The sequence below is a fragment of the Dermacentor andersoni genome, chromosome 3 (genome assembly GCF_023375885.2).
Source record: "Dermacentor andersoni chromosome 3, qqDerAnde1_hic_scaffold, whole genome shotgun sequence".
NCBI classification, from domain to species: Eukaryota; Metazoa; Arthropoda; class Arachnida; order Ixodida; family Ixodidae; genus Dermacentor; species Dermacentor andersoni.
Window position 1 is genome coordinate 139,970,499 of NC_092816.1, and position 72,089 is coordinate 140,042,587.

The 72,089-nt window shown below is 47.1% G+C and overlaps 1 protein-coding gene and 2 long non-coding RNA genes across 4 annotated transcripts in view; 2 read left to right on the plus strand and 1 right to left on the minus strand.

Moving 5' to 3' along the window:
* Window positions 1-14,342: 14,342 nt before the first annotated feature.
* On the minus strand, window positions 14,343-50,429 carry LOC129383203 (uncharacterized). Its single transcript, XR_011893096.1, has 4 exons — window positions 50,055-50,429; window positions 23,941-24,044; window positions 15,641-15,761; window positions 14,343-14,575 (listed from the first exon to the last, which is right to left on the minus strand). It is a non-coding gene; the product is annotated as an uncharacterized lncRNA (long non-coding RNA).
* Window positions 31,901-39,059, plus strand: LOC129383202 (uncharacterized). Of its 2 annotated transcripts, none has more exons than XR_011893464.1 (3): window positions 31,901-32,285; window positions 33,038-33,159; window positions 37,326-39,059. It is a non-coding gene; the product is annotated as an uncharacterized lncRNA (long non-coding RNA). The 2 variants fall into 2 exon arrangements; XR_008611094.2 differs by having other exon boundaries at window positions 33,038-33,146.
* Window positions 50,430-70,691: 20,262 nt separating the features above from the next.
* Window positions 70,692-72,089, plus strand: part of LOC140216778 (uncharacterized) — a 3,249-nt gene continuing 1,851 nt past the window's right edge. Inside the window, exons 1-4 of the mRNA XM_072287311.1 lie at window positions 70,692-71,044; window positions 71,108-71,216; window positions 71,430-71,547; window positions 71,911-72,089. The exon at window positions 71,911-72,089 is cut by the window's right edge and continues 135 nt beyond it. Coding sequence (XP_072143412.1) covers window positions 70,779-71,044; window positions 71,108-71,216; window positions 71,430-71,547; window positions 71,911-72,089 — 672 coding nt within the window. The 5' untranslated portion in view covers window positions 70,692-70,778. The remainder of the gene's footprint in view (window positions 71,045-71,107; window positions 71,217-71,429; window positions 71,548-71,910) is intronic.

Consider the following 72,089-nt stretch of genomic DNA (forward strand, 5'->3'; position numbering starts at 1 on the left):
AAGTGTACTGCGGTGAAGAAGGCGTAGATTTGTATTGAGTGAATAAACAAATGGTTTTTACAACAGTACAGAAATAAACGCGCACCATGCATCAGTCTACCACACGGAAGAGCGTCGCAACATACGGTAGCTGATTCACACAGGCCGTGTAGCTCACTTATCAGTCGTAAAGGGTATTATGGGTAATTCAACATTTCAGACACACATATGTGTTTATGTTTACGTTCGCACTCCTTGCGTAATAAGACTCCAAGAACTTCCACAATAGAAAGTAATTTTCAACACACAAACGCAAAGAACACAGACATATGTCTCGTTTTCAACTCGGCCGTCATGCAAATGACATATAGCGCGGAAAAACGTGAACATGCTGTGTGTTAGCCTCGTAAACTTCATACTAGGCAAGGAGCTAGCACACCACAATCCCGCGACAGCCGCTAATGAGACCAAGACGGGAGCACATGTCTGTGAACGCGCAAACGGAGCCCCTAAGCCACTCTGCTCCTCCGCCACCCCCGCTGCACGGCGGCACCACTCGTTTCAAGCACAGCACACCAAACACACATTCAGTGCTCAACAGCGGGCGGTCGACGCAGTTGCATTTACATGACTTGCAGCGAGCAGCACATCCCTCGATGTCCGTTAAGCAAAGTCGGACACGGCGACGCCACATCGCGGTTCGCAGAACTTCGCTGCCGAGGCGCTAGGCCACTTGGATATTTCAATTGTCACCACCGCCGGGTTCTCAAGAAAGCACGGGTCACACAACGCAGATTCTGTAGTGCCAGAGCTCATCGAGGCCAAAGCCGCATTGCCGCACCGCCACTACTCCCGGCTTTCCGCCAAGTAACACAGAACCTACAACCAACACACAAGCAACGCACGCACAATCACATGAGCAATGTTGAAGAACGCGCGGTCCAGAGAACCATCACGCCGAGTACGAACACGCCACGGCGTCGCGCGGCGCCAGCATCGCGCCTTCTCAATAATCCCTAAACGATGCTATCTTTAGGCACCTAGGATCAGGTCACGTGAGGGATTTTTGTACGACAATTAGACGCATGCAGGACGAACACGCCACGGCGTCGCTCGGCGCCAGCATCGCGCCTTCTCAATTATCTCTAAACGATGCTGTCCCTAGGCACCTAGGATCAGGTCACGTGAGGGATTTTTGTACGACAAGTAGACGCACGCGATTTCGGTCATATGGGTAGGGGCGGCTTAAAATTCCGCCGAGCAGTGTGCTGCGATCGGCAGCGATCTGCATTTTTAAAACCTTATAATAAATTAGACGCTTTACGCGGGGCACTTAGATGTGTCAATTAATGATCAGAAGGACCTACTCTAACGACTCAGTCCGTTTGCAGGAAATCGTCAAAAGCGTTTCAGGGTCGCTTGATCAGAAGGACCTACTCTAACGACTCAGTACGTTTGTAGAAAATCGTCAAAAGCGTTTTAGTCTTTATTCTATGGCTCCACTCCCTTCCCCCTTTCTCCATGCCACGAGCGCCGCTCACATTTTTTTTGTTTTTACCCGTAAGCGGCGCGTTTTCTTTTTTATATAGCGCGCTTTTACAGCGCGCCACGCGCCAGCTCGCAAGCAATGCGCGCGCTACGCAGCGCATTGGCATTGCTTGCGAGCTGGCGCGTGGTGCGCCATGGGCTATGCGTTGGCAGGCACGCAGTCTTGCCCATTCTATATTATACCAGCATGTGCCGGGACATAAAAAACATTCCACTTCCAACACAACACATCTTTTGGTCTCGCTTTATTGACTTCGTTTCCGAAAACAGATTTACCTTATAATGTGGTGTGATTCACGCTAAAAAAATGAGCAAAAGTGAAAGGTGCATGCCATATACAAGTGTACTAAACACAAAAGCTCACAGACGGTGAAATAACAAAGAAAGCGCTAGAAAACGCGAAGGCCGTTTCATGTACACACACATAAAAAAGAACTAGATTTTTATATAACGTCCTCAAGACCGAAATGTAGACGAGCTTATGATATATGCACTAAGATATTGCACAAAACTTGACGACACGTATGACATATATAGTCATGACAGCTATAAAAAGGGATAACTCACTGGTAATGGCAAAAACAATGACACTCAACATACCTAAAAAAAATAGAATAACATGCTAACATTGTTTGATTGAGAGCCATACCAAAAGAAAGAGCTTACTTATAAATCTGCACGAAAGTATAAGAAATGCGTGACATGTTGACGAAATCTCCGTCAATATGTGTTTATGCGTGACCCTGTCCAAGGCCTTCGACAGGGTCACGCATAAACACATACTGACGGAGATTTCGTCTCTCAACCTGGGGCAGCGGTTCCATGATTACACCAGATCTTTCCTCGCGGATCGCAAGGCACACCTCCGATTAGGCATGGTCACAGGAGGACCCTACGAACTAGGCACCTGCGGCAACCCGCAGGGCTCGGTCCTGTCCCCACTCTTATTTAATATAGCCATGCACAAGCTCTCCACTCGCCTCGCTGCAATACCAAACGTTGGTCACGCCATTTATGCGGATGATATCACGATCTGGACATCGGGCGGATCGCTAGCCATGCTCGAACACTCGTTACAGAGCGCGTTGGAGGCTACTGAAGACTTTCTTTCAAACACGGGCCTTGAACTCTCCCTTGCTAAATCAGAACCATTGTTAAACCGCCGGTTCAGACAGGGGGTGAGAAACCTTGCGCCTCTGGAAACTCTGCCGATAGAAATTCGAGCTAAAAATGGGCATCCTATACCGAGGATGGACTCGGTCGAAATTCTAGGTCTCCTCATTAATGCCAAGGGCTGTAACTCGACGGCCCTCAACAGGCCCACTGGACAGGCTAGTAATGTCCTGAGACTTATAGCCCGCGCCTCAAATCGAAGAGGCGGTCTCAAAGAGGATAATTTGCTCAGAGCCTATCAAGCATTCTTCCTGAGTCATGTTACCTACATCGCGCCGCACCTTAATTCGGGTAAAGCGGAAAAGGCCAAGCTCGACTCCCTAATCAGAACCAGCCTCAAGCGCGTGCTCGGCCTTCAGCAGTCCGCAAGCACTGAGAAGCTGCTGGAGCTAGGACTCCATAACACCATCGATGAGCTAATAGAAGCTCACACAGCGGGTCAAATAATGAGACTTTCATCCACTAAGCCAGGGATCAAGATTTTAGAAGAATCCGGAATCCAACCAAGACATGAACCGGCGACCAAAGTTAGCTTGATCCGGGGAAGCAGAACTCGCATCATGGTTGAGCCCGTTCCGCGAAACATCCACCCAGTGCATAACCAGGGTAGGAGATTAGCGAGAGCCAAGTCCATCCTTAAAAAGATAAATCAGCAGAAACTAGATGCCCTCTTTGTCGATGTTGCCAGATAGGACAGTGGGGATACGTTCGCTGTCTCGGTGGTAGACGCGGCAGGCAACCTGGTCAATGCAGCCTCTGTTTATACAAAGTTTGCCCATGTGGCGGAGGAAGCGGCGATCGCTCTGGCTTTTCGCAGCTCAAAAGTTCCCGCTATCATCTTCTCGGACTCGCGCACGGCGGTTAGATCCTTCTCGTCCGCTCTCGTATCTGAACAGGCGAACAGTATTTTGCTTAAAGCACTTCAAAGGACTAGGGCGAGCAGCGAAGAATACCACATCTCGTGGTTCTCAGCCCATCTAGATAGCTCAGTTAACCCGCTTGGATGTAATCCTAACGAGCAGGCCCACCGGAGAACGCGTGATTTCACGTACCGCGCTGTCGCGCGTAGCCAGGCTCGAAACGAGGTCATCATCCACAAAGATCCATTATGTACTTTCCACGAAATTGTTTCCCATTATCGACTGGGCACGAGGACATTTCCACCCCCTCACCCTAAATTGAACAAACCTCAGGCTAGCACACTCAGACTTCTGCAAACCCGTTCGTATCCCACTCCTCGGTCTCTTAACAGGATAGATCCTGCCCACTCACAGTCGTGCCCCAAATGTGGTCATGACTCATGCTCTTTTGAACACATGCTCTGGCTGTGCCCAGCCCTTAACGCCTCTCCACCCATCACGAAAGAACAATGGCAGGAATCGCTCAAGAGTAGCAATCTCCACATGCAACTCCAGGCTGTCCAGAGGGCCCACGACATTGCGGCGGAACTTCATCTCCCGGTCCCATCGTGGGTGGCGCCACCGACTTGATCTTCGGGAGCCTTCAGTTTTAGCTCCCCAAGATCTCAGACCCTCAGGACTCAAATAAAGTTCTTGTCATGTCATGTCATGTTGATTACTGCTGAACACATTGAAAAAAAAATGGCAGAAAAAATAACATTGTACTAAAAACTGAAACACACATTATCACATTACTTTGCACTTGGCCACAACTTGAGTAACGGTGGCTAGGGGAACAGAAGGTAGTCGGCTTTTGCAGCAGCATATAGGAAACATTAGCAAAAAGGCTTATTCCTCAATCAAAGACCAGGTACAATAAACCAACAACATGACTTTTCTTTCGACCCGAATGCAATGCTTAGCAATAAAATTACGTCACTTAAGGCACTAAGTCGTACCTACTGGGCTCTCCTGTGTATAACAAACACGAACTGCAAAAATCTGCATGTAGGACACTTGCAATGCTCATGCTTTCCAGAAGAAAAAAAAAGCGTATCATGCCTACACATGAAGGTTGTTCGCGTGGTTTTCCCATCGGGGGTTTCTGAGATAGTACACAAACACTAACAGTAATTTTTCAGCTGTTAGTACGTATGTAGAATGTGATAGACAGAAAAAGCACTGAGGGTGGTATGGAAAGCTGGGAATGTAACTGAAGTTGCAGAATGAGACTCAGCACAGAAAAGCACAAGTCACAGACCAGGTGACAATGAGGAGGAACATCTATTTGTCAGCTTTCTCTACCGGGAAGAGGCAAGTGTAGCACAATCAAGGCGCAACGACGTCCGGAGCCTCATGGAGCACACAAATGGACAGGGCTGTGTTCGTGTACATGCGCCTTCTGATGACCTTGGGTCTGAGCGCTCACCTGTTGTCTTTAGGCACACGGAACAACCTTGCAGGGCTTGTTTTTGAGGTATTTGGGCACCACTGCACGATGCACGAGTGGTACAGTCGCGATCAATTTGAAGGTGATCGCGCGAGCGTTGACCGGCGGGCCTTCCAAGCAGCATAGCGGCCGATCTCGGAACTGCGAAGATAAAAATTGCGCTGCCTTCTTCCCCTATTATGCTCTTCCAAGCTGCAACCATCACCCCCAAGACCAACTCGCCACATTTTTGTGTTTGTTCCCCTTTCATGGCAATGATCTGTGTGCGTCGCTTCCTCATGCATATCTTGGCTAACAATGACGCCTCTGTGCAAAAGCTCATAACGCAATCGAAATGAATTCGCAAGTTATGCCGTGAACGGTGACAGGAGTGACAGCTTTTCAGGAAACACCAAAAGAGAGAGAGGGGAGCTATCTGATGTTTCCCTCTCGACCGACGGTGATGACGTAACGTGGCGCTTATCCTAGTTTTGGTCGCCGCTCGAGCGATCACCTTCAAATTGATCGCGACTGTACGAGTCGTGAAACGGATGAAACATCGCGGAGCACAAGCACACAGCTACCGAGGACCACGAAACTGACGAAACTAGCCACGCCAGTCAACGCACAGCAGCGCACGCTTCGCGATAATAGCAGATAACGAAACATCAAACGTGATGCAGCGGTCTGAGCTGGCTCCGGGCCGGCGGGGCCGCTCGGCGTGCGCGCGGAGACAGTCGAAGGTGAGGGAGTTGCGAGGGTAGTAAGGATGGAGGGCGATTGGAGAGGAGTTGGGAAGGGGGAAGGACTAGGCCACCTGGATCGGCGCGCGTGCGCGCGACGATCTGCGAGGCCATGCAAGGCAAACTGATTTTTGCGTTCGCCCGTTACAGAGATGGCGCCAATTACCTCTGCCACCTAAAGTCCCTTGATACTGCCACCGAAACCGGGGAGTTTCCCCCCCACTGACGCAGTCTGACGAGGGTTCGCACATGTTCGGTCGTGCCCTGTCATGGAGGAAAGAAGTTGAGGAGAGGCCCTACCCCCTCCGCGCCCTAGGAGAAACGTGTGGAGGAAGTGACGTAGTAGGTTCTCCTTTTTTTTGCTGATTTTTTATTTCTTTGCTGTAGCGGCCACGCCTTTCGGGCCACAATGGCGGCTTTGTAATTGTTCTGTGCGCGCACACGTGTTGCTCCGTAGGTTTCGTACCGTGGCAAAGGCGCCGTGCGGGCAGGTTTGCGTTGGTCTCCGTGTTTTGTTGCGCTGCGTTATTTGGAGCGTGCTCTGCCGGATGTTGCTGTGGCCAGGTGGGACAGGAGGAACTAAAGTTCGGGAAATGAACGCGCATGCAACGCTGTACGCAATGTACCGCGCCATGGCAACGGCAACGGACGAAGGAATATCCGAGGGAAATTTTGCCCTCTTTGGCGGAATCATGCTAACGTGCTAACGATTGTTCAGTATTGCTGCGGAGCGCGCGCGGCCGAGCAGTACGGTTGTGCGCAGCGCGGCGGGGTTTCGTAAGAGATGTAAACAAGAGAGGAGAGCTGGCCCGATAGGCGGAGCAACGCCATGAACAACGCCAACTTCCGGCTTCACTTTAGCTTCACAAAGAGTGACGTCAAGGCCTCTCCTCAGTTTCCTTCCTCCGTGTGCCCTGTGGTCGTGCCGCCTGTCAAGCTGCTAGCCGCAGCCACAGCCGCATTGAATGGATGGATGGATAATTGAGGCTCAACTCTTTGAATCGGGCCTGCGGCGGCGCGCGCCACCTAGCCTTGAAAGGGAACTATATGCATGCATACCTATGTATTTACTCCTTTACTTTTGCGTTGATATTATCCACCAATCAGATAGCCTCCGTTTAGTTATTTCTACCTGTTCAAAGTCTATTTTACTTTTTCACTGTCTTTAAAACCCAAAGCTTTGAATAGTTCCCCGTTACATTCAACTGCAGGGTGAAGTTGTTTACAAGCAAGTATCAGGTGTTCAACCGTTTCCTCCTCCTCTCCACACTCCCCGCACAGCAAATCTATCTCCTGGTATCTGGCTCGGTACGTTTTAGTCCGCAGTATACCTGTCCTGGCCTCAAACAACTATGAGCTTCCCTTAGAGTTATCGTAAATATTTTCTTTGGCTATTTCTTGATTAAACGTCCTATATGTCTCTAATGCTGATTTGGTTTGCATCTCTGTTTTCCACATACCCCTCTCTGTCTCCTTAACCTTTTTCTTGACGGATGATTCCTTACCTGTCCCCCCACTGCTGCCCAAGTATTTGCTTGACAATTTTCTTGTTCGCTTCCTCCACCTTGTGTCAACATTCCTCGCGCATAAGTAACTGAAAACCTTCCTAGCCCACCGCATTTCCCCCATTTTTCTCAATCGCCCCTCAAATGCTACCTTGCTACTAGCCTCTCTGCCCTCGAAGGAAGACCATCCCACATCCTCCTGCACCCCAAGATTTGGTGTCTTGCCATGTGCTCCCAGAGCGAGCCTGGAACCATTACCCCCTTCCATACTACCTCGTACCTATTGTAATTCCACAGTGCCCTACTCTTCATAATTGCTGCACTATTCTTTTTTTTTTATAGGCTCTGCCACCTAGTGGAATCGGCGAAGCTCCATAGCTCGGCCGCGAAACGGCTCCGCTCTTGTCGTTTACTATGTTACTCTATGGTGAAACCTTCACGGGAGCCGTTATCTGGGCCAGACATCTCTCCGGAATACCGACGTGCTGTCTGCCCAGGTCTCTAGCAAAATCGTTGATTCATTGCCAGTAAAGCAAAAATAGTTGGCCGTCTTCCAGATAACGCTGATATATAAGCACACTAGTTTCGTGGTGGTGAAAAAAGGAAACTGAACGAAATGCCCCTATCCGGAGTATATCTTGCGTAGCTGGTCTTGGGTGCAAACGAAGGCTGTCCGAATCATTGCACAAGTTTGTTTGCTTAGTACAGACTGGACCTAAATATTCCACCCTCAATATGGAACGTACGTGTCTTATCGTTTGAGTCATTTCCATACAGCTTCGAGAAATTTCAGAAATACTCAAGGTCGTCGTATCTTTTTACCACGACGCACGTAGAGGAGCATTGAAAATTATGCGAGAAGACACAGACTTGCGTTAACGTAGTCTGTCGTGTAAAAAAAGAACGATTCGAACCGCAGACCCTTTGTGACTTATCCCCACAAATTTGTGTGAGAAGGTCGTGTTCTCAGCTACAATTACCACAGTTGCCAAAGCCATTATGCTGTTCAATTCTTTACTCACTCTATTGCTGAGTCAGGTCCCAGCACCGTCTTATAATTACTGGTGCGATTCTCCTGTAATTATGTGAGTATATTCTTCTACCCTAAAATTAACGTGTTCGAACAATTGAAGGAACATGAGAATGGACCGTGAGGGCTTGCTAGAAAAGTTTCCTTATTAGAAACGGCTTTGCGTTTCACCTTCTGTGCTTAGAAGCTCAGAAGGTAAAACGCAAAACCACTTCTTTGCTGGAAAATATAAGCCTTACCAAGACTGTGAAAGATATAAACCAATGTAACGTGCTTGCTCTAGAGAGTTTTTTCACTGCAAAAACGCACAAACTGGATGTGCCTTTCCGTACAATAGTCGGTGAAAAAAACTGTTGGCAGGTTTTGGTTAGCTGCTTTTTGCAGAAATATTTGAAGCATTTAACTATTGACGATGCTTATGGCATATAGAATTATTTCTATGTTGTTTCCTTTCTGGAAGACAACCATTCAGTAGCCGACATTTTTTTCTGTTGACGTCGAATATCTTTATTATTCAATACCGCACGATGAGCTATTTCGTAATGTGATATGACGTGCATCGAAGAAAGCGGCGAGGTAGATTTTCGCAATGAAACCGGGTTGTCCTCGGAAAATTTCATGTCCTTTCTTGAATTTTATCTAAGTGCAACTTTTATCTGGTTCGAAAATAAGCTTTTTATTCAGAAAAATGGTGTGTATATAGGTTCAAGTGTGGCGCCTGCTCTTCTTAATATTGTTTTATCGTTTGTCCACCGCCCTATTAATAGTGCTTTAAACAATGACTCGGTTCAAATTTTCAGATATGTTGGCGATTTTCTTGTCGTGATAAAACAGACTAACAACGAATGCTCCGTTACGGTAGTTGACATTTTAACTCTGTTCAATGACAATGGCACAGGTGTAACTTTCACACGCGAGCTAACTTCAGTTTTTAGATTTGCAGCTATCCTTACAGACAGGTCACGCTTGTTGGATGTACTCGCCACGTGCACATAAGGAACTTTTACCTTATGCGTCTGCGCACTTAAAGATTGTGAAACGCGCCATTGCTTTGATGTGTCTAGAATCTTCGTTAATGAAATCTTGTGAACACTCGGCGAACCAGAGTTTCATTGCACAGTAAAATAGGTTGTAGGCTGCGGGTTACCCCAAGTGTGGTGGTTACGTCAGTCTCAGAGGTATTGCTTCAGAAACTGAAAGGGAAGCGGCACAAAAGTAGCTGTATTACACAAAAGAAGAGGCCTGAAGTTGTGCCGTATTGCCATAGAGTGGTTCACAATATAGAGAATGTCGCCACTAGATACCAAATTACGGTAGCGTTTTCTGCTCCTCTGAAACTTTCAATGTCGTGCAGCCGTATTTCTAAAACAAGTAAAAAACCAGTTTGTGAAAAGAATCACGCGAAGTTTGTCGATTGCAGCGTCGGTGTGTGTGTAGATTCCGTTGTCGTGTGGCAAAGTGTATGTAGGGCAGTCAGGCCGCTGTGGTAACGAGCGCCTTAAAGAACATGAGCGATCGATACCAGCACGCACAGGTTCCCATTTGGCTCAACGCTGTAAAATATACAAGTGCAAAGCCATGTTTCATGATACTACGATATTGAAAAAGAGCCGTGTTATCGAGAGTTCACGCGATAGTTATCGCGAGAGAGAGCGCGAGAGTTATCAGAAGCATTCTTCATACAACCATTGGGGTCATAGTGCACTAGTGCGCCTTCTTTAACCTTGTACAGTGCTGAATATGGTTTTTTAGGATGGATGGATGTTATGAGCGTCCCCTTTGAAACGGGGCGGTGGGTTGCGCCACCAAGCTCTTGCTACTATACTGCCTAATATCCTACCTAGATTAAACAATGAAAAAAAAAACACTATGAACTACAACGCCCAAATTTTCTGATCCCCTATTGCGAACTGTGCTTTTGTACGTCTCCGTCTTTTGTCGTTTCCCTACTTTTCTTCCACCAATCCTCCAATCGCCTCTTACTAATGTCTTTTGCGGACGTGTTTGCTTTACCACTGTTCCCGCTGAATCCAAGGGCTTCAAGAAGGCCAGTGGTGCCTAAAACGACCGCTGGGCAGACGTCTTCACATTCTAATAAAACATGCTCCGTCGTTTCCCTAGCTTTACCTCAGCAAGCACATGCTTCTACTTCCTTCTTATATCTCGCTTTATAGGTGCGTGTTCTAAGGCATCCCGATCTCGCTTCGAAAAGTAATGAGCTTCCCTTTGAGTTATGATAAATGGCAGGTTTCTTTTCAATTGCCGCCACCCATGAGATTAATCCAGCCTTTCTGACTTTCCGCTTGACCTTCTTTGTTGCTGTGTTGCCCACCCTACAGGCCGCATGCTTGCTGGTAAGCTTCCTAGTTCTTTTCCTCCACTGTGAATCGATGTTTTTCCTGTACAGATACCTGAACACTCTCCCAGCCCATTTACTTTCTTCAATATTGCTCAGCCGTTCTTCATACTCAATTTTACTGCGAGCTTTCCTCACTTCAAAACTAGTCCAGCCCGTATCACCCTGTACAGCTTCATTTGTAGTCTTCCTGTGAGCGCCCAATGCGAGGCGAACCACTGACCTTTGGTTCCGGTCGAGTCCTGATTGTACTCCTGATTTAAAGCAAACAACCGCAATTTTGTTGCGACATGCAACAGATTCTGTTGCATGAGTGCCCTCTTGTGGCCGGACGTTGGTGGTTCCCGCACATGGTGCTCACTGCGCATGTTCCTCTAGTTGCTGCTGTTTATAAAGGAGTGAGGCAATAAAATGATATCAGTTGGGAGTAGCGCCTTGTCCTGGTAGTCTTACTTGTGTCCGTTGTTTCGCGCTAAACAAATTAAGTATGGATTCGCACCAAATAGCCCACCAACGCATTGTGCTGTGGCAGATAGCTTAATTCTACTTTATGAGCCGGTCTACTCGAAGCGGCGGACACTTGCACAAAAATTAAAATGCGATATTGACTAATTAACAAGAATTATATATTTACCTTTTGGGCTAACTATGAAGGCTGCATGAGGGGACATAACCCCAAAGAAAGAAACTTAACGGAGAAAGGTCAGGTGACCTAGCCGGCCTATTTACAGGCTCGTGCCTTCCAATCAATTGCGCATGAAAAGTAGCACCCAACCAGTTTCGTGCTCGGCTGTTGCTGCATGCAGGTGGCCCATCTTGCTGATACAGCAGAAGTGGAAGATGTGACAGCGGGACTTTGCTGAGAAGCTCATCCACCACTCCTTCAAGGATTTCGTTCACACAACACTGTCCAGTCAGTGCGTGATTGAAGACGGTACTGATTGTTGCACTGGCGTAAATTCCAAACCACACATTGAGCGACCACTGGTACTGGCGCCGATTGCGCTGTACTTAATGTAGATTGGAGTCCCTCCGATAGTGTGCGTGAATGACAATGAATGTCTATATGATGGCACCTGCACTGTTCTTTTGCGCAAACTCATCATATGCCACAGGTTCTTAGTGTCAAGATGTAAAACTTACCAGACCCAGCTTGTCAGTTAACAATATACACTATAGAATTAACGTCTAAGGTTATCACTAAGATGAGTGCTAAAGCCCGTTAATGCTTGCATTAGGACCAGAATTCACAAATGGCTGTAATATCAACGTGTAAGTGCTCAAAAGGTTCCTGAAGCACTGTTGAGCACACGAACATAACTTCCAGCTGGGATATACACGTGCGATGGGAGACAATGTCACACTCTTAAAAGTCACTCGTTACAAAGCAATACACAACACCCTTTCTCACAAAACCTTATAACACTAGTAAAATTTGTTGGCCAACTTTCGATTTATCCTACTTTGAAGCAAGCACATAAAGAGAACATCCCAGTCTTCATCCACGATTAAATCACCAGTATTAAATGGACCCACTTTAAGGGTTATTTGGCAACAGCATGTGTATGTCCATGCTTGTATCGTTTATTTATTGTCCCGCTCTAGTAGAATGGACGACCACGCAGCCTGATCATGCACTTTGTAATGAAGCTTTTTTTCTAGAAAATCACAAATACCGACCGCACACACAACCTCTGTCACATCTGCACAGAGCACTCGAGCGTTACGCTGCGGAGAAAGGTTACCAGAGAATGGCTGTTGACAGCGCAGCGATATAGCTATGTAAAGGCTCATATTACTATGTAAACGAACACTGTTTCCCGCGCGTGCGACGCCGCAAAGCACTCATTTAGCGACTTCATTCACTACCGCCCTTAGTCGGCGGACGGCAGACCTGAACCATCTGTCAGGAATGTGTGAGGAATACTCTTTATTTTCTCTAAACAAGTGCGCGCACATGCCGCATTTGGGTCACCTGCCATTTACACATTCTGCCGTGTAGCAGCACCGTAACCAGGTAATGTTACGTATAAGTGATTGTGAAAAAGGCTCTTACAAGTTTGAAGGAACCTAAGATAAACGGTGTCGTCTAATATGCATTCTCGGCGCTAGTACACTGTAGCACTGGCTGATCGGTGCGGCGGTCCGCGGGATGCGTCACAAGGAAAATAAGCTGGTAAGGAACCTGGAAATGAAGTATCAGGCAGCCGAAAGCGTATGTTTGCATAGTAGAGGTACATCGAATGGACAAGCGAAGTACTTACGATAGCTTACGCTAGCACAAGCCCCAAAAAATAAACAATCCACATCTTTGTCCAGTTGTTTGAGCGTAGCTCCTCTTTGAGCTCCCCATTCTGCCGCCAAAACCAAAGACGGATGTGACATCACGGACGCGAAAAGCAAAGAATGAATGCGACATCCCGGACGTGACGTTTGGGTGAACCTAACGCCTGCGTTCCGTCGACCGGGTGAACGCAGACACTTTCAGCGCGTCTTCAAGGCGTCCTGTCTCTACGAGAACGATGCCAATCCGAATCCACAATATACCGGCATTCCCATGCATACCACAGCGCAGCAGCGCCAGATTTCCATCTAGGTAATGCAGTGAGAAACTCTATGGCGCTAGCTATGCACCATATTTGGCAGTTTCAATGAAAAACTGGGGCATTTAAAACCCTTGAATCTAAGCCGACCCTAGAGTTTGGAACACTATCATTTGAAAAAAAAAAAACTATCGGCCTATATTTGAATAAATACGGTATTTGAATTAACTATCGGCCTAGATTCGTACAAATACGGCATATACTTCACTATCACTAATACTCCTTCGCCTTTCTAGTGAAACTGCAGCCCTTCTTTTTTTTTCACTGCGACTCCGAGTATAAGCTCTGGTGTGCACGACTGCTATTAATAACGATTTGGAGTGAAACCGGCTTGGTCTCAATTCTGAGTAAATTTACTGAGTAAATTATATATATTTATGACCTCTGCACGGTGATGTTTTCATCCCTAATAAATGTTGTAAATTATTATATGGCTTGCTAGAAAGAGAAGCAATAATGAGGCATATAGCCTTCACGTGGATTTCAACTTCTGTTGGCAAGACTCTACCAAACGGTCACTCCAGGTTTTTTTCAGGGTCAGAAAAGCATGCAAGGCAATTTGAAGCGAGGTTAACATACACAACATGTTCATTCTCTAGGCATACGTTACTCCTACTATTAGAAATATTCAAGTTGGCTACCTCCTTCTCTTGAAGAATAAAATGAACTTCCTCGTGTATGTATGTTTAAATATATTGTGTGTGTGCAAGGTGTTCGAAGTGGAAGTTACCTCAACGCACGGGGACTGCTTCGTCCCCCCCTCCCCACCTGCGTGTAGGGCAAGAAGCGGGCACCCCAGCTCGGTGGAATAGTTTTCAATCGCAGTGGAAATTGAATAAAATATGTCTGTGGTGCTTCTAATGCGCTTGTCCTCCTAACGTCGCACGTATGCGACAACTTGCAACTAAGCTTTTAGCAACACACAATAAAATTTTATCTGAAGAGGTAGAGGCAACTAAAAAGAAATGCCAAATATGGGTAACTCTGGTAACGGCACTTTAGGTTGGGGAAGTTTACTTCGGTATCCCTCGAAGAGGTTCTGCGAGGAGTCCCCCCCCCCCACAGAGTTGGAGCCTATGGTGATGATGTTGATTTATTTACAATCATGAGCTGATGATGACGGCGCCAATGATGACTGTGCACGAATTAACTCAATTCGTGCATTAAGAGGTGCGCCAATTTCCTGGTCAACTCTAGTGTCAGCCCTCGGGTGGTTACCGTCAACACAGTGTCATACTTTTGTTCGTCAGTAGAACCCCCGGCTTTAGTCTTGTGCTGAAGCACAACTTTCAGTTCACCAGTTTTGAGGTCTGGAAAGACAAGAGTTTTTTTTTATTCGAGTGTTCTTATTCTACGGTGGTTGCTTGGGGTAGTTGATAATTCACGGTAAAAAACTACGTACAGCGCGAAAGACAAGGACTGCAAGAGACGACATACACAGCGCAGTGTATGTGGTCTCACAATCCTTGTCCTTCACCTGTACGTAGTTTTTTATCATGTTTTTATCATTAGGGTTGCAAACAACTTATCCTAGAAGGAAATGGATCAACAGTCAGTACACTCTTTTTCGGTGTAAGGAGACTCGGTTAAAGGGTCCATGAATCATGAACGGTCTTTTGCGCGTCTTCCTACTGTTACTGTGGTAAGTGAAAATCTGGTAGCGAATTTATAAGAATTACGTACAATAATAATTACAGCAGACGCTCGGCCGCAAGGGTGAATAAGCAAGCAGCACGGCCTTAAAAAATTGTAAAATGCCCCTTTGTACAAGTTAAAAAAAATTGCAGTTAGTTACAGCGTGCAATTACGACTAAGAAAAAGAAAGAGCAAGTCCTCGAAAGTGTCGCACGGCCGTCATCAGCTTAGTTCCTAATGTCGCTAGCGAGTTGTATGGCAACGAAAATGCAATGTATATTAAGTGCAAGCCATGGCACAGTTAAGATTTATGGTGTAATTAGGACCGTTGCCAATAATTGTTGGGTTTTGCTTAAACATTAGGAAGTTTTGTAGAATGTTTCCCCTGAATCTTCGGTGGACAAAACATGAAGCCTTGCTTACAGTTGATTAAAATTAGGGGAAAGTTATGGAACACGTGTAGACGAAGATTCAAGCATGTGAAATAATTAGAGGCTCAGCAGTAGTAAATTACGTATGCAAGGGCTCTGGAGCATTCATCTAGAGCACCACTGCAGTGCGATGCGCCCAAGGCCATGCAGGCACTGGATTACCCACATTATGAGCTCCACTCGCTTCTATGTAGGCGCAGTTGCTCCTGCGTGCCTCTTGATGCAGAATGTCAAACTCTTCTATGGAATCGTATCATGTATAGGGAATTCTATGGCACCATAGATATTGAGATACAGGGAATTAGTTACCCGATAAGCAGCTCCTTTCCTTGTGGCCAACAACATCGTAGGAGCTTGCTGCGGCCCTCGCTTTCGCTTCGTTTTGTACTTTAAGCAGCAGCCCCTTCTCATCCAACTTTTCCACAGTGAACTGCAGAAGGAATATTTCTTTCAGTCTTTCTGCTGTCTTACAACAAGATGCCATGAGTAAATGCACATATTAGCAATATCTAACATACATGAGCATATTAAAGAATGTAATGAAATAACAAAAATTATGGCTATTTCATTTCTGAACAAAATTTGGCGGTCGTGGAAGCTGGCGCTTCCAAAGCATTGCACGACCAATGAAAAGAACCATGAAGAGGCGTACGAGTAGCGCGTGTCTGTCGATCTCCCAGGGCACCTATATCCCGGTGGCATTCTTACATTCGCTAGTAGGTACTGCGGGGCGGGGTGTTTCTTCTGGTGTTCGACATTTCTGCGCCGGCGTGAGTAAGAGCGGTTGCGAGAGAGAAATTCTATCTGGGGGCCTTTGCTCCTTGAATATTTGACTCTGCCTAGGCACTACGGAGGAGGTTTCTTGGCTCGTGTTGTAGAATTGCCCCCTAGACATGCCGGCATTGCGGAGTGCAGTCGAGTTTGTTTATGCTCTGCCAGCGGCTGCCCGCGCGGTGTGGCAGTGGGCATGGGGGCCCCGTTTGGTGATCACTGTGTCTGAAGGGGCAAGGTTCTGAATGATGTGGTATAAGCCACGGGTAGCTTTTTTTGTCGCAGCGATAGATTGCATTTTTTACAAGCACTGCTCCAGGAAGGCACATGTAACTGGCTAATGGAGGCCTCAGGAGCGCACCCGAGATTACATTAAAGCAGGCAGCGCAGGAGCTCTAAGGTACCCAAGGGGTAGTGGGGGGCACCAAAGCTAGAAGCAGAGCGGCCCATGGGTTGGGGCCGCACAGGCCTCGGCGAACCGGAGCAGTCCGGTTTGTAGCTTTGGTGTCCCCGTTGCCGCTTTGGTGTCCTGAAGGGGCCGCCAATAATGCGAAATAATGACACGTTATTACCATTACTAAAAAACACAGTTGAACAAATATAATTACGTCCAGCCGCCAACTTGCAACGCTAACTTCAGCACTACCGCGCTCCGTGACTTCTGCCGGCACGCCTAGGGACAAACGCATACAACACCCGCTGAGAAACTCCTTTGTTAGGCCTCGGCCACCAAGGCAGAGCATATTCAAGGAGCAATAGTCCCCACCTTTCCTCTCTCGCACCCACTCCTACTCGCGCATGCGCGCTAATGTCCTCCGTCTCCGCAAGTGCCACGACCCGCTGTACCTCACGCGGTAGGCACTCCGCTGAGCCAGCGCGCTTACATCGATTGCTGCTAGGTTTTCGCAGGTGCATGTGTGATTCATAGGCTTACAGCGAAGGAAGAGCAGTACGCTGACAGCATTGTGGTGGATAGCGCCTAACATCACAAGGGGCTGAAGCTTTCGTTTTCACTGGTTGTCTGTTCATGAAAGCCGTCACAACTAATGAGCTGCCGTGGTAAAAGGCGAAAGTTAAGATTCCGTCCAGCTCATCGAACATGCGCCAAACGTTTCATAAAAGTTAAGCTTCTATGTTATTTGGCGAGGCATGCATTAGCCAACAAGTTGCTAGGATCGTTAATACCCTCTTGTTCAAATTTCTTACTCCACTGTGGGGAAGTTTGAATAGGATTAGCTTTCAACGTAGGTACAGCGAACAGAACGTCACATTTGCCGTGTAGATATGAAACAGATTCACATACACAGGCTGCGTCGCCACTACGGTGTGAATATCACAACCGCGTCCAAATGCTTTCCCAAATGTGAAATGTAATGTGCAGAGTTGGCCATTCACGCCAGCACCAATGAAAGCGTGATTTCTGCTATGCTTTAAACGCAGGAGCAGGATACACGTGGTATGATCCCACGTCTGACTTGTTCCAACGACCACGCAAACAATTTCTTAACCATTGTGACAAAATAGGACTTCATATCAGACTCCTCCTGTATTCTTGTACGACGGCTGCCGCCAAAATCGCAGATGGTTTACGTTAACATTCGTTATTGGCAACTCCACAAGCCGTTAGTAGAGCTGGCAATACTGTCTAAATAAACAAAGATGGCTACGTTATCCAAGGGCGCTATAACTTAAAGCTATTCAAAGCTTTTCTATTCCAAATCGGCAATCAGCCCTCCGCGATTGGTGAACAACTTTTTGGGTAACCCCCACTTCGCCTGTCAGCCACACGACGTCACGTAAACCGCGATAGCTCCCCATCTGATATGGTGTGTACACTCTGATTATACATGATGAGATCGAGGAAAAGAAAAATAGCCATTTTTGGTTCGACACCATTAGCCCTCGGCTATTGGTCAAAAGTTTTCGGGCTGCAACTACTTCACCTGGCTGTCACGCGGCGTCCCAACACCGTGAAAATTCACCGCGTCAAAGTGATGTGTCCGCGTTAAAGATGCATTAATATGCCGAACCAAACTGAATTTTTCTCTGAATAGCCGCAGGCTGCCCCGTGCGGAAAGGAATAGAAGATGACTGCCGCCGATAACTCAGGCACTGGCTACACGCACCTGCCATAGAGCATGGTTTATTTGTGTACAATAAAACTTTTTGCATGGCATTGTAACGTTTTCGAGCAGTTCCGGCACATTTACGGCCTCACTCAGCCAACTTTTCGTTGCTGAGGATCCTTTTTAGTGGAATTCTTAAACTTCTGTTGCATGTGGCCGCCATTTTTGACCAGCCACCGCAATATACGTAAGGGAAAACGGACCAATCCCAGACACTTGAACCATCCTCTTCATATGGTGATCGATTTTCAGTGCATTGGCTCGGCCCCATTCAATCCCTCTCCACATGAGTGTGCTCCTCGCCTCCTATCAGCCAATTAGATGAGACAAGTCGCTCAGTGCAGGCAATGTTATTCGTTTTTAAAGCAAACAATAGTGACCTCTATAAATGAGGAGAGCGTTTGATTGGTCTGTTTAGACCACCTTGCGGGTCCCCGGTCCCCGACCGATGCTTGCGTCGGCAGTTATGCACATTTGATGTCAGGAAATTGGAACAAAAACATATTGGAATAGTTTGACGTTATAGGGCCGCAGGTTCACGGCGGCTCTTTCACTTGGTGGTGTACTCATCACGCGTTTCTCGTTCGTGACGTCGAATCGATGTGTTCCGGCGAAGCCTAAAGGGTCCTTGCTGTCGATTACCTTATTTTGGTTGGTCTCAAGCATCCCAGGCAAACCCTGGGCATACATGCGCGGCTTCTGATTTGGCCGCGAATATCAGGTTGCCGTAGGGCAGACTTTCCGCACCGAAGAAATCACGAGTGGGAGTGCCGCAAGGCGCAGTCCTCTCGCCATTACTGCTCAACTTGGTGATGCCACCACTGTGCTATTGCCTGGTTGAGATACCTGGGCTTCCCTTCAGTGTGTATATGGACAATGTCACAATACGGACCAACGAGGCTCCGACGTCGACTAGTCCGATGCCATTTAAGCCGGAATTGACACCACCGCAACATTTCTAAAGCAGGTCGGACTCATGTCTTCTGTTGACAGAACTAACTTGTACTGGGCACAAACCCAGCCCATTTAGCCTCGCGATTTTCTTTCACTTTTGATGGCGAACAAATATCTCAGCAAGACAGTGTTCGAGTTCTAGGCATCCACATCAACGGAGCCAGTGGTGCAGCAACATGGAACCACAACATCACTCGAACCTGGCATCAGATACTCCGCCTAATCCGCTGCATTGCATACAAAAACTGGGGAAGTGAGGAGCCTTATGGCTGCTCAACCAATTTCACGTGCCGTATACGGCCAATAAAATCTACAGTCTGACCCAAAAGCAACGACAAAAACTGCAATCGCTCAACCACGAAGCCATGGGGGTTGTCACCAGCCTGCTGCGTTTCATTCCCTTACACCGTCTTGCTCAAATGGCCCACATGAATCTGAACCAGGCATTAGCCGAGGCTGCCACGGATTCACACCAGTTCCAACTAAGATCCACGATATCCGATCGCAGCATCATCTCGCTTCTTCATTTTCCAGTCCCCTCAACGCCTCTGCCCTCTTCCCATGCTCCGTGACATTGTGCCATGACCTGCACCGATTCCCCAAAACGTGAATGCCGATCACGCAGAGAGGCAGTTGTCTTACACAAGGTGGCATCAAGCAGACATTCGCACTTCTCCTCCCTGTCACCATGCTTTCTACACCGACAGGGCCCTCAGTGACGAAGTTTCAGTCTTAGTGCACTACTGCCCACGTACCGTCGCGGCCTACTCCTCCTGCCGGCCTGCCTGCAACGACCCATTAACGTCGGAAGTAACTGCGATACCCACTTCATGCAATGCCATTCTCAAGCCTCCTTTTGCAACCTTCACTCGTACTGTGTACACAGACTTGCAGGCTTCCATAAAGGCCTGTGCCCGACTGGACTCTCGCAATGGTGCTGTTAACTTACACCGGGCGACGCGAATCGCCGACGAGGCTGGCCACACTGTGTGTCTCGCATGGATAGCTGGTCATGCTGGTGTCGCTGGCAACCGAATGACCGACCCTCTGTAAAGGGAGCTTCTTTCCCGCCCCTCAGAGACGGGGCCACAAGTGCCTGATGACCCATACCCCATCCACCCGGACATATAGTCCTGGCGAAGCGGCGTTCCGGAAACATCCTCCCAGAAAATCCTGCGCTTCTTCCAGAGAAGTTTACCCGTGCTGAAGCCACGCCTCCAACGCATCGTCAGGGAGACAGCAGTGACGCCAGCCCGCCGCACCAGGATGCGTCTCCAGCCACTTACCGATCCTGTCCAAGGAACCAGCTGCTGGATCAGCAACATATACTCTAGCACTGCAGGAGAGCGATAGACACTCTCCCCGCTACTGTGAGGCCCGAGGATTTAGATGCCTGGCAATAGCCAGCACTTTATATTCCAGTCATTACTTCGATTTTTACAAGACTCAAAAATGGTCAATAATACCTGAACTGACCTCCTGTTCTCTCCCTCCCTCCGCCCCGATGGATCCACTTCCTGGGGGCGGAAACCTTTTCTGGTTATTTTAATAAACTTTAACAAGAAAGACATAGCAACACAACAACAATAACATTAAGCGACAAAAAGGCAGAAATTGTTGCACTGCGCATGCCAACGCCAGGCCGGTAAATTCCTAAATTCCTCATTAGAAAACAAGGGGATGGTGGGAGATGGAAATTCAAGACGATGAGCAAAACGAGAACAAGGTGAAAGCAGGAGCCAACGTTTCGACAAGTGGACTTTTCTTCAAGGCGACATATGCTTTCCTCCCCACAGTATATATAGGTGGGGTTCCTCTTAAAGGAGAGAGGGTTGCCACACCCACCCACCTAACCCCCTCTCCGTCGAAATGTTGTCTCCTGCTTTCACCTTGTTCTCGTTTTGCTCATCCTCTCAAGTTCCTCTTTGGCGTTCCATAATGCTCCTCGAAGGGGCGCGGTATCAGTGCGTCACAAGTTGGCGCGTGGGCGTGATCCTTTTTATATATATATATATATATATAGTTTTTATTTACCAGTTGCAACAAGGGGCCTTTAGTATTTTTTGGGGCACCTCCATTACACCAAAGCGGCAACGGGAATAACAAAGCTTGAATCCGGAGTGGTTCTTAGGTTGGGCCTAACCGAGGCCTACGCGTGCCAAGGAAGATCAGCTGTCCGCTATCGTGGACAGCTAGAAAAATAATTTGGAGTTCCCGCACCGGCTACTTTATTATAATCTCGGGTGCTCTCCTGAGACCTCATTTTGCCGGTTACATGTGTCCTACTGGAGCAGTACTTGCAAAAAAAAAAGAATATATCATCAAGACGAGAAAAGCACCCCGCAACGATAACAGTGCCCCGCGACTTCTGCAACATACTGTGCCCATGCGAGGAGAATCATGGAACGCCACCGAGGAGTCCGTCCGTCCGGCCTGTCCAGCGAACCGCACCAGATTTTTTGAAAAGTACATTCTTTCACGTGAGCCGAAGGTTGAAAAATTCGTCTGCGGTCTCGTGCGGCACTTTGCGAACGGAGCAAAGCGTGGCGCGACTGCCTCACTAATCGTGATGTGTGGGTGGAATTCGCAGCAGCCGCCACAGACCGACGACCGACCTCCGCTCATGCAGCACTACGTCCATACAAACGACGCGCATGCGGCACGATGGCTGCGAGATGGCGCCATCGTAGCCACAAAGCCCGCGTCATGCAGGGCACTATGCTTTTCTTCTCACGCTTTCGCCGCACCCTCCCCCCTCCCCCCCCCTCCGCTTTCGTCCTCGCGATCTCTTCACTATCGCCACATTTCATTTTCCGCTGCACTGCGTGTCGCTCTTTGATCCTTCGCCGTTGTGCTCATTCGCTCGGTTACGCCGACACTCGCGCTGCGAGGCCATAAAAATCAGGTTTATGGATACCTGGGTAACTGTGGGAGCAGCATTCATTGACCGAACTACAGCATTTGGTACTCTGAACCATTCTATTCTTTTGTATCAACTACAGTGACCTACGGCATCACTGGTACTTCATGGCTAGCTAACTAATGGGTCGCAAGTTGTACTTGACAACGACGACCTTTCACTGGCTAACTTTATCATATTTGGTGTTCCTCAAGCTTGTATTATTAGGTCCCTTACTGTTCCTGTTGTTCACCAACAATCTACCCGATTCGCTTACCAGTTACAAGTTCCTCTTGCATGCCGATGACACAACCATTTATTCATCTCACTAGTGATTGACAGTAATGCAAGATCAGCTGAACCCTGATCTTGGCAATATCGACTGGTAGTGCTCACTAAAGCACCAAATTATCTTCCAATCAGTCCTTCAAAAACATGTTTTGATTGATAACCTTCAAACAACAATTCCACCTCGTGAGGTGTATCATTAACTAATCATATCGTACCAACATCTGACAGCGCTACAATTTTGGGTGTCATTTTAGACGAGCTATTAAATACGCATGGTTAACTCGCTTCTAAAATAAATTTCATTTTGTATTCACTTTATCATCAAAACACGCTGCTATTTTCAACCTCATATTCTACGCTCATTGCGTCATTCTTACATACATTGCCATTTATCATACTGTAAGCAGACGCTGCGCAGACAACGCTAAGAATCGGCTAAGAAATTGTGCAGCTTCCACAGTGCTGCAACAAGCCAGCTACTTTACTTCTAAGAGCCAACGTTACATCCTTTGTTCATTTATTTATTTACACAATACTGCAGGAAGCAATGCTGCCCAAGCAGGAGAGGGAATACAAAAGATGCTCTTTCAACATATTTTCAAATGAAACATGAGATGTGCATTGAACAACACATTCTGGAAAATGATTCCATTCTTCGCTCGTAAGTGGAAAAAATCATTTCTCAAAGATTTTAGTGTGGGCAAAGTTTGACTGGACTACATTATAATGGAAAATATGCAACGACCTTTGTAGAGCATGGGTATTATATGTGGCATCCTTCACAGGAAGCACCCCGGCATAGAACACGCGTTACAATGCACTTGTTGTATGTGGCTACTATTCGCCAGTTATGCAGGCGGAGGACAAAGCCAGTCCGCACCACGCAGCATGGTCAGACTAGATCGTATGAGCGCGAGGACGCACACGGGCCCTGTCGGGCACAAAGCAAACGCTGCGCAATATGCACTACATCTGCATGTAGCTGCGATCTGCTACGTAGTGCAGATACGGCAGGGTACCCGGACGAGTCCACTGGCTCAGTGCAGTGCTGCTCGCTCATGACAACCGCATTTAGCTTACGTTTGTCCACTGGCTCAGTGCAGTGCTGCTCGCTCATGGCAACCGCATTTGGCTTACGTTTGGCGCGTTGCAGGCACCAAAATCGGGGGTAGTGGCGTCTACGTTAACATCCAAATTCAAATGTGAACTGCGCGCCACGGTGACATATAGAAGGCGGTGCCTTGTGGTACCTCGCTCTGTGGTAACCTTGGCAGTGAAAGGCATTGAAGGAGGAGCGGAAGCACCGTGAACGCCACGTTTGATTGCCAATAAATCCGCTTCTGGTGAACGCATCGAAGTACTTTTCGTGACAAAGTGTTTATTAAATAGCCTATTTTAACTTCGAATGCTTTTCTCCACTTCGATAAACATGTAAGCGGATCAGGGCTCGCTCAGGTGCTTCCGAATTCGTAAACATTACGCAAAATTGGTAGAGTTGACATACACACTAACAGCTTGAGACAAAAACCAAGGAAGTGCATTTGAATTAACAGAAAGCAATCACTTACGCCCCACTGGTGCGCATCCTGGTTTACTTTCTCCACGTTGTTATCCGTTATCCACAGCTGACCACTCGTATGGGCTTGAAATTCGGTACTTAAATTCATCTGTGCTGAAAAACATGGTGAGACATATTCAATGCGGGACATACCTAAAGGGTGCCCGAACCGCCCCTCGGGCTCGTTGAAAAAATAGTCCGCGGATAGCATACGTTTATGTGATCACCTCAGCCAAGTTTTGCAGTTTTGCACGACGCGCGGAGTTCACAAGCCGAGCGCGAAGTCGCCTTCCTCTCAAGCGCTCTCTTTTACAGCGATAGCTTTAGGGCCTCGTTACGCAGAAGATCCGGCGTTGGTCGTGCGCCGACCTCGAGCACAATTTCCATACATATTTAGGTATACTTATGCAATATATCACGCCTTGCGATATGACATGCGGCACGTGCGGGTTGTATTGTCACATCATTCTAGCACTAAAGTTGCTCATACCATAAAGGGAAAATGCAAAAAACGCAAGTGATCTTCAGTGTCAGATGTTAATAAACAAGGCAGCTCACGCACCTTTATTACATGCTGCGACACGAAATAGTTACATGACCCCAAGATATAGCGTTATTTAGGACAAAAAACTAGTATCAAGTAATGAAATTGTATAAAGCACTTAATATTCAGCAGCGTTCGTCCTTGCATACTGGAGCCAGCGCGGCACAAACACAACCAGTGCAGTTTCCAATGCGAACCAGCGCCTGTACGGCACAAACCAGTGCGCCCCAGCGTCATGGCACTGGAACCAGCGTCTCTTCCAGTGTAACCCAGCTCTCATCCAACGTTCTCACTGGTCTCGAGTGAGTCCCAGCTAGCGCCAGCGTAGCCAGTGCGATTCAGTGCCAAAAAAAAAAAAAAAAACGCGCTGGTTTCACACTGGAAGGCACTGGAAGACGCTGGTTCTTGCAATCGGCATTTCAGAGGTTTTTTACTATCAAGCAAGAGCATCGTTAAAAAGACACCCATTGACCAAACCAAAGAAATATAATGGAAGCGCGCATTGTGGTTTCTATCGCATATGCAGGTAAATTACAAAGATGTATACCAAGAAACACTAAGCAAAACTGCGCGTTAGCAGCCGCGTCATATCTATTTGCTGGCATGCAGTGACTGCAGCACTTGGGGCGGGAACACATCGAACGCCGCCGCACATTCCTGGCACAGACCACTCAAAGGCGACAAATGCGACAAATGCACACTGCAGAAACAAAGTTTTCTCCTTTTTCTTTCTTTTTTTTTAAGGGATCTTCGTGGGTCACACAATGCACAGAGAAGGCACGGACCACATGAGCGCGATCCGCGCACGATAAGCACATCACCACGAAAGCAAGATACGGAACACGTAAGCGCAACCTGTGCCTCACGGTTAAAATTAAAAATCATCGTATATTTGTTTCTGTCAGACGGATACAAGCGCACGGCCGGAAACATCACACACTGCACATGTGTACCTCCGAGGTTGTGTCGACAATTTCTGGGCTACATTTAAACGACAGCAGGAAGTCACTTCAATGAGAAACGAAGTGAGGGCGCAGGTAGTGCAGGTAACGGCTGCGCATAAAGTCAGTTAGGGCTTTAAGGCCAGTGACCGAGGTTGAAATCGTTAAAATCACACCCCAGCCATAGCTTACTCAGGGTAAACTGTTCAGATCTTGAAGGCCATGCTTTTTGCTGACTGCATGCGGCATAAGCGATTCAAAAGCGAGAACACCGCATGTAATTTATTTCTGCCCTAAACTATAGCTCACAATATTGACACGTGTACTTATCTTTATCGGGCGACCACGTTTCGCCGCTTAACAACTGTAATCGCACAGCGACGGACGCGCCTGCATGTATCCGACGTTTCTGGAAAGTTATCGATGATTCTACCCGGCTGTCTGTTGTCGCCGAACCTTGTTATCTGATTTCATCGCCTGACGCGAATGGCGTAGAACATTGTGGAATACGCGCGGGTCCCAGCGATTAGTCTGGAACATTCGACGACTGCTGTATAAAAGCTGACGCGCTTGACCCGCTGAGCAGATTTTCGACGATCGCCGAGCGTGTTCGCCGCTATCGTTGTGCTATAAGTGTAGCCTGTTTTGTGGGCACAGGTTCGCCCAATAAAAGTTAGTTTTGTCGTTCACAGTACTGCTACTGTGTTATTCAACGTCACGACCACGTGACATCTGGTGGAGGTGCTTGTGCGTTCATGTACCGAACGCCCCCGTAAAGCCGCGATCCAAGCCCGAAGCCCGAGATCAAAACCAACGTCGCCCAAGACCAGCGAGCTAGCCGCCGGCTGCAAGGACTGCCCCCAGAGCACGGACTCCTACCTGAGACGTGCAGGAAGATTGCCACCAAGTCCTCCCCAATGGCTGCCCCAGCATCCCCCGTCGTGCTGCAGCAGCCCAGGGAGCCCCCCACGTTCCGCGGTTCAACATTCGAGGACCCGGAAACCTGGCTCGAGACGTACGAGAGGGTCGCTGCATTTAACAGCTGGAACAGCGACGACAAACTGCGACATGTCTTCTTCGCATTGGAAGACGCTGCCAGGACGTGGTTCGAGAACAGAGAAGCCGCGTTAACGACCTGGGACCTTTTCCGAAGTGGCTTCCTGCAGACATTCACAAGCGTCGTACGCCGAGAACGAGCCCAAGCACTACTGGAAACCCGAGTGCAGCTGCCCAACGAGACCACCGCGATTTTTACAGAAGAAATGAGCCGCCTATTCCGCCACGCCGACCCGGAAATGTCCGAGGAAAAGAAAGTCCGGCTACTAATGCGTGGTGTTAAGGAGGAACTTTTCGCCGGTATGGTACGAAACCCACCGAAGACTGTCGACGAGTTTCTTCGCGAGGCCACTAGCATCGAGAAGACACTCGAGATGCGAAACCGGCAATTCGACCGCCGCACCAACGCTACAAACTATGCCGGAGTTCAATCACTGGCCTCCGAAGACCTGCGCGATGCTATCAGGGCAGTCGTACGAGAGGAGCTTCAGAAGATCTTCCCGTCGTCGCAGCCTCAAGTGGCCTCGATCGCTGACATCGTCAAAGATGAGGTTCAGCGGTCGCTTGGAGTCCCGGAGGTGCAACCTCAATTACCGCAACCCCAACCCGAAGCGATGACCTACGCCGCCGTCGTACGCCGTCAAGGCCCTCCTCAGCGACCGCGCCAGGGCCCTGTAACGCCGCAATTCCGTCGACCACCGCCGCCGCCGCCGACAGCGCGCCCACCCGTCGCCCAGCGGAGCTACCCGAGGAAGACCGACGTTTGGCGCGCTCCTGACCACCGCCCGCTCTGCTACCACTGCGGGGAAGCGGGTCACGTCTACCGACGATGTCCATACCGGGAAATGGGACTGCGAGGTTTCGCCGTCAACGCTCCGCGCCCGCAGCAAGGTGAACGCCCTCGCGATATCGCTGACTACCTCGCGGCTACTCAGTGGAGTTCTCGACGACCGTCGCGTTCACCATCACCAGGCCGCTACCTGTCGCCGCAGCGCCGACCATACACTGGCCCAGCTCGGGGCCGGTCAGCGAGCCCATATCCGGAAAACTAAAAGCAGCGAATGATGGAGGTGCGGTTGCTGTCCGTCGAACTGTCGAAGATCCTCCGCCGCCGACGAAGACTCCGAAGAAACTACCTCGACGACATAACGACACGCCGCCGTCCCGACGAAGTCTGGAAGGAAAGAATGCGACGACGAAAGACGACCTGACGACGTCACATACCAGCCACATGTCAACGCGACGCAGTCGTGATCCGACGCCAAGACCGAACTGTAATGCAAGACAAAGAGCCACCGACCTCGACGTGCTTCTCGACGGCCACGCAGTCACCGCTTTAGTAGACACAGGAGCCGATTACTCCGTCATGAGTGGACCCATCGCCGCCCAGTTGAGGAAAGTTAAGACTGCATGGGAAGGCCCTCAAATTCGGACCGCTGGAGGACACCTGATTACGCCGACTGGGATCTGCACGGCAAGAATTACCGTTCATGACCGGACTTACCCTGCCACCTTCGTTGTCCTCCAACAGTGTTCACGAGACGTCATTCTCGGCATGGACTTCCTCAACCAACACGGCGCAGTCATCGACCTGAAGTCGAAGTCAATAACTCTGTCGGAAGACCATGCGATACCGTCGGAGAACCCTCGTAGTCACCACGCCTTGAGTGTGCTCGAAGATCAGGTGAGCATCCCGCCTCGCTCCAGCATTGTTATTTCGGTCGGCACCGAAACACCCGCTGACTTAGAAGGTGTCATCGAAGGCGACCAACGTCTACTGCTAGACCGTGAAATTTGCGTCGCAAGAGGGATCGCTCGACTGCACGGAGGAAACACGAAAGTGTTGCTGACAAACTTCAGCCAGGAGTACAAGCACATCAACAAGGGCACGACGATCGCATACATCGAGGAAATTCTGGAAAACAGCAATGCGTTTGTCCTCTCGGATACCGCCGCATCTACCCCGACGACCATGGTTGCCGAACCAGACTACGACATTAATCCAAGTCTCCCCGTGATTAAGCAACAGCAGCTCAGAAGTCTGCTCCGGCGATACAAAGGCTGCTTTTCGACGTCATCGAGGATTCGACAAACACCAGTCGCCAAGCATCGCATAATCACCGAGGAGTACGCTCGACCACTTCGCCAGAGCCCTTACCGAGTTTCGCCGCGAGAACGTGAAGCTATAAGAGAACAAGTCGACGAAATGCTGCGCGACGACATCATCCAGCCGTCGAAAAGCCCGTGGGCATCTCCTGTTGTGCTGGTTAAGAAAAAGGACGGAACACTTCGTTTCTGCGTCGATTATCGTCGTCTGAACAAGATCACGAAGATGGACGTATACCCTCTCCCACGGATAGACGACGCATTGGATCGGCTCTGCAACGCTAAATACTTCTCCTCGCTGGACCTCAAGTCTGGCTATTGGCAAATAGAAGTCGACGAAAGAGATCGTGAAAAGACCGCCTTCATCACCCCAGACGGCCTCTACGAGTTCAAGGTTATGCCATTTGGACTGTGCTCGGCGCCTGCAACGTTCCAGCGCGTGATGGACACGGCTTTAGCAGGATTGAAGTGGCAGACCTGTCTCGTTTACTTGGATGACGTCGTTGTATTCGCCGAAAATTTTGACGATCACCTTAGGCGGCTTGCCACAGTACTAGAGGCCATCAAGTCATCAGGGCTCACTCTGAAGCCAGAAAAGTGCCGCTTCGCTTACGATGAGCTTCTATTCCTAGGCCACGTCATCAGCAAATCCGGAGTACGCCCCGACCCGCACAAAACAGCTGCCATCGCAAAGTTCCCGCAGCCCACCGACAAGAAGGCAGTGCGTAGATTTCTTGGCATGTGTGCCTACTACAGGCGATTTGTCAAGAACTTTTCACGCATCGCTGAGCCGCTGACACAGCTAACTAAATGTGACGTCGAGTTCAAGTGGGAAACGCCACAGGGCGACGCATTTCAAGAACTCAAACGACGCATGCAGTCGCCGCCCGTACTTGCGCACTTCGACGAGCACGCCGATACCGAAATACACACTGACGCCAGTAGCCTAGGCCTCGGTGCCGTCCTAGTCCAGAGAAAAGATGGACATGAACACGTGATAGCTTACGCTAGCCGATCATTGTCAAAAGCAGAAGGCAATTATTCTACAACCGAAAAGGAATGCCTCGCCATCGTTTGGGCCACAGCGAAATTTCGCCCTTACCTATATGGCAGGCCATTCAAGGTGGTCAGCGATCATCACGCGTTGTGTTGGCTAGCTAACCTAAAAGACCCCTCAGGACGGCTGGCACGGTGGAGCCTCAGGCTACAAGAATACGACATCACTGTAACCTACAAGTCCGGACGAAAACACTCAGATGCCGATTGCCTATCCCGCGCCCCCATTGACCCGCCGCCGCAAGATGACGAGGATGACGACGCCTTCCTTGGAATAATAAGCGCGGAAGACTTCGCCGAACAGCAACGAGGAGACTCGGAGCTAAAAGCCCTAATCGAGTATTTGGAAGGGCACACCGACGTTGTCCCAAGGGCATTTAAGCGTGGATTATCTTCGTTCACGCTTCAAAACAACCTACTCGTGAAGAAGAACTTCTCACCAGTCCGCGCCAACTACCTTCTTGTTGTTCCGTCGGCGCTACGTCCAGAAGTACTGCACGCCCTACATGACGACCCGACCGCTGGGCACCTCGGTTTCTCCCGGACGCTATCGAGGATACAAGAAAGGTATTACTGGCCGCGCCTAACCACCGATGTCGCCCGTTACGTCAAGACATGCCGCGACTGTCAGCGACGCAAGACACCACCGACAAGACCAGCGGGATTACTACAGCCGATCCAGCCTCCTTACCGACCTTTTCAGCAGATCGGGATGGACTTGTTGGGACCGTTTCCGACATCAGCTTCCGGAAATAGGTGGATTGTCGTGGCGACGGACTATCTCACCCGCTTCGCTGAAACTAAAGCTCTACCGAACGGCAGCGCAGCCGAAGTGGCTAAATTTTTCGTCGAGAACATCCTGTTGCGACATGGTGCTCCAGAAGTCCTCATCACCGACAGAGGAACGGCCTTCACAGCGGAGCTCACTCAAGCCATTCTGAACTACAGTCAGACAAGGCACAGGAGGACAACGGCCTACCATCCGCAGACGAATGGTCTTACGGAGCGGCTGAATAATACCCTCGCCGACATGCTAGCGATGTACGTCGACGTCGAACACAAGACGTGGGATGCCGTCCTGCCGTACGTAACATTCGCTTACAACACGGCGGTGCAAGAAACACAGATCACGCCGTTCAAGCTGGTCTACGGCAGGAACCCGACGACGACGCTTGACGCCATGCTGCCGCACGTAACTGACGAAGAGAATGTTGACGTCGCTAGCTATCTCCAGCGCGCCGAAGAAGCCCGACAGCTCGCCCGCCTGCGAATCAAGAGCCAGCAGAGGACCGACAGCCGACACTACAACCTCCGACGACGCTTCGTCGAGTACCAGCCTGGCGACCGTGTTTGGGTCTGGACCCCGATACGCCGACGAGGACTCAGTGAGAAGCTACTCCGACGCTATTTCGGACCCTACAAGGTCATCCGACGTATTGGCGCTCTGGACTATGAGGTCGTGCCAGACGGCATTTCGCATTCACAGCGGCGCCGCGCACGATCTGAAGTGGTCCACGTGGTGCGCCTTAAACCCTTTTACGGACGCTGACGAACTTCGTCCTTTTTGTTCTTTTCTTTGCTACGAGTGCTTTTGTTTATTAACTTCGTTTGTTTGCAGCATCGGGTCGATGCTTTTTAAGAGGGGGGTATTGACACGTGTACTTATCTTTATCGGGCGACCACGTTTCGCCGCTTAACAACTGTAATCGCACAGCGACGGACGCGCCTGCATGTATCCGACGTTTCTGGAAAGTTATCGATGATTCTACCCGGCTGTCTGTTGTCGCCGAACCTTGTTATCTGATTTCATCGCCTGACGCGAATGGCGTAGAACATTGTGGAATACGCGCGGGTCCCAGCGATTAGTCTGGAACATTCGACGACTGCTGTATAAAAGCTGACGCGCTTGACCCGCTGAGCAGATTTTCGACGATCGCCGAGCGTGTTCGCCGCTATCGTTGTGCTATAAGTGTAGCCTGTTTTGTGGGCACAGGTTCGCCCAATAAAAGTTAGTTTTGTCGTTCACAGTACTGCTACTGTGTTATTCAACGTCACGACCACGTGACAATATGAGCATGTCAATGTTTCTTCTTGTCTCGCAACATATGTATGTAGTTCGGCCCAAAATGGCACAAAACCTGCTGTAGTGCATATTAGTGTAGCAATCACGGAGGCCACAACAGCCGCACTATTATACAGACGGCGCTGTCGGCGCCGGTATTTTCGTACTCTACGCGACCGGTAGAATACGAAAGTACGGCGTGTTGTTATTTGCTCCGTCTTCAACGGTTGTTGTGCGAGCTGCTTCGATGTGTTTGTAAGATCGTGTGTTATTAGGTTTGCTGTGATGAAATGAGACGTAGTTCGCGAGCACGAAAGTGCCAGAAGATGGCTTGAGTCTCGCTGTAAACACGCCGTATGCGTGGCGCGCCAGCGAAATGTGGACCAACGGTTTTGATGCCGTGGAGCGCGTTCCTTTTGTCTCGGCTGGCTGTCGTGGAAAGTTTGGTGGACGGCGCAAAGAAGTAATGCGTATTATTAGCGTGCCTCAGCTCGTCCACTACCCAGCGGCTTGTATGCTGCAAGCAACATCGCAGACGCATCATTGGAAACTTGGAGAGCGCCTTTCGACCTCGTCGTACTGTTAAAACGGTAAGGAATCGTGCTCGCCAACTACACGTGCGTTCATGCGCGTTGTGTGTGCTTCCCGTGTGTGCATAGAGTGTCTTGCGAACGTAGCAAGTGGAACACCCACGACAACAGTGAACCCTGTGATGATACTTGCTACGCGCTGGTTGTAAAAATTGTGTACGCAACTCTATTGCCACAGTGCGGAATCGATAACCCTGATAAGCGTTTGCTTCCGCTAAGAAGTTTCGGAAATCGTGTTCACCTTGTGCAGCTGTGCGTGAGCTTCCGCTTGTCTGCTAAAATCGCATAGTAACGACCCGTCTACCTCTTCATCGATTCTTTCTTCAGTGATGCTTCCTCACTTATAAATGCTTCGACGTTGTGCACAATCTCTGCTTACGACGTTTTTGGTTAACGAATAGTTCTAGGGAAAAAATGTAAGCCAATCACAGCTTGCTACTAGTACAGCTTTATTTCCAAGACAAGATGTGTAGACAAAACTGACCGAACTAAACATGACAGGGGAAAGTTGCCTGTACTAAGTAATGGAAAAAACATGAAGATTAGATTGTAATCTGCTGCTGCGGTGCGTCCAAAATTTTATTTGATGTAGAGGTCCCTATTATCATGACATTCGATGATTTCAAGCATTTGCTTTCTTTCCACATTAGTGCAGGCATTGTTTTCGTGACTTTTTTAGGTGCTGCATGTTTTCACGATATCACAGTTTTATTGTGCCACTGCTATAAGCTAACATGGAACTCATTTTGTAGTGGCGAGGCCGTGACCCACAAACTACAAGATCGAGGAGCCCCCAGAAATGCAGACCCTCTGGATATATGGCTGCAGCAGCATCGCGTGTGATCTGGATGGTCATGTCAGGTGTGTATGAAATGTACGTGTTCCAAAAAGTGGCTGGTCTTCGTGGATTTGTCGCGGCACAAAAGCCACACCTTACGGAGCACCAAAAATGCCGGCGCCTTGAGTTTTGCAGGGCATAAGAGCGCTGGACAACTGCAGAATGGAAGGAAGTGATATTTTCAGATGAATCGACATTTTCATCTAAATGGGATCAAGAGCGCCGCGTATGGAGACCATATAACTGCAGGAATTTTCATTTTCTTATCTTTTAAGCAGAAATTCTTCGGACGCGCAAGAGGTATTTCATCTGAAAAGACCATTATCTATTCCCTTCTTTACGTGTATAGATACGAGCCTGGGTATGTTTACGAGATCTACAGCAGCGGCCGCTGTACTGTCAACGTTTGGGGAGCAATTAGCAAAGAGGGCCTCGGTCCGCAAATCCGACTGTCCCCATCGTTCACAGCTGAAGCTTACTGCGAAATTCTGGACTACCACCTATTGCCATACGCTCTGGACAGGCCATATAAAGATGGCTACTACTTGTTCCAACAAGACCTGAGCCCGGTGCGCACAGCCAGAGCTGTGGAAAAAGTTCTTCAAGAACGTGGTGTTCGCGTTCTTGACTGGCCTCCGAAAGGTGCAGAATTCAATGTTATGGAGAACGTGTGGGGCATGATGAAGGAAAGCTTATCAAAGCTGAATCTGGGAGGGGCCAGTGCCGACGAGCTCTGGCTCGCCATAACGCGCGAGTGGAAGCGCCTTGGTGACAGGAGGGACTTCGTCGATGCACTCTACGAGTCAATTCCACGCCGCGTACAAGCTGCGTTTCGCGTGGACGGCGCATTTGCGAGATATTGATAGCGGAACATGCCAATCGCTTTAGACGAAACAGTTACGTTTCGATTCTTTTTTTTTCTCTGAAAAAAATAAACCCCGTGTTCTTTCTGTTATTTAGATTTACTATGTTCTCCTTACTATTTTTTTTGCATTTAGCTCACACAGCCTACCCTTGATTATCATTGTGTATTTCCTCTGAGCAAAATAAATTCGTGCGAAAATGAGTATCTTCGCCAACAAACGCCGACTCGCGATCATTACGTAAGGATACTCGCTACCAAAGGTCCAGATTCCGTGATTGATTGTCGCACAATATATACGAACCACGTAACGGGGTGCGGCAGTAAATTACTAGAGTCGTGAAGAGTTCATTAGAGTGCCCTTTGCATGAAGTGACTTCCTGTGCATGAAATTGACATAGCTGAACGTGCCGCGTTATTTCATTTTGTGAACTCTTTTATTGCCACTATCGCAGACACACCCGTTAAGGGGGGTCATGTAATAGTGGAAATTGGGAAATTGTCCTCGTATTACGAAGCTAGTAGTAACACGGATAGGAAAATATTTTACTAAGATCTAATACTTCGCAGGACAGGCTAACACGGTGGAAAAATAAGGCAGCGTTGCCGTTGTACCCAAGCCGCCTCACTAGCACGTAATCACGCAAAGCATTGCTTAGTCCCACCCGGGATGCAGACCATGGCGAGAATATGCTGCAAGGAATGCCGGAGCCTTTATTTGTAGATTACGGTGCATGCATGCTGTGCTACAGACATTCATTCGCCCAGCCCCCATTGCACAATGCTAAAGGGCACCTAACACTACCTTCTTGGAGCAAGGCAACGTCAACCTAGATGCACTAGGGAGCGAAACTTGCTCGCTAGGGAGACCGCGCATGCGCAAATCTTGCCTGTATTTATCCGCCGGCGCGCTCCGCCCACGAGCAGCTGTGTGTCCAGCGTTCCGAATTATTCTGGGAACACCTGTACGTCTTCCAAAAAGTGGGCTTGGTGTCATTCATGGTGAAGTCCATCAACACATTACTTAATGCAGCTTACTAAAGAGACTAAATATTTATGCAACTTTATTGAACTTGCTACCTATTTGTGTGCATAGCCATTATGCCCACATTATTATGTTCTATATAAAACTATACCTAACCTTTCCTGACGTTTAGTATTTCTTTTGCGTAAGTTGCTTACCTGGAAGTGAAATAGAATTTTTGCTTTGTACGTAGTATATTTATAACTTTTTATTGTGGTTTTATTCTTTGAAAACCATTTCCTATGCTGTACCCCTTATTTGCATCATTTTTGTCTGCTTGTGCTACAATCTCGTGCAGTTTTCTGTGCATGTAGGAATTCGAAGTGTAGTGGGCTAAATATGTCACAGGTCTAAGGACGTAGTGTGCACACCATTGTTTATCATTGATATCTTTAGCTACTTCTCTGTTCCCATAGTAACAGCCACTGCAAAATACACATTTGATGAGCTTTAATTTCTTGAAAATTAATATGAAGGTCAGTATTAACTATGCTGCATTTACTTAAGTAGTACATAGGCACAGACTGATATGGATCCCTTGTGACGTACACAGGATGCCTTTTTTGTTTGTTGCACTAAAAATGGGGGCTCACACACGTCTTATTATATATGTGATATGCCTCATCGATTTCACTTGTCAATTTTCACGGTGGATGAAAACAGATTTCTAATCCAACATGAAGCCCCGTTGTGGAAATGTACGGCCAAGTTGGACGATCATACTGGTCTTTTGAATGAAATATGGTGATCTCTTATAAACATAACATACCGGCCGGTTTGCTCTATGTACGCATGACCACATGTGAAAAGGATACAGTACACTGCCTGTGACACACACAACAAATTTGGTGGTATCTTTCACCAAGCAAGCCTCCCTTGCCTGCTTGCCTTTCTCAATTCTCTTGCTCATTACTGTGCATACAGGCACCCTGACAAGAAAGGCTTTCTTAGATACCACTAAATTTGTCTTATGTCTGTCAGGGGTAGTGTAGTCTATTTTTGCAATCATGTGCATATTTGGTCAAATGTACATGCAGCAGATTGGCCGGTGCCTCAACACGTGCCTAAGACAGCACCGTAATTCACTCACCGGACCAGTATGTTCGTCCCACTTGACCACGCACCGATGGGACTGGGGCTGCGCGCCAGATTTGGACTTTTCATCTGTTTTGTTCAGCTACGGCAACCAATTGACCAACAACATCGCTGAGGAATGCCACATAAAAAGACTGGGTTACAATCTGCTTACTGAATTGTCCACAACCTTCGTAGTAACAAATTTGTTGCAACTAGATTTAGGCACATTATTTCTTGTCAAATTTTCTGCTTGACTTTTAGAGCAGTTATGCAATCAATTTTCAAAGTTATATATATTAGTATAATTTTTGTTTACTGTTTTTCATATGCTATGTTGCAAGAAGGACCCTTTTTAATTAAAACTGAATTAGCTTTTCAATTGCAATTGGGAAGTCTTATCATTGCGTTTAGGATACATATCAGTCTACATACCCGTACTAGATTAGAAACTAATTGTTTCAATAACTCAAAAAGCACGAATATACAGTGTCTACTGTATCTGACAGTAACACTGCGACTCTGTTCTAGATACCCAAAATTGGCAGTTATCCATCATAATTTGCAAAAACAACTTAAAACTTTGTTGGTCCCCATACAATGCATACTTACATACATCATCATGATTGCCCAAGCTCCATGTAAAAAATTTATTATTGGCATATTAAGCATAGTACATATGAACTATGGCTAACAGTGGATGGAATATTTTGTCTACCGCTCAACAATAGAAGCCAGTAGGTCATTCCCTTCTTTTCAAAAAATTTGTTTCCTATGGATAGTGTGACGTCTGTATAGGACTCTTAGCTCGTGGGTGTTCCTGCTTGCTTATCTTATAAATGGGAATGTGTTGTCATTGCAAGATGAGATTAATGTGCGACTAGGCTGTTGTCATTTCGAGATACTTTTTGTCATCAGCAATGATATTCTAGTGCCAGGCACATTGGCCCAGTGCTGATGTCACAGAATCTTGGGAAAGTAAAAATATTTTCAAAAGTGATTCTCAAAAGAAATGCCGCTGTTTGACAGGGTGGTATCACTCTGCCAAGTGGTATCAGTGTTTGGCAGAGTAGGTGGGGCGTTCTGCCACTTTTCTGTTAGTATTTTTTCTGAAATACTGAAATGAAACTTACCATAGTGCTACAACTATATAGATATTTGTGGCATGTTTGTGCCTGCTAATAGATTATGGCTGAATGTTCATTACACCTTTTGAAAATTAATTTCAATTGTATTTTCCAGGCTCCACCGTCGCCAATTACTAGACGGACCAAATGAGGCCAAAAACTAGCCTTTCCTCGCTCCTTTCCTGGGAAGTGAAATAGCAGGGGGTCATGTAAGAATGAACTTGCAACATGTGAGCAGTAGCCAAAGCTCCATACAGGTGATGCTGGTGGTGGAATGATAAGACAAACCGCAATATTTATTTGTTTACTTATTCACGTAATATTTATTTATTCATATCTCATGAATACTGTGCAGTTTTCCAGCAAGGAATCAGGTAAAATACAGAAATATCATTGCATCAAAGTAAACATGTTATTTGAAAAAGCATAATTCATGTAGCAAAGTACCATGATGAAACATTTTTAGACAACTAGTCTGCTTTTGATACGAATTCATGAAAACTGCAAATTTTGAAGAAACAGAGGAGTAAGGTTAACAAATCTTACACATAACTAAAAAATGAGATCACATTTCTGTTAAACCTAATACCATAATTTAATCTGGCAAATTTGATATACCATATGCTGCTCTAATATACAATCACTAATTTATGAGTAGATGTGCAAAACTCTCAAACATTGCAACAATTTCATGTAAGCTGTAAATTCATATATAAAATTCGTTGATTTTAGACGTAGCAGATGGAGTCTGCAGAACTGTGATATCTCTTTCTGGCACAGAGATGTGGATTATTAAGCTTCGTGGTGTTATTTTTCTTAAACCTGCCAAATAGTTCTTCCTGCAACAAGTAGAATTCTCAAATGCCACGAACTTAACTCAAATTAGTGCTGTGGTTGTCTCAAAAATATTTCAGCATTTTGGATGTACTTGAGTAGGAAAATTTACAGAACTAACGTGGGCTAGTTCTTTTTTTAATTTACAGTTGCAAACAGAGAAAGTTCTTTTCCTTCAAGTTTTGCTATTTTCAGCAAATTTTAATAGAAGTTGATGGTGTTAATGTAAAAACTATGATTTAAACATTTTTAAATGTATCAAACCTCATCAAATTTGGTGCCATAGTTGCCGAGTAAAACGATTTTACTGTTCATGTGCATTACATAGGAGCTCCCAAGCTAAATCTCCTTTTTAGTCATTGCGTGTGTCGGTCTGGTTTGTATTTCTCACCCTAATTTTAGAATATTGGCTCTGATCTCAAAATTGTTTCCCTTACAACGAGATACAAGCTTTTAAACTTTGTACGATATATGGTGTACTGCTCTATAAAAACCGCTGTTTGCCACATTTTTGCAGGGCCTGCCAGTGCTAATGTTACACATAACATAGAATAAAATGCTGTGTGGTTTCGGTATACGGTGTACCTATCTGTGAAAGCCAGCCACTATTTGCCACATTTTTACAGGGACTGCCAGTGTTATTTTTGCACTTAGATTAAAATGCTGTGTCGTTTCGTCAGGCTGACACAACATTGCAGTGCACATTCATATCAGTCTATTTTCAGGCATTACTATCCAACCATTTAATGTGCACTGCTGGAACAGGCACTCCTTTTGCAGTTTTAATGGCATGGTTTCTTGTCCTAGTCAAGCCTGTTATTACCTTGTGTCAACTGTAATCAAGTCTCCCACTGATTTTTTTTACCTCATGTTTCATGTGTTTGCACCACCAGCTTGACCTGAAAAGCATCTTGGCACCTACAGTTTGTGTGTTGCAAGTTCTAGTCTCAAGCGTGTATGTCACATATGAAGCATGTATCTAGTCTGAAGTGCAATAAACATTTCAAACTGAATACTTTGTGGTTGTAGCACCAATTATTTTGCCACTGCATTTACTGTAGTCCTTATTGCCTACAGTAGAACTTTGGTAAATTGCAAGTACTTTACACACATCGGCCTAGCTTTTATAGACATTTGCTTGTAGGGACTCGAAAGCAACCGCATAGAAATATTCTATAGAAATTTGCCTTTAGCATCTCTAAAGCAACTCGATAGAAATATTCTATAGAAATTTGTCTTTAGCATCTCTAAAGCAACTCGATAGAAATATTCCATAGAAATTTGTCTTTAGCATCTCTAAAGAAACTCGATAGAAATATTCTATAGAAATTTGTCTTTAGCATCTCTAAAGAAACTCGATAGAAATATTTTATAGAAGTTTGTCTTTAGCATCTGTAAAGCAACTCGATAAAAACGTTCTATAGAAATGTGTCTTTAGAGTTCCTATAAGAATGCCGTGGCCAAATAACTTTTGGAACTCTATAGGAAAATTCTATGGGCAATCAAAATAAACACAATAGAGTTCTATAGAGAAAATAGAAGACTTTCTAAAAAAACACCTTAAAAATTTTTGTAAGGGTATGGCTCGATTAGAACCGCTGTGGGGCGTACAAGATTTTATTTGAATGTGATTCTTTTCAGTTTAAGTTGCCGCCAATCTTTTTAATCGGCATGCTCGCTTTCACGTTGCATGTTAGGTCCGGGATAGAGGCTTAGGTGGCGGCTACGGCAAGCTACTGCCTGCGCCTGCGATATTTACTCGAAGATAACAAGCAGATGGCCGGACAGGCCGCCATTGGAATATGAACCTGGCAACGTTTAACGCTAGAACTTAATCTAGTGAGGCGAGTTTAGCAGTGCTATTGGAGGAACTAGAGGGCAGTAAATGGGATATAATAGGGCTCAGTGAAGTTAGGAGGCCAAAAGAAGCATATACAGTGCTAAAAAGCGGGCACGTCCTGTGCTACCGGGGCTTAGCGGAGAGAAGAGAACTAGGAGTCGGATTCTTGATTAATAAGAATATAGCTGGTAACATACAGGAATTCTATAGCATTAACGAGAGGGTGGCAGGTCTTGTTGTGAAACTTAATAAGAGGTACAAAATGAAGATTGTACAGGTCTACGCCCCTACATCCAGTCATGATGACCAGGAAGTCGAAAGCTTTTATGAAGACGTGGAATCGGCGATGGGTAGAGTGAAAACTAAATACACTATACTAATGGGCAACTAATTCCAAGGTAGGCAAGAAGCAGGCTGGAGACAAGGCAGTGGGGGAATATGGCATAGCTACTAGGAATAGCAGGGGAGAGTTATTAGTAGAGTTTGCAGAACAGAATAATATGAGGATAATGAATACCTTCTTCCGCAAGCGGGATAGCCGAAAGTGGACGTGGAGGAGCCCGTATGGCGAGACTAGAAATGAAATAGACTTCATACTCTGCGCTAACCCAGGCATCATACAAGATGTGGACGTGCTCAGCAAGGTGCGCTGCAGTGACCACAGGATGGTAAGAAGTCGAATTAGCCTAGACCTGAGGAGGGAACGGAAGAAACTGGTACATAAGAAGCCGGTTAATGAGTTAGTGGTAAGAGGGAAAGTAGAGGAATTCCAGATCAAGCTACAGAACAGGTATTCGGCTTTAACTCGGAAAGCGGACCTTAGTGTTGAAGCAATGAACGACAATCTTGTGGGCATCATTAAGGAGTGTGCAATGGAAGTCGTTGGTAACTCCGTTAGGCAGGATACCAGCAAACTACCGCAGGAGACGAAAGATCTGATCAAGAAACGCCAATGTATGAAAGCCTCTAACCCTACAGCTAGAATAGAACTGGCAGAACTTTCGATGTTAATCAACAAGCGTAAGACAGCTGACATAAGGAAATATAATATGGATAGAATTGAACATGCTCTCAGGAACGAAGGAAGCCTAAAATCAGTGAAGAAACTAGGAATTGGCAAGAATCAGATGTATGCGTTAAGAGACAAAGCCGGCAATATCATTACTAATATGGGTGAGATAGTTCAAGTGGCTGAGGAGTTCTATAGAGATTTATACAGCACCAGTGGCACCCACGACGATAATGGAAGAGAAAATAGTCTAGAGGAATTCGAAATCCCACAAGTAACGCCGGAAGAAGTAAAGAAAGCCTTGGGAGATATGCAAAGGGGGAAGGCAGCTGGGGAGGATCAGGTAAGAGCAGATTTGTTGAAGGATGGTGGGCAGATTTTTGTAGAGAAACTGGCCACCCTGTATACGCAATGCCTCATGACCTCGAGCGTACCAGAATCTTGGAAGAACGCTAACATAATCCTAATCCATAAGAAAGGGGACGCCAAAGACTTGAAAAATTATAGACCGATCAGCTTACTGTCCATTGCCTACTATGGTAATCGGAAATAGAATCAGGAACAATTTAGACTTCTGTCAAGCAAAGGACTAGGCAGGATTCCGTAAAGGCTACTCAATAATAGATCATATTCACACTATCAATCAGGTGATAGAGAAATGTGCGGAATATAACCAACCCTTCTATATAGCTTTCATTGATTACGAGAAAGCGTTTGATTCTGTCGAAACCTCAGCAGTCATGGAGGCATTACGGAATCAGGGTGTAGAAGAGCCGTATGTAAGAATACTGAAAGACATATATAGCGGCTCCACAGCCACCGTAGTCCTCCATAAAGCAAGCAACAAAATTCCAATCAAGAAAGGTGTCAGGCAGGGAGATATGATCTCTGCAATGCTATTCACAGCGTGTTTAGAGGAGGTATTCAGAGACCTGGATTGGGAAGAAATGGGGATAAAAGTTTATCGAGAATACCTTAGTAACTTGCGATTCGCTGATGATATTGCCTTGCTTAGTAACTCAGGGGACCAATTGCAATGCATGCTCACTGACCTGGAGAGGCAAAGCAGAAGAGTGGGTCTAAAAATTAATCTGCAGAAAACTAAAGTAATGTTTAACAGTCTCGGAAGAGAACAGCAATTTACGACAAGCAGCGAGGCACTGGAAGTCTTAAGGGAATACATCTACTTAGGGCAGGTAGTGACGGCGGATCCGGATCATGAGACGGAAATAATCAAAAGAATAAGAATGGGCTGGGGTGCGTTTGGCAGGCATTCTCAGATCATGAACAGCAGGTTGCCATTATCCCTCAAGAGAAAAGTATATAATAGCTGTGTCTTACCAGTACTCACCAACGGGGCAGAAACCTGGAGGCTTACGAAAAGGGTTCTACTCAAATTGAGGACGACGCAACGAGCTATGGAAAGAAGAATGATAGGTGTAACGCTAAGGGATAAGAAAAAAGCAGATTGGTTGATGGAAGAAACGCGAGTTAATGACATCTTAGTTGAAATCAAGAAAAAGAAATGGGCATGGGCAGGACATGTAATGAGGAGGGAAGATAACCGATGGTCATTAAGGGTTACGGACTGGATCCCAAGGGAAGGGAAGCGTAGCAGGGGGCGGCAGAAAGTTAGGTGGGCGGATGAGATTAAGAAGTTTGCAGGGACGGCATGGCCACAATTAGTACATGACCGGGGTTATTGGAGAAGTATGGGAGAGGCCTTTGCCCTGCAGTGGGCGTAACCAGGCTGATGATGATGATGACGGTGGACAAACAGATGTGCATGGAGCGCGAGACGTGCGTGAGATTCGATAGTAATCGCAACGCCAAGCGAGCGGTATCAACGGTATCTTGCAGACGATCACTTGCGGCGCGGAGTTGATCACTGCTGCTACTTTCGTTTTCTGCTAGCGTTCCCCGTCACTGCAACAGTCGGCACTATTGACGGTTTCTTGTCTACACGCTCATCGATAGACTTGCATACCTTGTGCAGGCTTCGCGGCAGAGTTCTGACCAGTGTTGCCACGACACATTAAAAAATAGTAGTAGATTTTTTCGCGAAAGATCAGTAGAAATGAGTAGATTCTTTAATTTCAATTTTTGCACTCAGTTTATGAGCCCACGAATTCAGCGCTTATATTAGTACTCTGTTGAAGTATTGTAGCTTCCAGGAAATAGTACAAAAATTGATTCCGAGATTCTTAGCGATACTTTTGAAAAACCCGGGGATCCAGAGAGCCATTGTCAAGCAAGAATTTAAAAACAGTGAAGCCCTCCGATGGCCTGTTCAAAGGCGTCAGATGGTAGTTAGTACCTGAAAGCTTTAGAGTATAGTATCTTCCAGACAGGGGTAATTGGAGATCGCTGGGAGAGGCCTCCGTGCTGCAGTGCACATAAAAATAGGTTGTCATGATGAAGATGACAATGGTGGTTTCATAGTTGTGGGCTTCGGTATGCACCCACTTTCACAAATGTAGCGCCTCACCTTTTCCCATAGAGCATAGAAACTCTATGCCTTTTCCCCACTTTGCTCAAAGACAGAGTTAGCGCCACGTTTGAGAGTCTGGAAACGCAAGAATGTATGTTAACCTCGAAGCCAACCACGTTTTTTTTTTTTGTCTCGCTAGGTGGCATTACATCAATATAACCTCTATAACCATCCATCCATCCATCCTCTGTACTGAAAAAGTTGCAGATTCCGCTTTCGTTTCAGTAGAAAAGCAAGAAAATCAGCAGATTCAAGCGCTTTATCACTGAATCAGCAGAAAATATTAAAAATCAGTAGATCTACTGATAAATCAGCAGCCGTGGCGTCACTGGTTCTGACTGGTGTGGTTTAAACCTGTTGCCAGCTTTGCGGGTCAATGTTGCAGGACTGCCTGCCAAATTTGACGGGGAAAAACACCGTCAAATGTAGCGAATGCAACGACGCCGTTTTCGAAGCGCACAGTTACTAGATGAAACGCGCGCAGGCTCCCAGCTCCCCACAGTACCGGAAAGTTGCTGCATAACCTGCGCGCTTTCGAAGAGCCATATAACACTTGGGGCGCGATATATAGCTGCGCGCTCTCGCTGCAGCGCTAGAAAAGGGTTGCATCGCCTAAATTTCTTTGCACAAGTATAGTCTCCTGGGGATTACGCTGCTCGCAATACACTTTTAGGAAGCGGAGACGCGTCGCATAACACTTGGGGCGCGATATATCGCTGCGCGCTCTCGCTACAACGTTAGAAAAGGGTTGCATCGCCTTGCTTTGCACAGGCAGTCTTCTGGGGATTACGCTGCTCGCAACTATACACTTTTCTGAAACTGAGACGCGTCGCATAACACTCGGGGCGCTTTAATTCGCTGCTCGCGATGGCTACAACGGGGCAAATTAAATGTTTGCTGTGCCTTTATCTGCGTAAAGAATTTTTCTGAAATGCGACGCAGAACCCCCGGGGCTTTTTTTTTTTTTTTCTGGCTACGCGCGCGGTTTCCGTCGCAAGCGATAGATCCGCGCCGGCGCGCGACGCACTGTTATGCGCCCCGAGTGTTATGCGACGCGTCTCAGTTTCAGAAAAGTGTATAGTGGCGAGCAGCGTAATTGTCAGGAGACTGCCTGCTTAAAGCAAGGCGATGCAACCGTTTTCTAATGTTGTAGCGAGAACGCGCAGCGATATTTCGTGCAGCAAGTGTCACGCGACGCGTCTCAGTTTCAGAAAAGTGTACAGTTGCGAGCAGCGTAATCGCCAGGAGAATGCCTGTGCAAAGCAAGGGGATGCAACCCTTTTCTAACGTTGTTGCGAGAGCGCGCAGCGATATATCGTGCCCCAAGAGTTATGCGACGCGTCTCCGTTTCCTAAAGTCTTTATTGCGAGCAGCGTAATCGTCAGGAGACTGTCTGTGCTAAGCAAGGCGATGCAATCCTTTTCTAGCGCTGCAGCGAGAGCGCGCAGCGATATATCGCGCCCCAAGTGTTATATAGCTCTTCGAAAGCGCGCGGGTTATGCAGCAACTTTCCGGTACTGTCGGGAGCTGGGAGCCTGCGCGCGTGTGATCTGGTAACTATGTGCGCTTCGAAAACGGCGTCGTTGCATTCGCTGCATTTGACGGTGTTTTCCCCCGTTCAAATTTGGCAGGCTGTCTGGCAACATTGACCCGCAAAGCTGGCAACAGGTTTAAACCACACCAGTCAGAACCAGGACCTACTGCTCTTTATACCGTAGGTCGTGGTCAGAACTCTGCCCTTCGCCGTAAGGCGCGATAAAGCTATGATCCGCCACTACAGACTTAGCACGAGTGCCGCAGGTGCGAGACCGTCTGTCCGACACAGCGGTCGCCAAATCGGGCCTCAGTGCCCGCTGTTCACCTATTTTACCTCGCCGGCAGCGAGCGTCGGAATGTAAACATGCTCGACCCCACTCCGCAATGCCGGCACACCTCGGGACAAACGCCTACAAGCATGCCTACAAGAAACCTCCTCTGTGTTGCCTAGGCAGAGTCATCTATTCAAGAAGCAAAAGACCCCAAATTTTCTCTCTCGCGCCCGCTCTTACTTGCGCCTGCGCACAAACGACTGGCGATCCCTCAAATGAACGTCTCGTAAAAGAAAGGTGTATATCGCGACTTCGAATTGGCATCGTTCTCGGAGAGCCAGGACACCTTGAAGACGCACCTGGCAATGATTGCCACAATGATTCATTCATTTCAGATTACAACGCAGTCAGATTGGTTGCCCAGTTGTGCGCACTATTACTGACTGCAAGCACAATTTCATCACGTAAGGTATCACACGTATAGGTTCAAAAAGAATAATTGTTATTGCATGTACAGTTATATGAAATGTACAAAAGTATCAGCAGGCCACTAAAGTTGGAGGACAGAGGACAAGATTCGCGCTCGCTTTGGAACAATCTGTCGTCTGTTATTGTTCTTCTTGGCTTGGTTATGCATTGTAGGGGAGTAAACTTCATTGGAAGATGTAATATGCGTGAATGGAAGCATTTTGTGAAGGTTGTGCTTTAAGAACGCGTCATTTGTGCAGCCATATCGACTTTTTAGACGAAGCCTCTTACACCACCATCCAACACAAGCCTCGCAGATACATATAACATTCTACCCTCTATACATATACACACAGCGCCCCTTAGGAAACTCCCATAGATGGTCGCGTCATGATTTCCCTCTAGGCACGGAGGAAGGAAACTAATAGCGTCCTCGATCACCCGCACCGGTGCGCACCGGGGCGCCTTGGTGCGCACTTTCATCCTCGATTAATCGCACCGGTGCGCACTGAGCATCCTCGATCACCGGAAGCGCACCCTGTTGGAGCGGTTTTCCGTTGCCCCGTCTCGCACCGAGAAAATCGGCGGTGCGCGGAGTGCAATCCCAACAAGCACTGCGGGACGCGCGACGTGCGCGCTTACTGCCGACTGCAGAACCGCGGACGCTCTGGCCCGATAGCTGCGGTACGTTGCAACGGAGTTGACGGAGTTAGCTAGTGGATTTGTCGGCGATGAGAAAGGAAGCGCGGCTAGTTGCCGCAATCGATGAGCATTCTTCAAGTTCGTCTGACAGCGAAGACGACATTCTGCTCGACCTCGTCCAAAAACAGTGTGGTGAAGAGCGGCCGAAAGTGGACAGGTTCATTGAACGGGTCGTCAGGATTAATTATAAAATTCGTTGGTGTTTGCTTGCAACCAGGTATGTCGGAGCACGCAGTTTGACAAGGTTCGAGCGCTTGCCGCAGATGCTCAGCATCTGCAAACAATAAAATATGCACGTGCGCGTGTTCGCGCACGTTTTGCGCGCTAGGGGCAAAGTAGCGCTGCATGCAAGCACTCTGCGCAGGGTGCAGTTTTGTCCTCGATGTTGACCCTCCGCAGTGCGGCACCACGGCGGGGCAAAGCGCACCATTCTGGTTTCGGGGCAACCCCGGGGCAAGGTGATCGAGGACGCTATAAGGAGAGGCCCTGACGTCACTCTTTGTGAAGCAAAAGTGAAGCCGGAATTTGGCGTTGCTCATGGCGATGCTCCGCCTTTTGGGCCACCCTCCTCTCTTGTTTACATCTTTCGCGAAACCACGCCGCGCTGAGCGTGGTGTCGCGCGCTCGCGCAACATCTGGCAGAGCACGGTGCAGGTAACACAGCGGAACAAGACACGGTGACTAACGCAAACCCACCCACTCAGCGCCTTTGCCACGGCCCGAAACCTACCAGAGCAACACGTGTGAGCGCTCAAAACCATAACAACGCCGCCATTGAGGCCCAAAAGGCGTGGCCATACAACAACAAAAAAAAAAAGCAGCAAAAAAATGAGAACCTACTACGTCATTTCCGCCACACTTTTCTCCTAGCGCGCGGAGGGGGTAGGGCCTCTCCTTAGTTTCCTTCCTCCGTGCCTCTAGGTGTTATGGTGAGAAACTACGAGTGCGGCTCGCTCAGGACTTTGGCGTACGTTTGGCTGGTCGCAGGCGCCAAAATCGGAAATAGTGGCGTCTACGTTAACATCCATGAACAAAATTGAAGTGCGCGCCACGGTGACATATAGAAGGCGGAGCGTTGTAGGCACACCCCGCTACACCGTGCCCTTCGCAGTGCAAGGCATTGAAAAAGGAGCGGAAGCACTGCTAAGGCAGTGTTTGATTGCGAATAATCTCCTTTCATCACACCAATAACAGTATGGAGGGGGCTTTACGCCTCCACGTCTGCCCACACGCTCTGTCCCTTAAAGGTATCGCTGCGGTAACATGACGGATGCAGGGGGTTGGAACCCCCAGCAACTGTGATGTTATGGTTCGTTATGTCAAATATTTTGCAGAACAGGGGCCCGAAACGTTGTCGCTGTCCCGGCAAACTCCATAGGTTTAGGACAAAGAGGCTGCTCTCACTTTTCTTGGTTGGTGTAATTCCAATCAGGACGTGTTCTTTCACTTCTGTGTTACACGCCGTGACATCAGGTACGAAAATGACGCAGTTTTGACGAAAGGCGAAGCAACGATTGCGATCGCAAATTAGTAGATAGCTATATGAAGTGAGGATAGTCTTATCGGCCGTAACTTGTAAACATTGGCTTACTAACTATAAATTAACAAGCATGCCGTCAGATTTTTTCTTTTCATAACGCGTTAGATTCGCAGTTCTATATTTATTTTTTATTGCGCTTGAATGGAAAGTCCATGCTCCCGTTACTATTGTGGTCGCGTTACATTCGACTAAATACGGTATGTAACGCCAGCGAGAAATCTACCCCATGATTTTTCATGGGCATTGTGCAATAACGGGCAAAGGATCTATCAGCTGCTCAGCGTCGTGTCTCCCATCTCCGTAAGGGGATGAGATAGCAATCTGCGAGCTAGCGTTGGAGCTCGCCACAGTACCGAAAAGCTGAATCATTAGTCATGTAAACACTTGAGCTAGACCCTCCGACAGGCTTGATATTAGGCGTTCGACATCTTTTGTCCGCGCTTTTCGACCGCTACCGCTGTAGCATCGGAAACGGTTCGGTCTGCACCACGCTGTATACTCCGCTTCAGACATCAAGTGCAACGCTCTGCAAGCTACGCAATAAGTTCGGTCACGAGAATGTATCACTCCGCGCGTTGCGTCCGTGCCTCGCTGCGCGCCAAAGACGTATGCTCGCGCGAGCTTGCACGTGAGGCTGCTGCGATAGGCTGCCAAAAAACAACGCAACGAAAAACAAATTGATCTAAAACAACGCATTAGATAACCATATAGCACAGTTTGTTTCTGAGCATTAAGACGTTTTTCATTCAATACTCAGCCTATACCAAGAACAGTTTCGCACGATTACGATCAAGAATGCAGCGTCGCACCCGAGACCGGCCGACGGAGGGGCCCAGCGTCTGGGAGGACGACGCAGTGAGCCTGGCGGTGTCGGTTCTACCTGGTGAAAGGTTTCGGTCAACGTGGCGTTTATTCGGCTTGTACAGCATACTTAGGATATGTTGCATCACGCCATTGGCTATCACCCAGGTGGCGTGATCACACCTGACCAACTTCCAGGGACACGCTAAAGCACCTCGTGCTTGAAAGTGAAGTATTAAATCACGGAGAGAACCGATGCCGTTTGGACGCGTACCGTTTGCACTGGAGCAACATTTTGAACTGGCGATGCGCCTTTTTTCATCGTCAAACGGTAGCCAGGTGTCCCTTGAAGCGGCAGAAGTTACAAGTTTTGTTCGCGGCCGGACAATTCCTGAAGACGCCAAGTGCCACAAGCCGCCACACCGGTAACATGGAACGATTTGATGCGTAGAACGAACGATTTTCATTCGGCCAATTGTGCCTGGTTCGGACGCCTTCCTGCGACGCGTCGAGCAGGTGTTCGAGCACGCACGGCTATCTTGAGTACGCTGACCCATCTTGACGGGCAGGAGGCCATGTACATACTTCCGTTGCACTTCCCTGCCCGAAACGCTGATGAGCGTCGACGTTCGACGCTCATCAGCGTCGGCAATATTGGGCCGCCGAAGAAGGCCGTAGACGAAAGAATGCCTTGGCCGACGCCAGCTGAAGCATTCAGAGAAATTCCCAAGGCATGCATGCGAGGAAATAGGAGATAAGCGACGTAGACAAGTAACGTTGTCACGGCATTTGAGACACTGCAGGTACTTGTGAATCCTCGTCACCATTCTGCACCGTCGCACCCGAAGCCGGCCGCCGGAGGGGCCTAGCGTCTGGGAGGACGACGCAGTGAGGTTGGCGGAGACGCTTGTGCCGGGTGGGAGAGTCTGGTCAACGTGGCGTTTATTCGACTCGTGTAGCATTTGAAAGGCATGTTGCATCATGCCACTGGCTATCACGCAGGTGGCGTGATCACACCTCATCGGCCATCATGCGATCATTGCAGATATTAGCGAGTGCTAATTTTGGCACCAGAGAACAGCACGAGACAAGAAAGAACACCAAACTATTTCTAAGCGCGGACGCAGCCACGGCAAAAAAGTATCGCTAGCCTCGACAGCGTTGCACCTGATTTTCTGAAACGGAGTGTATATGTGAGGACACTCTCGAGACGCAATCTACCGGATAAAGTAGCAACAACGCGCGGTGACGGCAGCGGATACCTATCGACGGGACGACGCTTAATTATTGCCAAGAATCAAGCTCAAACCACCCAACGCCTACACAAACGCCCCAGAGTTGCAGCGCTTACCTGCAAACAAGACGAGCTGCAACGGCCGAGACAAACGACAGGTCCGCGGTACCAGCCGCACAGACGAGTTTCAGCAGGCAAGTGTTCCGTGGCAGCAGTTCCGTTGCAGGGCTCGTTCCACGGGCCAGCGCGAGGTACGATCTATCTAGATGCATATGTAGAGGCTAGGTGTTAGCGATGATGATGATGGTGAAGGCTGAATTATTGGCACAAACCCACCGTGGGTGATAGGCCACGAACCGGGTGGTAATATGATTGAGAAACGAAATAAAAAAGTTAATAAATAAATAAATAATAAGAAGGGGAAATACATGAATAATCCAAGATTAGAAATAAACCGATAATAAAAGAAATAAAGTAGTGTATAATAAGGTAGTCAGCCTTGTAGATAGGAATACCGTAACACAAACTTGTTAATGAAATACATAGAGGATAGACGTAAAAACGAGCAAGTTTCGAATAATAATATTATTAATATAACTGTGAATCTGTGTTTTTGCTTAGAATTTTCTATATTTACCGCTTATTGAAGGAGAAATATATCAGTCATGGCAAATGTGAAATATTAGTAAGGCAATCTTTTTGTGTCGCAGAGGAAATTCTAACTGGCAAGCGTTCTGTATCCTAATACCGTTGCTCCAAGTGAGAGTACAACAGTACTGCACAAAGGCAGTCCTAGATTTCGAAGCGGAATTTGTAAACATAGTCTTCGATGAGTAGAAAACCGCCGACACGATAATAAAACGCGATCGATGGATTCCAGCTCATTGCAGAGGTGGCATAAAGGGGATACCGCCAGACCACATCTGTGCCCGTAAAAGTTAAGTTGTGGGATACGGGAACGCAGCCTTGTGCATGATACTTTGGATTGCCAGTTAGAACACCATTGTCTGTTGCAAGAATAATTTACATGCATAAAATCTGCAGATATTGCTAATGTGAGTTTCTTTCTTTTTTTTGTCTTCGGGCACAGAAAACTGCCTATATCTGGCTGCAGTGAAACGCGCAGTTGCTGGCAGTACAGATATCAACCGTTCTGGCGGATTGGCCAAGAACCGGGTAGTTCAATATAGAAATAAGAAAAATATTTATAAAGTATTGTAACAAGGTTTGTGAATAGGTATATGCGAAATATTAGATACTAGATATATTATGAGATATTAGATATTATTAGATTAGAAATATTAGATATAATTTTAACAAAATGAAGGAATAAATCAATAAAATGATACCTATCAATATCAGTCAATAAAAGATACCAAAAAAGAAATAACGAAATCTCCTTCCATTGGACCACGCATATCCTCTGGACATCCCGATTAGATCCGAACGTCCAAGTCCCGGTCAGGACGTCCAGTGGATAACATGAGGACATTCATTTCGGGATGTCCTAATTAAGACATCCTTCAGACATGCACACGATTGAACTTCTGGGATCTAAACAGAGTCCCAAAACTTTACTCCTATGGATGTGTGAAGGATGTTTTCAACGGGATGTACCATACCGGCCATATGTGGAACAGACACGCACTGTCCAACACGTGCCACGTGATTATATCGCGGAATATTAAGTCCACGGCTGACTTCAGCGCACGGTCTTCCGAAAATGCATGTCAGCCAGCAATGTGAAGTTGCTGCCCTCAGAATCGAACTTCCAATGCAGACAATAAATGGAGAAGTTGAAATGAACGAGCGAAACTGCACAAGCATATCGGGAGAAAACGTCACAAAGCGACAGGCAGAACGCCGGAACAGCTGCTCATTACCACCTACCGCAAGGCGTAACCGAATCAATCGTGTCCTATCAGGTGTTCTGTGGTCGTATGCTCCTACTACACTGTACTCCTACGCTCTCCTAACCTGTCGAAAAAGAATACGACAACCTCTGCAACGCCTGCAACAACCCCTGCCGTTGTACAGAGCAGTGACTGCCTTTACCAAGTCGAATCACCACGGTCTGTTGCATGCACACGCACGCTTTGCGCTGATTTGCGCCTAGTCGGTCACATGACTTAACGCCGCCGTCTTATTGGATCTCTTCGCCCTTCTGCGTAAGCTCGGAATGCCTGAAGGTTGTTGGGTTGGTGCGCTCCGCGCACAGCGGCGCACTCACACTCTCAGTTCGCGCGTTTTCTCTGAACGCGCTGGTTGTGTCGTTGTGTCATGTGCACATGAGTTCCAGCGTGAGGGTTTGTCAGTTCCATGTGGACGTTTTTGCCATGCGCATTGGAGCTCCATTACTGCGGCGCCTGCATGTCTTACGCCTATCAAGAGGTAAGTGACAGTTCATGAAGTCAACGTTTTTCTATTAGCAGCCCTGCAATTTTTCGACTTAAGTATCTGCGCGTAATTGAATGGCGGGCATTGTAGTACATCCCCATCATTTGCAGCGATGGTAACACCAGCCGGCGATTTACCATTCGTTGTGCTGCGCTTGGGCACATCGTACTACTTTTCTGCAAACTTCCGAGCTTACTCTGTCCTATATATAGGACAGAGTAAGTCCGGAGATAGCGCTGCGCAGAGATATATCTCTGCGCAGCGCTGAGATCCGCTAAAGAAGAAATTCTGAAATCGGAACTTTAGAACGGCTAACTCCTTCCATGTAGCCCACAGGATGGGTCCGCGAGAGTTATCGATGTGCTTTTCTGAACACTGGCGAATGATAAGAAAATGAATATTAATTATAACAACTTCCCGACACACACTGTTCAGAATAGCGTTGCTTGAGCTTCCTTTGCATTTTCTTTGCGTAACCGTGATTGCGAGCGCAATCAGTCGTACAACTGCGTAAGGTTCAAGTAGCTGAAATTTTGTACGCATTTGTTCTACGGTCGGTGCACTTGCTGCAGGTTATGGCCGGCAACGCTGCTGAATTTTAATGCGTCTGTCTTTAGGGCTGCTATATTGGCCTCATTAACAGCGCCTGCACTTTTCTTGGTATAACGAAACTTTAGGGCGACTTCTTAGATTTCTGCTTACTTACACGTGATCACGTGTAAGTAACTAGATTACACGTGTGGTGACATCAAGACAAGCTTACTCCTCGGCTGTCTGTAATGAACGAAACGTTTGTGCCTACTTAATGGCTCGTTCGCACGTGGTCATATTTTTTAGTACGTGACAGCGAAACTTTTTCCTCGCGTGACTGATTATTTCGCGTGCTACTAGTGATAACCGTGTCGTGTAAACTTAGGTACTACTTAGGTAAACTGTTGGCGTTTTCGCTGCGTAACAGCGATTGCTAAAGTAATCGTAAAACTGCGTACGTTCGGAATAATAGAACTTTGTTGGCGTTTGTATCGCGATCTCAGAATTTGCTGCCCGTCATGGCCGGTCGCGCTGCTGAATTTAACAACGCGTGTATTTACGGCTGGTATTGTTTTTCGCTAACAGTTTCGTGCACGTTATCGTAATAACGAAACATCTGGGCGACATTTTAGATTTCTGCTTATTTACACGTGAACGGATGCATGCTACTGTAGTGTTAAGGTCAACTTCACATCTCAGCTCTGTAACGCCAAAACGTGCGCGCTGATGAGCTCGTTCGCACGTGGTCGCAATTCTTTTATTATAAGAGTTTGTGAGAGTTGACTCCATCACACGCTCGTAGTGAGTAACCGTGTCGCTTAAGCTTCATCTGCATACCCGTTTTGTTTGCTTAGCGATCGCGATAGCAATAGTAAAAACTGCGTAAGGATGGATTAACTGAGTTTTCTTGACTTATTTCAATACTCGGAATGTCTTGCAGGGCGTTACAAAGAGGGGTGGGATTCTATACAATAAGTGGAAATCGTGGTTTTGAAGGATGATGGGACAGCTTGTCGCTGACCTTAGAATGAAGGAATAACCGTGCAGGTTTGTTCGTGAACTTGGGACGTCAAATACTGATGTAAGCATCTGTACCACGATCGGAGCATTTGCCGTGTGTACGTGATGGCTAATTGGCCGGCCGCACTGCTGAACTTTACCACGCTTGTCTTCACGGCTGGTATACCAGTCGTAAAGACAAGGGGTGGTAAAGTTCATAAGTGCGGCCGGCCAATTAACCATTACGGACAGCATATATATATATATATATATATATATATATATATATATATATATATATACGCACGCACACACGCAAACACGTCCCACCACAGTCACATGCACATTTTTAGAAATAACGAAACTTTTGGGCGACTTGTTAGGCTGCTGCCTATTTGCGTGTGTGGTCGGATGCATGCTATTATGAGGGTAATAAGATCAAGCTTAGGCATCAGCTTCATGTAATGATCGACGCATTTACCCTACTTATACTATAGCTCGTTCGCTTGTGGTCGTATTGTTTCGTATTAGTAATGGGGAACGTTTTTCGATCTTCGATGACTGCTAAATTTGCGTCACGCGCCCGCCCTCACTGATTAACCGTGTCGCTTGAGCTTCGTCTGCCGTTCGAGTTTTTTTTTTTTGGCAACTGCTGCGAGAGTGATCGTAAAACGGCGTGCGGCTGAAATAACTGAAAATTTGTGGCCATTTGTATCGCGACCACGCACTTGTTGCACGTGATGGTTGGCCGGCCGCGCTGCTGAATTTTCCCAGGCGTTTCTGTCATACAATGCCGTACACGTTTGTTTCTGAGAATAACAAAATTTTGGGCGACATCTTGTGAACTGCTGCTTATTTACACGTTCTCAGGTGCACGCTAGTATGATGGGGAGGTCAAGCTTACGTCTCAGATGTCTGTAACGATCTAAACGTTTAGGCCTATTAGACTATTGCTCCGAATTCGCACGTTGTCTTACTTTTAGTAATGGAGTCCCGGCCACGGCGCCCGCATTTTGATGAGGGCGAAATGCGAAAAAACCCGTGTACTTAGATTTGGGCGCACGTTAAGAACCCCAGGTAGTCCAGATTATTCCGGTGTCCCCCACCCCACTATGGCACGCTTCATAACCAGATCGTGGTTTTGGCACGTTAAACCGAATAATTTATATTTTAGTAATGCTGAACGTTTGTCTCTTTTGACTGTTAATTAAATTTCTGTCAGGTGATTTGCCGTGTCGCTTAAGTTTCGTCTAGCGTTTGAGTTTTCTTTGTTTAATCGCGTTTGCAATCGCGGAAGTTGCGAATAACGGAACTGTATTGTAGGCATTTGTATTTCAATGGCAGCACCTCGCACACAGGGCTGTTGACCAACCGTGCTGCTTTAGCTTCTCGCATTTGTTATCCTTGGGCCAGCGTATCTGCTTATAAGTGTGTGCGACGTGCTGGATACGATTACGAGACTGTTGCATGCCCATAGTGTCATTATATATTTACTGGAGTTATATAGTCGACATTCGCCTAACTTTTGTTAATTATTGCGATAGAAATTGTAGAGACACTCCTGACGAAATTCCGCTGGCACGGACGTGCGCCGCGGTGGGTAGTGGCTTCGTGGGCGCTGTTCCCGCGCAGCTTAGTGTCGAAGGTGGCGTAAACTTAGCTCTGGAAACTCATTGTGGCTGAAAGCAGCAAGAAGCGATCGCCTGTCGCTGCTGCCCCGCTTCATCACGTCAGCGTTCATACAGCGTGTTTACCGTCAGGGAGATGTGTTCATGTTTGGCTTTGCGCACGACACCGTTTGTTAATTGAACGAGGAAGCGAAGGTTTACTGTAAATTACAGTGGCGATAACACGTACAGCTGCTTAATTATAGGCGTATAGTAATTTGCTGTCCCAATCACTGCTTCGCTTTTCGGAAGATACTGCGACATTTACTTTACCAGGTCGCTTGACATAGCTATGCTGACGTAGAGACCAGGAGAATTCCTTTTTTCTTTGTGCAGAGTTGAAATCATTACTTCTTTTCTGATAACTGTTAGCTCAACAACTTTGTATTAGGCCACAAGGAAGCAAACTTGCTGTCAGAACCTGCAGATTGCTGTTAAACGTGCAGGTTGTTAACAGGCACATGGTGGATAGCAATTTTCGTACACATTTCTTACAGGTTTTTATTGCATACTTTACAGCCATGCTGTGTTCCTGCCATGAGCCTGGTGTCATTTTGGGTCGACATCATTCTTCGTTGATGATCAGCACAGAAACAAGCCCACGGAAATCTGCGAACCTTCTTGGTACCTCTGATCTCAACAGTGTATTTTCGTGTATGCGACCACTGGAACCGATCCTTCAGGATTACTAGTAAATTGTGTACCGTACGCCGGATCTCTTCTGTTCTGCATCTGAAACAATGGACGGAAGACTTCACCGAGCGTGTGGCTTCTTCCTTATGGGCCGATGTACCTGTGAACTCTGGGTGAATTTTTGTCTCTGGGACTGTTCAAGCAAGCCCACAGAAATGCCCCACTAAATTTCTTAGTACACGTGAACTGCAATGTAGTTGTCTTGGACCGCTAAGCCAGCCTGCAGTGAGCCGTAGTAAAATGTTAAAATGTTTAGTCGCCAAGATACCTGCGATATTTTCAGAAGTATTTGTATCTGCTGCCATGGAAGAACAGCCATGCTCTGCCTCTGGTAACTTCCATCAAGGCTGTGTGATGCCCGTGAATTTTTAGGATGAAATTGTGTTTATGCGTGGCCGCTGAAGCAAGCCCACACAAATCCTCTGTTAGCTTTTGGTACGGGTGAACTCATAATGCATTTTCTGTCTATGACTGCTGAAGTGAGCATGCTGCAAGCTTTTAGTTAGTTGTGTAGTCGCCAAGGTACCTGTGACAGCTTCAGCAATATTTGGCTGTGACCACGGAAAGGTCACATTCAGCTTCTGTGTACTTGCGTAGAGGCCTTCAAGCCTATGAACACTCAGGGTGAATTTGTGCTTGTGACCACTCAAGTACGGCAAGTGTCTTGTAACTTCTAGTACCTGTGAAATCAGTTTGATATTGTGTTGAAGCAAGTGCCTTGTAACTCCTTTTGTATCTCTTAACTCTCCAGTAATGTTTGTGTTTGCAACTGCTACGTGATCCTTCAGTACAGTAATTTTTTTAATGCCCAGTGTGTCTATAAAATATTCAGTACTTTTACTGTGTGCGACCACTGAAGCAGGCCTGCAGAAAGTCTGGAGTTCTTCCTTCATGGCAAAGACACCTGTGAACTTTCCAGGAAATATTGCATTTATGTGCCTGCGACCGTTGAAGTGAGCCAGCCCACAGTAGCCTTCCTACTAGCTTCCTTTGTACCCCCCCTCACCCTTGTAGAGGGCTGTTAAAGTTCTTTTACTGGCCGATGTGCATCTGCAAATTATTAGCTCAACTGAAATGGTCTCGTCACTATATGAAAGTGTCGATGTTTGCCCTGGTGACCTTTACCAGAACTTTTTATAGATGCATAGCGCATTTGCTCTATAAATGGATGGTCATGCAACTGCCTATGTCTATATATGACCACTGAACTAGTCTCAAGTAATTTTGTTAACGCCTAATGTAGTGACATCTTTAGCATAACTCGCGTTGGTGTTTGTAACTTCTGAATTTGGCCTAGGGAAAGGATGTGACAACCTAAAGGGGCTAACATATCTTAACTGTTCAGCAAATTTTGCATTAATGTGCCTGCGACCACGGAGTGAGCCCACAGCAAGCCTCGTGATAAGTTCCGTAGTGGCCCTACTGCGAATTCTTAAATTTTCTTGCTACCCAAAGTGCATTTGTAAACAGTTTCACTCATGTGCACTTTTACTAACCCTGGTGCGGTATAAACAATTTATAATGGCTGCGCTTGTATTGTGAAAGTATTGAGTTTTATTTGTTTGCGTTGATGGGCTTTACTGAGAACTGCTGAGTGCATTTCAGAGTTGAACCAGTAATCTTCCTGCAACTGTTTTTTTTAAAATAAATGCTGTATTTTTAATGAGATTGTCAAATGATTCAGCAGCCTGCAGAACTTAGTTGTGCAGCTTCGTTCCAGTTAGCACAGAAAAGTATAGCTTGCATGTCTATATGGCTTGAATTAATGCATTTTTATTGAGTTGTATGTAATGTATTTGCTTAGCGTAGCAGGGAACCATGTGCGCAATGCTTAACTGCACTAAAGCCTTCATTTAACGTGCTTTGAATATTCCTGGCCTGCCTCCTGCTTCAGCTTTTGCATGACAAAAAGTATATGGTTGCCTTATTGGACCGCTGGGATGGATCTTCAAGAGCCATGCAGTCCCTTTCCATCATTACCCACAAGCCATCACAGAACCAGGCCAAGTTTACTTTGTTAATGGTATGTAAATTGCAGCAGGCTTGCTGCACTGCTAGGGCCCATTCTGAGGAACGTCCCAATTATGGTAATTTATAATCAATATGAACGCCCTGTGGATATCCTAAATCCACAACCAAATGTCCCACAAATGTCCTTTGGACGATTCGTAAAATGTCCCAGAAGTGTCCTACATCCTGACAAAAATGTCCTTAAGATGTACTCTGGATTATGCAATAAGAATAATCCGTATTTAAACATCTCTTCGACGTCCGAATATCCCAGGGACATTCGAGTGGGCCGTTTTGGATCTCTGCTGGACATCTGTAGGAATTGGTGCTCCAATGGGTTATTTTCAAAAGTCCTGTGGACGTCCGAATTATTTGATTTTGATGTACGATGGACGTTCATTGGATGTGCAATTCTCTCGCGTCGGGCGATCCCATGGACATCCGCAGTACATCATCGGGACTTCTAGGGATGTCCGACGGACGTCAAAATATCCTTTGTGGGACGTCCTTTGTACATTCACTGGAGATCTGTGGTCCAATGGGCTGTTCTGATTGCATAGTCGAAATCATTGTGCTCTTACACTGAAGCCCTGGATGGCATCGACCACCTATTGAGACAGAAGCTAAATAAAAGAAAATAAAAAAGAAGAGAAATGATAAATTTAAGAACCTTCTCAAACCAGGACGCGGGAAAGCCCTTGGCTCTTGCCCGCAGACGTGATCTTACGATGACTGGTCGAGGTGCGCCAGGCAGGTGAGTCAAAATAGACGAGCCGGACCGGCGGAATGAAAAACGAATTATTTTGGCCTACCTGAATAGTTCACGTGGCAGGAGCACGTGCTGCCAGACAAAAGGATGTTTCGTATGAGGGCATTATTTAATTATTAACGCTGCGCTGCTTTTGACTTTCACAACAGGAAGACGAAAGTTTTGTTCCTCTGCGAAAATGTATGCATGTCTAAGTGCTTGCGTCTTGTGTTTCGATCTGTAAACAAAGGGGCACAAGAATGCACAGTTCACGCTTTCAGTACGAACCCCAGGGGGCGCGCCGCGCAAATAACGCACAAAGGTGGACGGAACCGCAGTGCTGAGACAAAGGAACCTGCACAGATGTTTGGCGACCAAAGAAGACGGCTGGAGAACTGGTGGCCTTTAAGGTATAGAATGAAAAACAGAACGAAAGAACCCTTGCTTGTTCTAAGAATATAACGCCTTAATGGTTCGGCCACTTCACAAAGGTGGACGGATCCGCAGTGCTGACACAAAAGAACCTGCACAGATGTTTGGAGACCAAAGAAGACGGCTGGAGAACCGGTGGCCTTTAAGGTATAGAATGAAAAACACAGAACGAGAGAACCCTTGCTTGTTCTAAGAATATAACGCCTTAATGGTTCGGCCACTTATCCAAGCGAACCACTCATCTCACGACCCGAGAAAAAAAAAAAGACAAGAACAATCCAGCTCTGCTGCACGCGCCACCACGCCCTTTCGAAGCCCCCCAAGAAAAGGAAGCCCACAGGATTAATCCATCCAGTCAGCTAAAATTCAAAAGCGGTGTGCAGCTTGGCCTTTTACTTCGCTCTGCGTGCGTGCGCTACAGTCTGTGATGCCGCACGCATACGAAATTATGAGCTCTCTCTGGTGCTCAATAATATATGCGTTCATGGTCTTAACACAACACGAGGTTTGTTTCCCTCAGACGAGCGCGTTGCCGTCGCGACGCGTCCCGGTTGCGTATCTACAATTGCTAGTAGGTACAGCGGGGCGCGGCACTTGGGGAGACGGAGGACATTAGCGCGCATGCGCAAGTAAGAGCGGGCGCGAGAGGAAAAGCGGGGACTTTTGCTCCTTGAATATGACTCTGCCTAGGTGGCCTCAACACTGTAAAGGAGTTTCTCAGCTCGTATTCTATGCGTTTGTCCCTAGGCATGCCGGCAGAAGTCACGGAGCGCGGTAGTGCTGAAGTTAGCGTCGCAAGTTGACGGCTGGATGTAATTATATTTGTTCAACTGTGTTTTTTAGTAATGGTAACAACATGTCATTATTTCGCATAATTGGCAGCTCCTCCAAGACACCAAAGTGGTAACGAGGACACCAAAGCTAGAAACCGGACTGCTCCTTAGGTTGGGGTTCGCCGAGGCCTGCGCGTCCCCACCCCATGGGCTGCCCTGCTTCTAGGTTTGGTGCCCCCCACTACCCCTTGGGTGCCCCTGAGCTCCTGCGCCGCCTGCTTTATTATAATCTCAGGTGCTCTCCTGAGGCCCTCCATTTGCCGGTTACATGTGCCCTACCGGAGCAGTGCTTGTAAAGAATGCAATCTACCGTCGCGACAAAAAAAGCTACCCGCGACTTGTACAACATCAGTGAGAACCATGCCCCTTCAGACACTGTGATCGCCAAACGGGGCGCCCATGCCCACTGCCACACCGCGCGGCCAGCCACTGGCGGAGCATAAACAAACTCGACTGCACTCCGCAATGCCGGCATGTCTAGGGGGCCATTCTACAACACGTGCCAAGAAACCTCCTCTGTAGTGCCTAGGCAGAGTCAAATATTCAAGGAGCAAAGGGCCCCAGATATAATTTCTCTCTCGCAACCGCTCTTGCTCACGCCTGCGCAAAAATGTCGAGCGCCACAAGAATCGCCCCGCCCCGCAGTACCTACTAGCGAATGTAAGAACGCCACCGGGATGTAGGTGCCCTGGGAGTATCGACTGACACGCGCTACTCGTACACCTCCTCATGGTTCTTTTCATTGGTCATGCAATGCTTCGGAAGCGTGAGCTTCCGCGACCGCGAAATTTAGTTCAGAAATGAAATAGCCATAATTTTTGTTATTTCATTATATTCTTTAATATGCTCACGAATGTTAGATATTGCTAAGATTAGCCTTTACTCATGGCATATTGTTGTAAGACAGCAGAAAGACTGAAAGAAATATTCCTTCTGCAGTTCCGGATTAAAAGTATCCACCACAATGACTTGGTAGTCAAAGTTGAGAACATGGACTTGGCTACGCAAGCAAGCGCACAATTTGGAGCCATTGGCCACCACGAAAGGCCCATCTTCACCAGTAAAAGATTCCCCGTATCTCAATATCTATGATTCCATAGAATTTCCTATATATGATACGATTCCATTGAAGAGTTTGACATTCTGCACCAAGAGACACGCATGACCAACTGCGCCTACATAGAAGCGAGCGGAGCTCAAAATGTGGGTCATCCAGTGCCTGCATGGTCTTGGGTTCATCGTACTGCAGTGGTGCTCTAGATCATGAATGCTCCAGAGCGCTTGCATACGTAATTTACTACTGCTGAGGCTCTCATTATTTCACATGCTTGACACTTCGTCTACACCTCGTCCAGAACTTGCCCCTAATTTTAATCAACTGTAGGCAAGGCTTCATGTTTAGTCCACCGAAGATACAGATGAAACATTCTACAAAACTTCTTAATATCCAAACAAATCAGGACCCAACAACTATTGGCAACGCTCCTAACTACATCGTAAATGTTAACTGTGCCACGGCTTGCAGTTAATATACATTGCATTTTCATTGCCATAGAACTCGCTAACGACATTTGGAACTAAGGTGATGACGGCCGTGCGACACTTTCGGAGACTAGCTCTTTTTTTTATTCTTAGTCGTAATTGCGCGCTGTAACTAACTGCAATTTTTTAGACATTGCATGTGCATCTCTTATAAAATGCACCTCATTCCTTCAAAATTTCATCATTGTGGCGCAATGAATTCTTCCAGGTCCTTAGGAAACTTTTTGCAATTCGCAGTGCACTCTTGTGTAAGCAATCTTGTACAAAGGACCATTTTACCATTTTGTAAGGCCGTGCTGCTAGATCATTCACACTTGCTGCCGAGCGTGGGCTGTCATTATTATTGTACGTAATTATTATAAATTCGCAAGCGGATTTTCACTTACTTCACACAGTAACAGCAGGAAGACGCGCAAAACACCCTTCTTGATTGATGTCAGCCTTTGGGTCTGTGTTTTCTCGCCAAGCCCAAGAGGTGGTTCATGGACCCTTTAACTGAGTCCCCTTACACCGAAAAAGAGTTTCCTGACTGTTGATCCATTTCCTTCTAGGATAAGTTGTTGGCAACCCTAATGATAAAAAAAACATGATAAAAAATGACGTACAGCGCGAAGGACAAGGACTGCGAGAGACTACATACACTGCGCTGTGTATGTCGTCTATTGCAGTCCTTGTCTTTCGTGCAGCACATCGTTTTTTATCGTGAGTTACCAACTACCCCAAGCAACCACCGTAGAATAAAAACACTGCATTTGTCACCCTCTTTTGCAGTGATTATTTATTTCTACTCATCCTTGCGGTGTTCTCGTGTGCAACTTTCTTACTGCGATGCCCCCGTTACTCGATGCTCCTCGTGGGGCTTGTGAAGTACCTTGAAATAAATAAATAATCAAGCAAACAAATGCCAGGACTGGCGCGGCATCGTTGTCATGGAGTCTTGTTCAGACAGTCTCTATCCTGCTGTCCTCGTCATGGCATCGTCGCCATCCGGTAGTCATCATGTCATACCAACGTGTCATGTGTCACGTCGTCGTTATACCAACGTCGTCATTTAAGAATGGTCACGTGACTGTAATCATCCCGATGACGTCACACCGCCTTTGTCATTCTATCGACGTCACACAGTCGTCGTCACGCCGCCATGTTGAAGCCTTGCTATGGCGAGTGGACGCTATACCAAGATGAGAGGATACCGGATTAGGCTACACATATCAAAACCAACGGAAGTCTCACACTGACAAATATAGATGTTTAACAAACGTGAATTCAGAAACATGGTGCGTTGTTACACGCTTTAATGCTAAGCATTACGATCGGCAGTCATAATGAGATGAGTCCTGCAGCAGCATTTTTATGTGTTCTTTTTTTTCAATAACAATTGTCGCTTGGAGTCCACTGCCTACGGATGTGGTGTACTGCAGCAATCTTGGCGTCTTTTTACTGCGTAGCTCGGGGCCTGCTATCTACATATATGCGAAACCTGCAATCGCTTTTCAGAGCGACCACTGCACCAAATATTATGAGTTATGTTGAATTTAAAAGAAAGTGTTAAAATGTAGTGATTTCGGAAAGCCGTATTTCATTTAGGCTGTCTATTTTCTTTACGTAAACCTTAAAAAATGCACAATTTCGAGAAAAAAACATTGACATGTGGAACTCGACCTCTGCAACTAAAACCGATTTTGCAATTCTTCAAACTGCGGTTAGTAATACATCTAAAGCGGACAGCAGTGATATATCATACGCCACCCTGATATATATACCGCTAATTATTTTGTCAATGTTGAATTAGAAACATCTTTTCAAAGTAACAAACTCGCATAAGGTGTAAATTCGTGCGTATAAAATTTGTTTGCTTTTGACTCTCCGACGGTTTTAGTTTATAGAAATGCGTATTTGTTTTGCAAGGTTGAGTTGCATATTTGTAAACTTCATGTTTCTATTCTTGACGTTTATTCATTTCCTGCAATTCTCATGAAAATATCCATTGTCTTAATCGAAATTCTATTTGCTGCAGTCACTGCAATTTAACTTTCTTAAATGCAACAAATTTGATGCAAGTCGGTTTGGCGGATTTCTCATAAAAGCATTTCTGCGCATTACATGTATTTGAGTACACTCTAAGAACAGTTTACACCCTTTGGAGTGCCCCTTCTGCCACACAACGATAATCGTCATCTGCCTTGATGCGTTTCCTTTCTTTAAAGCTGCGAGCCCGGTACTTTCCAGTAACGAACGGCACGCGCTTTATCAGCATGATAGCATTCCCGACAGGAAAGTAGCGGGCGCGGCGTTTTCAAGAAACGAACGGCTCGAATATCCGGATGGTGTCTAAACTAGCAAGAAAACAGATAATTACATCAGGCTCGTGCGGAGAGTTACCAACCGGCAGCAGGGTATTGGAGAGGACAATCTCGTGAGGCTGGTGCATGCCTTTCTGATGTGCAATTTTACGTATGTGGCGGCCATGCACAATTGGCAAAGATCGGAGAGGGACAAGCTTTTTTGGAGTGTAGCTAAAGCGTCTTAATGAGTCACACCGAAACCCATGAAACAAGCCTCGCGTATACGCAAGGCCGTGGCCACCGTGTGGCAGAAAAAAAAAACACCGCCCAAGAAAAACATATTCAGTGACACCATACAATCATACACCCATACACTCATGCGAAGGTTGTGGGTTCGATGCCCACCTGCGGCAAGTTGTTTTTTCATCCACTTTAGTTTCCATTAATTTGTCATTTTATTTCGTTTACTCATCATCATCATCAGCCTAGTTACGCCCACTGCAGGGCAGAGGCCTCTCCCATACTTCTCCCACTACCCCGATCATGTACTAATTGTGGCCATGTTGTCCCTGCAAACGTCTTAATGTCATCCGCCCACCTAACTTTCTGCCGCCCCCTGCTACGCTTCCCTTCCCTTGGAATCCAGTCCCTAACCCTTAATGACCATCGGTTATTTTCCCTCCTCATTACATGTCCGGCTCATGCTCATTTCTTTTTCTTGATTTCTACTAAGATGTCATTTACCCGTGTTTGTTCCCTTACCCAATCTGCTCTTTTCTTATCCCTTAACGTTACACCCATCATTCTTCTTTCCATAGCTCGTTGCGTCGTCCTCAATTTCAGCAGAACCCTTTTCGTAAGCCTCCAGGTTTCTGCCCCATACGTGAGTACTGGTAACACACAGCTGTTATACACTTTCCTCTTGAGGGATAGTGGCAACCTGCTGTTCATGATTTGAGAATGCCTGCAATACGCACCCCAGCCAATTCTTATTCTTCTGGTTATTTCAGTCTCATGATCCGGATCCGTGGTCACTACCTGCCCTGAGTAGATGTATTCTCTTACCACTTCCAGTGCCTCGTTACCTATAGTAAACTGCTGTTCTCTTCTGAGACTGTTAAACATTACTTTAGTTTTCTGCAGGTTAATTTTAAGACCCACCCTTCTGCTTTGCCTCTCCAGGTCAGTGAGCATGCATTGCAATTGGTCTCCTGAGTTACTAAGCAAGGCAATATCATCAGCGAATCGCAAGTCGCTAAGGTATTCTCCATCAACTTTTATCCCCAATTCTTCCCACTCCAGGTCTCTGAATACCTCCTGTAAACATGCTGTGAGTAGCATTGGAGAGATCGTATCTCCCTGTTTGACGCCTTTCTTTATTGAAATTTTGTTGCTTTCTTTGTGGAGGACTACGGTGGCTGTGGAGCCGCTATAGATATCTTCCAGTATTTTTACATATGGCTCATCTACACCCTGATTCCGTAATGCCTTCATGACTGCTGAGGTTTCGACTCAATTCGTAATCAATGAAGGCTATATATAAGGGTTGGTTATATTCCGCACATTTCTCTATCACTTGATTGATAGTGTGAATATGGTCTATTGTTCAGTAGCCTTTACGGAATCCTGCCTCGTCCTTTGGTTGACAGAAGTCTAAGGTATTCCTGATTCTATTTGCGATTACCTTAGTAAATACTTTGTAGGCAACGGACAGTAAGCTGATCGGTCTATATTTTTTCAAGTCTTTGGCGTCCCCTTTCTTATGGATTAGGATTATGTTAGCGTTCTTCCAAGATTCCGGTACGTTCGAGGTAATGAGGCATTGTGTATATAGGGTGGCCAGTCTTTCTAGGACAGTGTTTCCACCATCCTTCAACAAATCTGCTGTTACGTGATCCTCCCCAGCTGCCTTCCCCCTTTGCATAGCTCCCAAGGCGTTCTTTACCCCTTCCGGCGTTATTTGTGGGATTTCAAGTTCCTCTAGACTATTCTCTCTCACCTTGTCGTCGTGGGTGTTACTGGTACTGTATAAATCTCTATAGAACTCCTCAGCCACTTGAACTATGTCATCCATATTAGTAACGATATTGCCGGCTTTGTCTCTTAACGCATACATCTGATTCTTGCCTATTCCTAGTTTCTTCTTCACTGGTTTTAGGCTTCCTCCGTTCCTGAGAGTCTGTTCAATTCTATCCATATTATAGTTCCGTATGTCCGCTGTCTTACGCTTGTTGATTAACTTAGAAAGTTCTGCCAGTTCTATTCTAGCTGTGGGGTTAGAGGCTTTCATACATTGGCGTTTCTTGATCAGATCTTTCGTCTCCTGCGATAGCTTACTGGTCTCCTGTCTAACGGCGTTACCACCGACTTCTTTTGCGCACTCCTTAATGATGCCCATAAGATTGTCGTTCATTGCTTCAACACTAAGGTCCTCTTCCTGAGTTAAAGCCGAATACCTGTTCTGTAGCTTGATCCGGAATTCCTCTAGTTTCCCTCTTACCGCTAACTCATTGATTGGCTTCTTATGTACCGGTTTCTTCCGTTCCCTCCTCAAGTCAAGGCTAATTCGAGTTCTTACCATCCTATGGTCACTGCAGCGCACCTTGCCGAGCACGTCCACATCTTGTATAATGCCAGGGTTAGCGCAGGATATGAGGTCTATTTCATTTCTAGTCTCGCCATTCGGGCTCCTCCATGTCCACTTTCGGTTATCCAGCTTGCGGAAGAAGGTATTCATTGTCCGCAAATTATTCCGTTCTGCAAACTCTACTAATAGCTCTCCCCTACTATTCCTAGAACCTATGCCATATTCCCCCACTGACTTTTCTACAGCCCGCTTCTTGCCTACCCTGGCATTGAAGTCGCCCATCAGTATAGTGTACTTTGTTTTTACTTTACCCATTGCCGATTCCACGTCTTCATAGAATCTCTTGACTTCCTGGTCATCATGACTAGATGTAGGGGCGTAGACCTGTACGGCCTTCAATTTGTACCTGTTATTAACTTTCACAACACGACCTCACACCCTCTCTTTAATGCTGCAGAATTCGTGTATGTTACCAGCTATATCCTTATTATTCAGGAATCCGACTCCAATTTTTGTCTTTCCGCTAAGCCCCGGTAGCACAGTACGTGCCGACTTTTTAGCACTGTATATGCTTCTTTTGTCCTCCTAACCTCACTGACCCCTATTATATCCCATTTACTGCGCTCTAATTCCTCCAATAACACTGCTAGACGCGCCTCACTAGATAACGTTCTAACGTTAAACGTTGCCAGGTTCAGATTCCAATGGCGGCCTGTCCGGAGTCAGGTATTCTTAGCGCCCTCTGCTGCGTGACAGATCTGACCGCCGCCGTGGTCAGTTGCTTCGCGGCTGCTGGAGACTGAGGGCCGGGGTTTGATTGTTTTATTCATATAGGAGGTTGTGGCCCAGTACTGCACCAGGGTGGCCAATCCTGCTCTGGTGAGAGAGTGCGTTACCGGTTCTGGTCACCGGGATCAGGCCGCACTCCAGGCCTGTTTGTGCAATTTTCTCAACACACGGTTTTTTTTTTGTATTTTCCGGTGGAGAATTACGCGGCACGGGGATTTGAACCACGGTCCTCTTGCACGGGAGGCGGATACTCTACCGCCCCCGCAGGAGTTAAATTAAAAATTAAATTATGGGGTTTTACGTGCCAAAACCACTTTCTCATTATGAGGCACGCCGTAGTGGAGGACTCCGGAAATTTCGACCACCTGGGGTTCTTTAACGTGCACCTAAATCTAAGTACACGGGTTTTTTCGCATTTCGCCCCCATCGAAATGCGGCCGCCGTGGCCGGGATTCGGTCCCGCGACCTCGTGCTCAGCAGTCTAACACCATAGCCGCTGAGCAACCACGGCGGGTCCCGCAGGGGTTGTACGCCTCATTTAACCTACAGTGGTGCCTTATTTGATCAGTCAAGGTAGAGCAATCTGAGCTCGGTTAAACCGCACGGATGGCACTCGGCTAGAGAACCTGATATTTATGACGTGCACATGTGTGGCCATACATAATTGAGGATATATATAATTTCTTTAGGAGGGTTCCCGTACAGTGATAAACTAAAAGAAAAGACGTTAAAAAGGGGGAAGAAAAAAGAAAAAAAAGAAAGGGAAACAAAAAAAGGAAGAGAACAGGTGATTTGAACTCGTGACCCTTGGATGTTGCCCGGCAAGATAGCTCAGTCGGTTGGTTCGTCAGGCCCCAGGTTACTTTGAAGTGCCGTAGCTCCTGCTCAGAGCCTCATACGTCGGCGATGCACCAGGCACCTTACTGAGACATGGAGGGCTTTGCGGCCGGAACAAAGCCTCCCTTCTCTGGCGGCCAAGAGCAGAAAACGTGCGTTACGATTGCTCAAGGTTGTGCGGACATATCATAGCTCTAGCGTCTTAGAATTGTATTAGAAGTAAAAAAAAATGACGTTTTTCTTGTGCTTCTGCGAAGGGCAGCAAAATTATGTGAATGGTAGCGTGCCGAAATAAAATGGCTGCAAAAATAATTGAGCACGCACCAATATCTTCATCTCGAATGTGTAAGCCAGTGTGTCCATCATTAAAGAGCTGCAATTAAGCACTTTGTGTTGGGGGTCTTCACCTGCTGTCTTCGAAGCCTTGCAATCGCCTTCTGATTTGGAATTGTGCCCTTGAGTATGCGTGATGTCCTTTGGCTGTGCAGTGTATTTTGAGGAAATGGTGGAGATTCCTGCAATACATAGAATGACAGACAGAAGTTAAGCGATACTAGAGGCTTCAAAGCTATTGAATGTGGACGCTACGTTTCTTCGCATAAGCAATATTGGAGCCTGCAAAGCTGTATAACGGAGGTGCTGCGTTCCTTCCTGCAATGCGTATATATATATATATATATATATATATATATCTTTGGTTAAGGAAGCACTGTTATAAAGGCTAAGAAACAAGGAACTTTCTACGGTAACGACTCCATACACAATTAAAACATGAAAATACGTATCTTCAGCCCAATGCAGAACAGCTAACAACGCTCGAGCGCATGTAGCCTGCTACAGAGGTTGGGTGAGAGCGCATTATTGTCATACTGCAAATACAGCACGTGTACCGCTTTAGAAATAACTACATTTCTTTTGCAAAACTAGAGCACCATACTTTTTCAGCAGTCGCCGCGCGTGTCATAAAGCTCTCTGCCCCGAACGGCATGTGTTCATAAGCCACATTTCTTAACGAACCATTTCATTTTATTTTCTAACTTCGTCATTATCCGCCGTGGTTGCTCAGTGGCTATGGTGTTGGGCTGCTGAGCACGAGGTCGCGGGATCGAATCCCGGCCACGGCGGCCGCATTCCGATGGGGGCGAAATGCGAAAACACCTGTGTGCTTAGATTTAGGTGCACGTTAAACAACCCCAGGCGGTCGAAATTTCCGGAGTCCTCCACTACGGCGTGCCTCATAATCAGAAAGTGGTTTTGGCACGTAAAACCCCATAATTTAATTTAATTTTAACTTCGTCATTGTATTGAACGTGTATCGCAGCTCTCAGAGGATGCCGCATCGCTGTTATCGCTAGCATCACCGCTCACTGCTGCGCATAAAAAAGAATAGGAAATGAAAGTCACCGTAGCAAATGGGCAGCAGCTGTTCATGGCTGCAAGGCCACCGTCAGTCGTACATGCGGCTAACAATGACATAACGAAATGCGAAGAAACAATGTGCAAAAGAACTTGCTGTGGCCTTAACAAGAAACGGCGACGAAGCAGACGCTGGCAGAAAAACCCAACAACGATGCTCAGTGGTGCGATTTTGTAGAAATGACTTTTTTCATGCCAATGCCTTCTCGCGTGACGTCACCGATTTTGGAAATTGTGTGTACGTAGGCACGACGTTTTCTTGGATCGTCCAATCAGAAGCTCCCTTCATTGGCCGGATGTTTCTTTCGTGTTCTCTTCTCTTTTTCCGGGACTGTATAGCAAATTTGTTTTGTAAAACGGCACTTAATAAAAGCGGACTTCCATGCTGCGTAAAGCAAATTCATTTTGTTACCGTACAACGCAAAAGCTGCCGCAGTCCAAAGAAATGCAAACGTAAGTGCTCTATTTTTGAAGTCGTAGCCACATAGTAGTCGGATGTGCATCCAATCCATGCCGTTGAGCGCAAGCAAAATGGCAGCCTTTGTTTACCTGTGAACAGCTGACAGCCCCTAGCGTGTCTGTCAAGCTGACAGCCCCTTGCGTGCCCGTAATTGCGGCCCCGCCCACGTCAGATACTGATTGAGGTGAGTAATTATTGCTCGTGTAGTGCTTGCATTGTCGTGTGGTTTTCGCTGCATGTCTGACGTGTGATAATTTCTTCTTTAGGAAGAGCCAAGAAGAATTATCCGTAGCCCCCGAGGTGAAACTTTGCAACATAGTGGATCGAGAACTGTCAAGGCATTTTCCATAGGGCACCGCCATGACATAACGATAGCTTCCTTAAAGTTATCGCTGCATCGGTAATACTTCCTGCACTGATACGCTCCGAGAAAGAAGCTGCTACAACATTAAATGTGAGTAGTGACTTCACCTTTTTTTACATTAGTGGTATAAAAAGGCAGAAATGAGTCGTAGTGAGCACTTTATGCAGGCGCTTAGCTTAGACAGAATGTTTGCCTCTAAATTTCTTACTGTGCTGCGGGCCGGCTGAAATTCCCAAGTTGACAAAGAGAAAATGGCAGCAAAAGGGCCGCGGGTGTCCAAAGAGCAGGCGGCTATTCTCGTGCAGTTCATCGAGCAGCACCCATACCTGGCGAGAGCTTCTACAGAGTTCTCGCCACGTATGACTGCTGCTCGAAAAAACGAACTGTGGGAGGAGGTGGCGGCGGTGCTTAACGCACAGGGGCCAGCCGTAAAGGCCACCAGCCGTTGGCGGAACCATTGGGCCAAGATGGCCCATAAAGCGAAAAAAGAAGCGGCCAGGGCCGCGAGCGAGAAGAGGTGAGCTTCTAATGATGCTGACAGTAACGTAGTTTCACGTTGTCGTTGTTGCCGTGTTTGCAGGGCTACTGGAGGTGGCAAAGTGGGTGGCGTGGACGGCCGCGTCCTCGACGTCCTTATGAGGACAGGAGGGGTCCTTGTTTCCCCCCCTGAGTACTTCCCCGATAGCGAGGTGCGTACATTGGATTTAAAGAAGTGTTGTTTGTGTGACCCGCTGTGACCTCACAAATTTTCAGCATTACATTGTAACACAATATTGCAAAATTTTTAAGCCCTTTTTTTTGTGCAAGTGACAATATAGGTTATGTACTCTGAGCAGCAACTTGTGTACATGATGCGCATTGCACACACTGCTCGCAATGTCTGAACACTACTCTGACTGCAGGACGAGGCAAGTTCAGAGGAAGCTGCAGGGCCCAGCGGTTCCCGCAGACATCTACCAGCGACAACTGCTTTCGTGGTGTCGGGCCCTGCAGCTGTTGCTGGGCCAAGTGGCCTTACACGTAAGGCAGTGACCTAGCTTTTGTAGTAGCATTGTTGTTTGCAGTTGCTGTATGATCTTGCTATGAAGTAAAGTACGTCACTGTGCTGTTATTACCTTTGTGTCGAACATCCAGCTCTCATTCATGGAGGAGAAATGCAACACTACAAATGACATCATGTTGTAATAGAGATTCCTTGTGCTTCTTAAGGGTTACTGCTACCAGCAACTTTCTGTGGCATCTTTTGCTCTAACTACCTGTTTTGTGTATCATTATTGTAGCTATGCAGCTATAATGACATTTCAAAGTGACTGGTTAGGACAATCAATCTGTGTAGGTTGGATAACAGTGAATGAGCAGTCTTTGCTTTTGCTTTGCATGAAGAGCCACCGGCTACCCCCCAGGTGCTGCGGCCTACCACCCAGGTGCCGCGGCCAACCCCGCAGGTGCCTCAGCCAACCCCGCAGGTGCCGCAGCCAACCCCGCAGCCAACCCCGCAGGTGCCGCAGCCTACCCCCCAGGTGCCGCAGCCTACCCCTCGAGAGCCACGGGCACCCCGTAGA